The 72089-nt window shown below is 43.4% G+C and overlaps 1 protein-coding gene across 1 annotated transcript; it reads left to right on the forward strand.

Annotated features, from left to right (window-relative positions):
- The first annotated feature begins 6084 nt into the window (after window positions 1-6084).
- LOC124000541 (fibroblast growth factor 10-like) lies at window positions 6085-29923 on the forward strand. Its single transcript, XM_046306992.1, has 3 exons — window positions 6085-7065; window positions 27767-27870; window positions 29033-29923. The coding sequence occupies exons 1-3, from the start codon at window positions 6741-6743 to the stop codon at window positions 29222-29224; spliced, it is 621 nt and encodes a 206-aa protein (XP_046162948.1). The 5' UTR covers window positions 6085-6740; the 3' UTR covers window positions 29225-29923.
- The last annotated feature ends 42166 nt before the right edge of the window (window positions 29924-72089 follow it).

A 72089-nucleotide genomic window follows, 5' to 3' on the forward strand; every position in this document is an offset into this window, starting at 1 on the left:
ACCATGGTGCTACCTATAGAGTGCTGTTGAGGCTAAGACCAAGTCCATATTATGGCAAGAACAGCTCAAATAAGCAAAGAGAAATGAAAGTCCATCTTTACTTTATTAAGAACTTTGAAAGTTTCTTCAAGTGCAGTCACAAAAACCACCATATGATGAAATTGGCTATCATGAGGACCGCCACAGGAAAGGAAGACCCAGAGTTACCTCTGCTGCAGAGGACAAGTTCATTAGAGTTACCAGCCTCAGAAATTGTAGCCCAAATAAATGTTTCACGGAGTTAAAGTAACAGACACATCTCAACATCAACTGTTTTAAAGGCTCCTAACCAACTGTGCTATTTTGTTGTTTTTTCTCGCATTGTTTGTAACTCATTTTGTACATAATGTTGCGACTACCATCTCTTATGACCGAAAAGAGCTTCTGGCCATTAGAACAGAGATTACTCACCTCAAACTGGACAAAAAAAATGTATTTAAAGAGTTTGACATGAAGGATATACCGCTTTGTCAAGACAAGGCCAAAATCCCTGTCATCGGCGTGAAGAAAAGATGGAGGAAAACGGGGAGGAGGGCGGGGTGCCTTGTAAGAATTCACTGACGAGTAAGTAAACCACCATTTCCCTCCGTACTATTGGCCAACATGCAAATATTGGAAATCAAACTGGACGATCTACGATTAAGATTATACTACCAACGGGACATTAAAACTGAGAGTTGTCTGGCTTCTCCGTGCATCAACAGGACAAAGCAGCTATGTCTGGTAAGATGAGGGGCGGGGGTGTGTGTCTATTTGTCAATAACTGCTGGTGCGCATTGTCTAATATGAATAAGTCTCGAGGTATTGCTCCCCTGAGGATGAATAACTCATGATAAGCTGTAGACAACACTATCTACCAAGAGTTCTCATCTATATTACTCATAGCCATCTATTTACCATCACAAACCAATGCTGGCACTAAGACCGCAATCAACGAGCTGTATAAGGCCATAAGTAAACAAGAAAATGCTCATCCAGAAGATGCTCATCCCAAATTTCCACCATCATGTCACATGTGCAACCAGATGGAAAAAAATCTGGACCACCTTTACTCCACACACAGAGATGCATACAAAGCTCCCCCTCGCCCTCCATTTGGTAAATCTGACCATAATTATATCCTCCTGATTCTTGCTTACAAGCAAAAACCAAAGCAGGAAGTATCTGTGTCTCGCTCAATATGGAAGTGGTCAGATGATGCCTCTCCCTGACTGGGTCTGTAATACCTACATGTTTCAAATAGACCACCATAGTCCCTGTGCCCAAGAAAGCGAAGGTAACCTGCCTAAATGACTAGCGCACCGTAGCACTCACATCGGTAGCCCTGAAGTGCTTTGAAAGGCTGGTCATGGCTCACAGCAACTCCATCAATGCCCGGAAACCTTAGATCCACTTCAATTCGCATACCGCACAACAGATCTCCAGATGATGCAATCTCAATCTCACTCCACACTGCCTTTTCACACCGGGACAAAAGGAACACATATGTGAGAATGCTGTTCATTGGCTACAGTGCAGCATTCAACACCATATTGCCCACAAAGCTCATCACTAAAGCTAAGGACCCTGGGACTAAACACCTCTTTCTGCAACTGGATCCTGAACTTCCTGACGAGCAGGCAACAAAACATCTGCCATGCTGATCCTTAACACGGGGGCCCCTCAGGGATGCGTGCTTAGTCCTGTACCCCCTGTTCTTCCATGACTGCGTGGCCAAGCACGACTCCAACACCATCATTAAGTTTGCTGACGACACAACAGTGGTAGGCCTGATCACCAACATTGATGAGACGGCCTATAGGGAGGAGGTCCGAGACCTGGCAGTGGGGTGCCAGGACAGCAACCTCTCCTCAATGTGAGCAAGACAAAGGAGCTGATCGTGGAAAAGAAGGGCCGAACACCCCCCCCATTAACATCAACAATACAGTGCCACTGACACGGCCTGCAACGAAAACATGCGGTCTCTCCTTCACTGCAGCCGAGGTGAGTAAGACATTTAAACGTGTTAACCCTCGCAAGGCTGCAGGCCCAGACGGCACCCCAGCCGCGCCCTCAGAGCATGCGCAGACCAGCTGGCCGGTGTGTTTACGGACATATTCAATCAATCCCTATACCAGTCTGCTGTTCCCACATGCTTCAAGAGGGCCACCATTGTTCCTGTTCCCAAGAAAGCTAAGGTAACTGAGCTAAACGACTACCGCCCCGTAGCACTCACTTCCGTCATCATGAAGTGCTTTGAGAGACTAGTCAAGGACCATATCACCTCCACCCTACCTGACACCCTAGACCCACTCCAATTTGCTTACCGCCCAAATAGGTCCACAGACGATGCAATCTCAACCAAACTGCACACTGCCCTAACCCATCTGGACAAGAGGACTACCTATGTGAGAATACTGTTCATTGACTACAGCTCAGCATTTAACACCATAGTACCCTCCAAGCTCGTCATCAAGCTCGAGACCCTGGGTCTCGACCCCGCCCTGTGCAACTGGGTACTGGACTTCCTGACGGGCCGCCCCCAGGTGGTGAGGGTAGGCAACAACATCTCCTCCCCGCTGATCCTCAACACGGGGGCCCCACAAGGGTGCGTTCTGAGCCCTCTCCTGTACTCCCTGTTCACCCACGACTGCGTGGCCACGCACGCCTCCAACTCAATCATCAAGTTTGCGGACGACACAACAGTGGTAGGCTTGATTACCAACAACGACGAGACGGCCTACAGGGAGGAGGTGAGGGCCCTCGGAGTGTGGTGTCAGAAAAATAACCTCACACTCAACGTCAACAAAACTAAGGAGATGATTGTGGACTTCAGGAAACAGCAGAGGGAACACCCCCCTATCCACATCGATGGAACAGTAGTGGAGAGGGTAGTAAGTTTTAAGTTCCTCGGCATACACATCACAGACAAACTGAATTGGTCCACTCACACAGACAGCATCGTGAAGAAGGCACAGCAGCACCTCTTCAACCTCAGGAGGCTGAAGAAATTCAGCTTGTCACCAAAAGCACTCACAAACTTCTACAGATGCACAATCGAGAGCATCCTGGCGGGCTGTATCACCGCCTGGTACGGCAACTGCTCCGCCCTCAACCGTAAGGCTCTCCAGAGGGTAGTGAGGACTGCACAACGCATCACCGGGGGCAAACTACCTGCCCTCCAGGACACCTACACCACCCGATGTTACAGGAAGGCCATAAAGTTCATCAAGGACATCAACCACCCGAACCATTGCCTGTTCACTCTGCTATCATCCAGAAGGCGAGGTCAGTACAGGTGCATCAAAGCTGGGACCGAGAGACTGAAAAACAGCTTCTATCTCAAGGCCATCAGACTGTTAAACAGCCACCACTAACATTGAGTGGCTGCTGCCAACACACTGTCATTGACACTGACCCAACTCCAGCCACTTTAATAATGGGAATTGATGGGAAATGATGTAAATATATCACTAGCCACTTTAAACAATGCTACCTTATATAATGTTACTTACCCTACATTATTCATCTCATATGCATATGTATATACTGTACTCTACATCATCGACTGCATCCTTATGTAATACATGTATCACTAGCCACTTTAACTATGCCACTTTGTTTACTTTGTCTACACACTCATCTCATATGTATATACTGTACTCGATACCATCTACTGTATGCTGCTCTGTACCTTCACTCATTCATATATCCTTATGTACATATTCCTTATCCCCTTACACTGTGTATAAGACAGTAGTTTTGGAATTGTTAGTTAGATTACTTGTTGGTTATCACTGCATTGTCGGAACTAGAAGCACAAGCATTTCGCTACACTCGCATTAACATCTGCTAACCATGTGTATGTGACAAATACATTTGATTTGATTGATGGGGCTGAAGTGGAGCGGGTCGAGAGTTTCAAGTTCCTTGGTGTCCACATCACCAGTGAACTATCATGGTCCAAACACACCAAGACAGTTGTGAAGAGGGCACAACAACACCTTTTCCCCTCAGGAGACTGAAAGGATTTGACATGGGTCCCCAGATCCTCAAGAAGTTATATAGCTGCACCATCGAGAGCATCCTGACCGGTTGCATCACCGCCTGGTATGGCAACTGCTCGGCATCTGACTGTAAGGCGCTACAGAGGGTAGTGCGTATGGCCCAGTACATCACTGGGGCCAAGCTTCCTGACATCCATGACCTGCATACTAGGTGGTGTCAGAGGAAGGCCCAAAAAATGACCAAAGTCTCCAGTCACCCAAGTCATAGAGTGTTCTTTCTGCTAAGCACGGCAACCGGTACCGGATCGTCAGGTCTAGGACCAAAAGGCTCCTTAACAGCTTCTACACCAAAGCCATAAAACTGTTGAACAATTAATCAAATGGCCACCCGGACTATATACATTGTTATTTTCTTGTGTTACCTTTTTAAAACCTTAGTTTATTTAGTAAATATTTTCTTAACTCTATTTCTTGAACTGCATTGTTCTTTAAGGGCTTGTAAGAAAGCATTTCACGGTAAGGTCTACACTTGTTGTATTCGGAGCATCTGACAAAAACATTATTTAAAAAAAAATATATAAATTCAGAGGAGACTGCGTGAATCAGGCCTTCATGGTCAAATTGCTGCAAAGAAACAACTACTGAAGGACACCAATAATAATAAGAGACTTGCTTGAGCCAAGAAACACGAGCAAGGAACATTTGACCAATTGAAATCTGTCCATTAGTTTGATGAATCCAAATTTTGGATTTTTGGTTCAAACCGATGTCTCTTTGCGAGACGCAGAGAGGTGAACAGATTGTTGGAAAAGGATTCCTCATGAAGCTGGTTGAGAGAATGCCAATGGTGTGCAACGCCATCATCCAGGCAAAGGGTGGAAATTTTTGATTCTTTGAAGTATCTAAAATCTAAAATCTATTTTGATTTGTTAAACACTTTTTTGGTTACTACTACATGATTCCAAATGTGTTATTTCATATTATTCTACAATGTAGAAAATAGTAAAATAAAGAAAAACCCTTGAATGAGTAGGTGAGTCCAATCTTTTGACTGGTACTGTTCAGTGGTACACTCCACCGACACTCACAGCAACTCAACAACTCAGTAGAGATGTAGACATGGATGGAGTTAAGATACTCAGCAACATCTTTTCCTTACTTGGTTAGACTGTTTTGTTGTAATTTATGAGGAGGTTCCATTCAGTCATGGTCATGGTCAAGTATTAGATACTATTAGATACTACAGCATTAATAATGGATATTTTTGACAGTGTTTGTTCTTTGATCTGTATTAATATATGTATTTATTTTATAGGTCTTTCTCTTTCCTGTTGTTCATCACTCATGATGAAAGGATAAAGTGCAAACTGCTCAACAAATATCTATTTCTTAAAAGACATGAAGACAACACTCCTAGCTTCACCCTTTATGGAAAATACCAGAAACGGCCAGATAAGACTGATGTTGAGAGAGACCTGACCTGTCTGGCAACACTTCCACCACTGAAAAAGGAAGACAGCGAAAGACAGGAAAATAGAGAAATGTAAAAGAGGAAAGACGTCATGTACATAAGATAGAGCGGTAGAGATGGTGTTAAGGCATAGGGAGAGAGAGGAGAGAAGTTGAGGAGAGAGAGTTTCCACAATTCACTCCTAACCTGTTCTGAGGAACTGGTAGGGCTTGGAAGGGGAGGGAACAGGGTGAGAGGGAGGGGTAGAGGAGAGAGAAAGAGAGTGAGAGAGAGAGAGAGAGAGAGAGCGAGAGAGGGGGGTGATAGGAGGGTAGAAAAAATGGCCTCATACACACACACACACACACACACAGATACAGACACACACAGGCAACTAAGCAACAGAGGAAGAAAAACTCACACACATAGATCTTCAAAGCCACAAGTTTCATAGACTGACAATTATCCTAAGAGATTACATCTGGGGGATTGCGTCAGATAAATAAGGTGAGAAGAGGGGCAAGACTCAGTCACCTCAGCAAGACAGACAGACAGACAGACAGACAGACAGACAGACAGGGATAGCAGCTCAGAGAAGAGAAAAGAAGCAGCACTCCACCACTCCACTCAAAGGGACTCAGCTCAGAGAAACGGAGAGAAGAGAAGGAGAGCTCCAGCTCACACTCTACTCTAACTCTCTGAGAGGGACCAAGGACACAGAAAGCCAACGCTACCGCTCTCACTCTCTCACATAGAGGAGCACAGCACAGCAGAGAGCGAGAGAGATACACTCCAGCGAAGTGACTTTTTGAGAAACAGCCAAAGAGAACAGAAGAAAACCAAGGATTACCCTAACCCTTTTTCTCCCCTCCTTTGATTCTTCATTTTGATGAGAAAAAGCTTTAGTTTTTCTGTTTAGAAATTGTTTATTTTATTCATTTTTTGAACATTTTTGCTGTCTCCCCGTCCCCTCTTCTAACCCTCCCCTTATCTCATCCTCTCCAGAGGTGGTAGAGGTAGTTTCTCATTTGTATTTAATGAGGAGAGTGAGCGGTGGAGGGCGAGAGGTGCTTGTTCCCCAGCAGAGGTGTTTTGAGTTATGGACGTTGACACATTCCTTTGGAACACGAGAGGAATAAGCAGCAGCAGTGTTGTCGTCGTCAGCCGCCGGGGGTTTCATCTCCCGCTCTCAGCCCTTCTCCCTCTCCCCTCTCCAGCATGGTCCTTTCTGTGAGCCTCTCTCCAGTCCTCCCAGCTCCAGTACAATGTCCAGATGGACAGTGACTAAGGGTGCCGCCGCCTGGTCCTGCATTCGTCTGTCCCTCATCTCCACAATGCTCGTCCTCCTGCTATACCCGTTGCCCTCCACATGTCATCACAATGCACCTGGGGTCGCCACTCACTCCATGCTGCGCTTGCCCAGGGTGGCCAACACCTCTTCAGCTACTGTTGTGGGGAGGCATGTGCGCAGCTATAATCATCTCCAAGGAGACGTGCGCAAGAGGAAACTCTACTCCTATCAGAAGTTCTTTCTCAGGGTTGATAAAAATGGCAAAGTCAATGGCACCAAAAACAAAGATGATCTCTACAGTAAGTAACCCCATAAAATATGCACTCCCTCAGCTTATGTTCTATGAGTTTGGCTTCTTTTCTCTCCCCTCTCACATGTGGGTCTCATAGAGTTTGTGGGGTGGTGGTTTTCCCCCATTGTTATGGCATTGCTCTCAGATTTGTCTCCACTGCACATTTACACATAATAGGAACCTTACCTGGTATTCTGGTGGGCAGCAGTGGTGGGCAGCAGTGGTGGGCAGCATAGATCATGTGTAGCCTGTGTTTCGTGTCTCTCTCTCTGCCTGGGCAGCATAAGGTTCTGGAAGCAGCATGTTTGTTGCCTCAGTTACTCAGTGTACTTTCCTTTAGAGCACGTCTACTGGAACCAATTAGAAATAGCCTGAAGAACCCTTTTGTCTCTGAGCAAATATAAAAAAAAATCAACATCATCCCTGGGGCTCAGGGATCACATCCCTGTATGTTTTATTTTGTGACATATTATATCACTTTATTATAGGTCATAATACTAGTGATACTAGTGGCATATATGTTATCATTGTTTGAGGTTTTCATCAACCTCATCCCTTCCCAGTTGCCGTAGCCGTATCCTTTACCCTTTATGGGCACGGCTGACATGAATCTCTCTAAGTGCTTGTATCCATTCACACGCCCCTGCTGAGAATGACACCTCAGCTCCTTGTCATGCTGCTTAAAACGCTACAATTGCCTGCCTGGGTGCCGTAAAGTTTACTATGCAGTGAGCAATACACCAGACACCCAGGACAACACTCGCAGCACCTGACCGCCACAGTCTCTCTGTCCAAACTGGCCGTGCACTTTCTGTCAGCCAACTCTGAACACACTGTGGCCCTAATAAAAGAAGGCTTTGCCATATGGAGCCCATGTGGTGTGAGGCTTCTCCTCACTGACAGGTCCACTCAAACGCTGAGGCTGTGCAAGACATGGCTGAAGGAATGTCAATTAGCAGAGCTTCCTCTCGCCTTTAGCGCTCACAGTGCTGACAGTTCAACCATTAGAATCAGACGTGTCAAAAAACACCAAAAGTTCAAGCTTTGATATCAGGTCACGACATTAACACCCAGGCGTTGAATACTTAGATAGTATGAAAGCCACTTTACAATATTCTATAGGGGCGTCTTTCTTGTTTATTGAAAGATAGCGGTAAAAAAACTAAAGAGAATATTGAGTGTCCAATGCATGCTGCATGTGAGTTGTTCCCGCCAATAGCTAACCACATGTGAATATAATGCGGTTGTCATTAGCTCCCAGAATGACCTTAGGCACAAGTCTGGCTGGTAATAATGCTGAAACCAGATGCACAGAGCACTTCTTGGGGAATTCACATCCCATGCAGACCTAATACTGTCCCATCTGAAGTGTAGCTAGACTGGGCCAGGAATGTCTGGGGGGGGGGGGGGGGCGGGGTTACTCGCAACTTTTTTAGCCTCTAAGGAGTTTTATATACACAAGCATCTTATATGAATCTAAAAGTAAAATGCCCACCAGGTTGCAGCAATGTCCTGTGTCCCGCTGACTGGAAACCCATCAGTTTGTGGTGAAAAGTCAAAGATGTGGCACAAGACGTGGTGATAAGCACGTTTTGGTTTATTTATTCAGAAACTGTAGAAACTACAGTTTAAAAACCAGGTCTCCTGGTTTGGTCCTAGAAAGGGGGTCTTGTTGACTAGTTGAAATGTCTCAAGGTAGCAGGAAGATAGAGAGCTGCAGGGTAATATTGCTATATGTTGGTGGTGATGATAAAGATGCTGGGGGAGCGATTGTTTTCTACTTGCTCTGCAGTTTGTCCAGTCATAAACCCTGACAGTGGGACAGCTGAAAAAGGATCCTAAGTCTTTATTGAGCAGTGGAAGGGAGATTGTTCTGAGTACATGTTCATCTAGCCTGTCACCTTTTCTTAGTCTATTTGTAGCTTGCAGCATCATGGAATTCGTTTTCTTGTTCAAATTAACCAAATATCAGAAGACTTTCCTCATCAGGACTGAGATGTGATGTTCTGTGCTGAAATAGGTTCACTTGGAGTGTCTCCAGAAAAATGTGTGAAAATGTGTCATACTTTGTGAGGAAAAGCAGATATTGAGTAGGTGTGTCTGTCTGTAAACTTAGATGTCATGGTAGGCTGATGCGTGGCAGAATATGGTGAAATTGGTTCTAATTACACAGTGTGGGACCAGTAGACATTGCCTGGCCAGGCCTCCACTGCCCACAGAATTGTAGCCTGTTAGGGTCTTTAGCCTCTGCAGCTTTGATGTGCCCATGTACGGAGGCTAAATGTTTACGTACGGTAGAATCAAAAGCCAAATGAATGAAAGATCTTCTAATTAAATGAAATTAAAAGTCTGATAACATATCTTTCTGGAGAATGATATGATAATTAGTGCTTTTGTTTATTTGTATAACCGTAGGTCAGTTTAAGCCAGACCTTTCAAGAACCATGGCACATTTCTTTAGGTGCAGGGTGAGAGTTGGTCCTTAGTTAAATATTCTTGGTACAAATACCTAGGTAGGACACACTACTTGGGCACAAACCTGGTTTCTTAGAGCCTCTTTGTGTGCTGTGTTGGTCAGGTCTGTGCTGCAGCCTGGCCAGTCTGTTACCCAGCCCCTTTCTCTCCCTCTCAGCCGGGCCCTCCACAAAAGACCCATCTATGCACTGTTTGAAACCCAATCCAGCCCATATTGTGTGATTCCCTTTCAGAATCCATCTGCTCAGTATCACTTTGTCACACTGTGTTAGCAGATATTACTCTCCAGTATTAGAATAACACTGCATGTGTGAACCAAACAAACAAGCTTATTTTCATACGGAATCCTCCAATATGTCCATTATTTTATGTGTTTTTCAAATGTCACCAAGCAATAAGAAACTGTTTATAACAGATGGGCGTCTTTTACCTTAGTCATTCTCTTGGATTTGACACCTGGACCCCTTTCCTCTCCTCTCCGTTGCTTATCAATGAAACAAACTGGAATTGAATAAACACCCTCTAATACACTTAACTCACCCACAGTGGACTATGGTCTGAAGTTATATACTGGGGGATGCTGGGGAGGAAGGGGGCCTGCTAATGAGCATCATTAGACCTTGACAGTTTTGATTGAGGGGACTTAGCAGTTTAGGGTTCAACTGCAGGTTGGATTGTGAGCTCCCCAGTCAGTCTCTTTCCAATCATGTTGTCAACTTTGTGGGGTGTACTTCACGGAGGGGACAGGCAAGTAGCCATCCATCCCCCTCTCACCCCATTCAGCCCTTGCTCAAATCTGATGCTGCTTAATTAGTATTACTGAGGATCCCTGCCAAAACGGGCTGTTCCGAAGCCAAACTCATTTGTTCGTGTCAAGTTCTAGGGCATTAAGAGAACATTGATGTGTTGTGCTCCCGGATGAGATGCTGGTGCATAGCAAACACAGTTTATTTGTAGTAGCAGCACTTCATCTGTCATGTCATGGTTCACTCCTTTCCTTATATAAGGACCCTGGACATTGTGTTTTTTTTATTTTATATTGCATCATTTGTTACAGCTACTGTACCTCTAGATCTGATATTCAACTTGCACCATGCCCTTTTAATTGATGCCTTAATATTACTGGTCAAAAGTTTAAGAACACCTACCCATTCAAGGGTTTTTCTTTATTTGTTACTATTTTCTACATTGTAGAATACTAGTGAAGCCATCAAAACTATTATAAAAATATGAATAATACAGAAAATATTATAAAATTCAAGGGCTTGTTTCGATTCAACCAATTTCAAAGATTGTTTATATAACTTTACCTCCTTTAAGAAACCGTAAACAGGGGGGTAGATAAAAAAAGACATGTTCTGCCATGATGATGAAGTTATTATATGTACATTCAGCTTCCTGTCCTCCATTAGAAAACCAAACATGATGTTATTAAATGTTAAATGGGTATGAATAGAACATTATAGGTACACTACCGGTCCAATGTTTTAGAACAACAGTTCATTCAAGGGTTTTTCTTTCTTTCTTTTTTTTTACTATTTTCTACATTGTAGGATAATAGTGAAGACATCAAAACTATGAAATAACACATATGGAGACATGTAGTAACCAAAAAAGTGTTAAACAAATCAAAAAATATTTTATCATCAAGGCAATGGGCAGCTATTTGAAGAATCTCAAATATAAAATGTATTTTGATTTTTATGAACACTTTTTTGGTTACTACATGATTTGATATGTGTTATTTCATAGTTTTGATGTCTTCACTATTATCCTACAATGTAGAAAATAGTAAAAAAAAGAAAGAAAGAAAAACCCTTGAATGAACTGTTGTTCTAAAACTTTGGACCGGTAGTGTATATATATTTTATTTTATTTTCATTATTGCTATTTTTATACTGTCTGTGTGTGTTTGTCCTGTCTGATGCACCCTGTCATCCCTGAAAGAATTGCCCTTCGGGGAATAATAAAGTTGTATTATATTGTACTGTATAGCCAAGGAAGTGAGACTTGACCGAATCTAAAGCTCCTCTGACTGACCCAAAGTGACCCTATAACTATCCAACCTTTAATAGTGGGTGTTATCCTCTGCTGGCCTGGCTGGTTGGATCTATTGCAGGATGCATCTCTTTCTGAGAAGATTTGTGAAAGGAAATGGTTCTGACAAGAGGTGTCATCTTAAGTGTTGCAAAGTGTACAGAGTCTCAGTGTACAGCCCTCAAATGAAACTCTGGACCACGAAGCCAGTTCCACTGCATTTTTTCATGGTTCCCCTCTTATCAGATTCAGATGGTTTAATAATCACATGTACAGGGTTGCAGATGTGATTGCAGGGTGCAGTGAAAATCTTAGGCTTTGAGATCCAACAACAACGACTGATTGAGACCTGGGACACCAGGTGGGTGCAATTAATTACCAGGTAGAACAACAGGCTCCGGACCTCGTAGGGTCAGAGTTGAATACCTCTGGCACAGAGGATGGGGGGACTAGGTAAATCTATAACTTTTATGGTTCCACCAGATACTGGATGATGGAGGACGCGGGCTCTGATGTTCCATAGCTCAGCATTAAAACCATGTCTTAGGAAAAGGGCAATGGAATAGGCTTTAGACTAGTGGTACCTTTGAAAATGGACTAATATGATTGGTTGGTGATGATCAATCAAAAGGGGTGAGTGGAAGTTGTAGAAATATTAGTTTTCCTAATAGTTATGTGTTTATGTTCTCTTTTTCTCAGCCGATAATTACAGTTATTGGCTCCTACGTGCTTCTTCATGAGCTTTGTGGTGGTGTTGAAACACAAAGCTGTGTGTTCCCTCACTGGTTTGCACTCTCTTAGCAAGTGGAAGTGTGGTTGTGTGTATCTTGATATTGTGTTTATGCGAGGATAGAAAGACACCATGATGTGAAATGTGTAAGTAAATGTATGTTGTAACAGCACCCGTCTGCACCACACGGATGGCACTTTCTCTTGAGTGTTCTCCTTCTGTCTGTGGTTATAGTGCACATTTATGGTTCTCCTGGGAAATCTTAACCACACAGGCAATAAAAGTGAGTTATGAGGAGTGTGTGGATGTACAAAAGGTTAGTGCCAGCGTTTATTTTTATTATATTTGACCTTCGTAGACTTTCTCTTTTCTGATTCATAAATAATGACCGACTGTTTGACCAGGGGTTTGGAGAATGTGCATTCCAGCAGTTCTGAATGATGTCTAATTTACTGTTATGTCCTGTCCTTTTATATGTAGTATTAGAAGCAACATGTTTAGGGATTATTTTATTCTAGACCAGGGGTGTCAAACATATGGCCCGTGGGAAACAAACTCAATCTACTTTCAAATGACTAAAACAGGGAGCATCAAACATTCCAAAAACAAAAGATAGAGGACAATTTTTGTTTCCTTTTGAGGATGAGGAAATATTACCAATTTTCAGTTGATGCCCTATGGACCTCGTTGAAGACCAAATGCCGCCCCCAGGGAAAAATGAGTTTGACCCTCCTGTTCAGGATTTAGGATAAATTATTACACAGGAGTATTTTTTTTGCGTTGCTTATGAAAACTGTTGTACAAACATTCTGAGTGTTTCCATATGTGTTATTTCATAGTTTTGATGTCTTCACTTTTATTCTACAATGTTGAAAATATTTTTTTTTAAATAAAGGAAACCCTTAAATTACATTTGACTGGTACTGTAGGTTCTGGATGGCAGGAAGCTTGACCCCAGTCATGTACTGGGCTGTATGCATTACCCTCTGTAGCACCTTGCAGTCGGATGCCGAGCAGTTGACATAGCAGGCAGTGTTTGCAACCGGTCAGGATGCTCTCGATGGTGTAGCTGTTGAACTTTTTGAGGATCTGGGGACCCATGCCATGTCTCCCGAGGGGGAAATGTTGTTGTCATGCCCTCTTCAAGACTTTCTTGGTGTGTTTGGACCATGATAGTTTATTGGTGATGTGGACACCAAGGAACTTAAAACTTTCAACCTGCTCCTCTACAGCCCCGTCGATTTGAATGGGGACTTGTTCGGCCCTCCTTTCCCTGTAGTCCACAATCATCTCCTTTGTCTTGCTCACATTGAGGGAGAGGTTGTTGTCCTGGAACCACACTGCCAGGTCTCTGACCTTCTCCCTATAGGCTGTCTCATCGTGTCGGTTATCAGTCCTACCACCGTTGTGTCATCAGCAAACAACTATTTGTTGTGATATTTGTGTTGTTTGTTCTATAACCTATTAGTTCATATGCCTTGCCGCCATGATATATAGGCCTAAAGCCAAGACAATAAGAAGGCAGAATAAATTCAACCACTCCTTTGTTTCATCACAAAACCAGAGAGCAACATCTGTCAGGTCCACAAAGCATATTGCATGTAACAAACATTTGTACTCCCAAGTAGCGCAGCGGTCTAAGGCACTGCATTTCAGTGCAAGAGGAGTCACTACAGTCCCTGGTTTGAATCCAGGCTGTATCCCATCCGGCCTTTATTAGGAGTCTCATTGGGCACAGTTGCCCAGCGTTGTCCAGGTTTGGCTGGACTAGGCCATCATTGTAAATAAGAATTTGTTCTTAACTGACTTTCCTACTTAAATAAAGATTAGATTAAAAAAGAAAGAAACCTACAGCATGGTCAATCAAGTTAATGTTTCCCACATTTTCGGACTACTAAACAACTATTGACATAGAATACCGGAGAGTTACCTTAAGTCGCAAAGAAAACCAGAGGTGCTTCCACTATTCTAGCACCATTTCAACTTCAACATTTCAAAATCACGTATGATTAGTCTACAGTGACAAAATAATAATAATAATAATTTTTGTCCAATCAACGTAAGCTAAATATCAGGTGGCTGTCCATGGTACTGATTACTGTGTGTGTGTGTGTGCGTGTGTGTGTGTGTGTGTGTGTGTGTGTGTGTGTGTGTGTGTGTGTGTGTGTGTGTGTGTGTGTGTGTGTGTGTGTGTGTGTGTGTGTGTGTGTGTGTGTGTGTGTGTGTGTGTGTGTGTGTGTGTGTGTGTGTGTGTGTGTGTGTGTGTGTGTTAGTGGTGAAAAAGTACCCATTTGTCATACTTGAGTAAAAATACAGATACAGCACAGATACCCAGTAAAATACTACTTGGGTAAGTCTAAAAGTATTTATTTTTAAATATACTTAAGTATCAAAAAGAATTGGAATTGCTCAAATTTACTTAAATATCAAAAGTAAAAGTATAAATAATTTTAAGTTCCTTATATTAAGCAAACCAGACGGAACAATCTTCTCGTTTTTTTATTGACGGATAGCAGGGGCACACTCCAACACTCAGACATCATTTACAGATAGCAGGGGCACACTCCAACACTCAGACATCATTTACAGATAGTAGGGGCACACTCCAACACTCAGACATCATTTACAGATATCAGGGGCACACTCCAACACTCAGACATCATTTACAGATATCAGGGGCACACTCCAACACTCAGACATCATTTACAGATAGCAGGGGCACACTCCAACACTCAGACATCATTTACAGATATCAGGGGCACACTCCAACACTCAGACATCATTTACAGATAGCAGGGGCACACTCCAACACTCAGACATCATTTACAGATAGCAGGGGCACACTCCAACACTCAGACATCATTTACAGATAGCAGGGGTACACTCCAACACTCAGACATCATTTACAAACTAAGCATTAAAATGTTGTGTTTAGTGAGTCCGCCAGATCAGAGGCAGCAAGGATGACCAGGAATGTTCTTTTGATAAGTACTTTTGATAAGTACTTTTGATAAGTATGAGTACTTTGGGGTGTCAGTGAAAATGTACAGATTAAAAAGTACACTATTTTCTTTAGGAATGTAGTGAAGTAAATGTAAAAGTTGTGAAAAATATAAATAGTTAAGTATAGATACCAACAAAAAAACTACTGAAGTAGTACTTTAAAGTATGTTTACTTAAGTACTTTACACCACTGCCTCCTACACCGCTTCATCCCCTACACCTCCTCCACACCCTTACACCCAGGTCAACAGACTTGTGTTGACAATTTCTGATTTTAAACCTTTCAGCCAGTATCTCCCTTATCACAGAGGAAGTTGGAACTGTTTAAAGAGGTTGTGCATTCACTTAGATTTGTGAAGGCCTATTACAGAAATCTGATTTGTTTATAGTGTAAGAGTTATGATTCATAGCGACATTGAAACTCAATGATTGAAAGCAAGCCAGTACTTTACAAAGTTCAAACTTCATAATTTTGCTCATCTTCAACTAACCCCTCTTGAACCCTTCTCAGGAAAAAAAAGGTTGATCAGGGTAGCTTAGCTTTGTCTTCAAAACATCTTCTTCTAGTTTCTGCCCCCTCATTTGCCCTATTTAGAGTTCAACATAGAGGTATGGCGGTCCAGATGTATGCCTAACCTTTAACCCCATTACTTAAAGAGAGGGTCATCTGTGCCAGGGTTAGTCTAAGGGGGAACACAACTGTCTCCTCACTATCATTGTGTCCTGTCTGTCTCTAACAAGCTGCAGTCAAGGAGAGAGAGAGAGAGAGAGAGAGAGAGAGAGAGAGAGAGAGAGAGAGAGAGAGAGAGAGAGAGAGAGAGAGAGAGAGAGAGAGAGAGATAGATAGATAGATAGATAGATAGATAGATAGATAGATAGATAGATAGATAGATAGATAGATAGATAGATAGATAGATAGATAGATAGATAGATAGATAGATAGATAGATAGATAGATAGAGATAGAGATAGAGATAGAGATAGAGATGCGGTGCAGTGGTAGAAAATTATGAAAATTATGATACCAAATTGTCATACTTGAGTAAAGTAAAAGATACCTTTATAGAAAGTTACTCAAGTAAAAGTAAATGTAAAAATAATTGCTAAAATATAGTTAAGTATCAAAAGTAAAAGTGTAAATCATTAAAAATTCCTTATTTTAAGCAAAGCAGACGGCAAAGTTTTCTTGTTTTAAAAATGTACGGATAGCCAGGGGCACACTGCAACTCTCAGACAATATTTACAAAAGATGAATTTATGTTTAGTGAGTCCACCAGACCAGAGGAAGTAGGGATGACCACGTGTTATGAATTGACCAAGTGCGTGAATTTGACAATATTCCTGTCCTGCTAAGCATTCAAAATGTAATGAATACTTTTACAATATTTGATTTATGAATGTAGTGAAGTAAAAGTAAAAGTTGTCAAAAATATAAAAAGTAAAGTACAGATACCCCAAAGTGTATGAGTTCATACTTGTGTTCACGTTGTTTTGCAGTGGATAAATGTTAGTTCACACAGGGGCCTTGACAACTTGTGACAGCTAAACTCAGCTGAACCTCTTATTGATATCGCCACACATGAACCCCAATACATGGTTTGACTTCATGCAAGGCTGTTTAAAGGCCCAGTGCAGTCAAATCTCTGTTTTTCCTGTGTGTTATATTATATAGTCCAACAGCTGATAAAACTAACTGTAAAAGTGTGGGGATAAAATGGATATGTGTTATTTCCTGATAGTTGCTGGTTGAAAATACAATCTACACAGGACCTTCCATGCAGTACATTTATTAATGCACCAACAATAAATAGAGTTTAAAACCTCTCTGCCATTAACAGCTCGTTTTCTGTTTTCCCCTCCACACTCTGACCACTCCCAGACAGTCCTAGCAAAATATTTGCTTGAGAAATAGTTTTTTGCTAAAATGCCATTTTTGCCCATTTGAATGGAAATCTATTACAGTAAGGTACTTAATTGTTACCCAGAAATGATTTCATATTGATATAAAATCGGCTGCATTGGGCCTTTAAGTACTGTTTCTACTCAAAATTCAAATAAGGAAAGCTAGCAGTCTATGTGGTCACTCTGACCAAATTCGCTGGGGATAAGGGGAAACTGAGGCATGGCTCTAGGGGTCACAGTTTTCCCCTATTCTTTAAAAATCATTATTTAAGTATATTGTTTCAGCACTTTCCTGATATTCACCCATCAATTTACTCTTGTGTCAATCATTGACTCATCTGAACATGTTTGAAATAAGACACAGATTACGTGAATCGCATAGTCCTGCCACTAAACCACCCAGCCACCTCTTTATTCTGTGTCTTCCAGCAACCTCTCAGCCCTTTGTAAATTATGAATTATTTACCATGGAATTTGAAGTCGGCAATCTTTATTTTGATGAATTTTCAATGTCTACCTTATTTGCTGAAATAGTGCAGATTCAAAACACATACAGACGTGCAGGAATGTACTTGTTCCTTAAACCAAACCAGAATCTCACAATTCATCAGAATGCTTCAACAGAAGAGCAACCTTTGAACATACTGTCAGCTCTGCAACAGTATGTTGTTGCCCAGAGCCCAGGATTGGTAAAGCTACATGGCAATTTCTCTTTTTTGGAAGATGCACTGCTAAGTCTAACTTGGATAGGCCAATGTAGTTGAATAGTAAGCTGTCCAGGGAGGGAAAAGTGAGCATGTTTCATGTGTCTGGGTGCTGCAATGTTGCAAACATTCACTAGGTCAGGTCAAAGTTGCAAATCATCGAGAACCACAGACATCACAACACATTCAGAGATGTCTACACACGCACACACACACAGAGTGTGGTGGGACAGATGGAAGTTGGTGAGCGAGAGAGGAGAGAGAGTCTTAATGGAATCATCAAAGGTAGCGCAAGGAGACCAGTGCTCCGACCAGAGACGCATCTGGACGGTCGTCCCATTTTAAAGGAACAGGCAGGAATGCCAGCTAATTACCCATTGCATGCGTGAGAGGGGGTGCTGTCCCTGGGCAACTCGTGGCTGGAGCAGGAGCCCTGGATCTTATCCGTCACAGATCCTATATCCCGATACCCACTGCTTTACTAGCTACTAATGCAACACGTTCCCACACTGGCCAACACTGGTCCAACACTATCCCCATCCACATGGATGACTGCTCTCACATTTATAAGGGGGAACAGAGTGTGTGTGTGTGTGTGTGTGTGTGTGTGTGTGTGTGTGTGTGTGTGTGTGTGTGTGTGTGTGTGTGTGTGTGTGTGTGTGTGTGTGTGTGTGTGTGTGTGTGTGTGTGTGTGTGTGTGTGTGTGTGTGTGTGTGTGTGTGTGTGTGTGTGTGTGTGTGTGTGTGTCACATACTCAATACCTGCCCTCAATCTGGAGGGATCTAAAACAACAAACAGAAAACTGTAACACAACAGACATAGGAAAAGCTGTTGATGCACTTTCAGGAGGAAATTTTGAATGCTGTGGTGATAGGTCTGGAGCGGATTAGTTTGTTAGGCCTACTGCTTGAGTGCTGCAGTGTATGGGACTTTTCCCAGCAGTAAAAAGGCATCTGGACTTCAAAAACATGGCACCTTAAATCCCAATGACCCCAGGTTCACTACATAGCATAAATAGTCTATAAAATGTCCAGAACAATTGGAATCACAACATTATGTTTACGCATGCATACCATTTAGAAAATTAAAGAAAGGTTCTTAATTACCTTGCCAGATCAAACCCATAAACACACATGTGCCCAATGACATGTTTTGACATTTACCAGCAAAGATTTGGTGCTATAGCATGCTGCAGAACCAATAGCATTGGGTGAATCACATTATCTGAGAAGACTGCATTTTTTTCTAAAACCAGCGTGAATATCAACATGCATTTAATTTGGTCTTCAATGTGCTTAAAACCACCATGACATAATACACAAGTACTATTACCCGGCATGGTAAACTGATCTCAAAACATGCTAATGTGAATGTTCTGTCTCAGAGAAATCTAATGCTATCTGTTGGCTGGAAAACAGAGCTCTGGTATTTGAAACATCACATTTATACTCAGTACAGGTTAATATTTTCTTCCAAATATCTGGATTGTCTTTTAATCATGCTTTGGTGCCAGGTTTAAAATCACACACAGCTTGACAGTGTGGTGTCAATATTAGTCCCCCGTGTAAGACTGCAGTGAATGCACGTTTCAGGCAAAGAAAACAACATTGACAGCAGGACGGATTGTATTAGAGAAGTATTCATTTCTGTGTGGAGATGGATCTATAACACAAGTTGACTTGATTTGAAAGGCATCTCTAATGTTACTAAGCTAACTTAACTGTCGCTAGGTGAAGAAGCAGACAGTGAACGGGTGAAGTTTTCCTTCTATTTAGCACCAATACATTCACACCAGATCCATAACACACTGTCGTGCTACCGCCAATCTACCGCCCTGGATCCGTTACTGTCATACAGATTTAGCCAGTCACCAATCAGTTACTACAAATGTATAATCCCCATCGATGTGTAAAATATCTGTCACAAGTCACTAATGAATAAACATTTATTGAGTAGTCAATAGTCATAAATTACAATGACAGTGAATGGTGAAAACATCAGACATTTTTCTTTGACACAAGCCTTTGAACACCTTGTGCTTGTCTGGTTAGAGTGTGATATTTTCCGGATTTATCAACCCCAATACTTCATTACTTATCAAGTATAAAATTCCCTCAACGCCACAATAGCGTTTTTGTTTCCCAATGGATCTAGTGCTCCCTCTGCCCCGAATGGTGAAGCTGTTCCATGGACATGAACCCTTGTGCCATGGTGAATTTGACAGAGCATCAATCAGGCTGACACCAGTTGTCAGAGGGAAGATCTCTCAGATGTTAGTCACTTTAACCTCAAGGAATGCATATCAAACTTGGGATTGTTGAAAAGTGAAAACAAAACCTGGAGTGTTTTTATACTGAAATCTAACGGTTTTACAATTAAAACGCAGACAAGTACCTTACCTTCTCACACCCAGTTGTAGGCCATCCAATGGGAGCAGAGCAGCAATATAATCTTAGGAAGGGCCTAGAAGATAAACTGCAGAAACACTTTCACAGCCCTCCTTAACCTTAAAGTCCTGTTCCAGTCTCCTTTTCAGTTAATTTATCACCTGAGTTAGTTAACAACAGGCACATCTCAATAGGTGGTCAAGGTAAGCCATTACATGGCACAAATGGGGAGGGGTCTTTCCTCTATTGTTCCTCAAATACCAGAGGATGCCAGTGACATCAGAGGGCACCATCAGGCCAACTCCTTGAAGTCTGCACAAAAACACACTATTTTGTTCTAAACAAAAAAAAATACCATGAAGTGTGTGTACATAACTGTTTCTATACATGTTTTACCATGAAGTGTGTGTACATAACTGTTTTTATACATGTTTTACCATGAAGTGTGTGTACATAACTGTTTTTATACATGTTTTACCATGAAGGGTGTGTACATAACTGTTTTTATACATGGGATCTTGTTTTTCAAAAGGAAAAGAAAAAACTGTCACCACTAACCATGTTTAGGAGGCAGGGGGGAGTGTGTAGGGGGGGGTGAAGGGTGTAGAGGTGGTGAGGGGTGTAAAGGTGGTGAGGGGTGTAGAGGTGGTCAGCGGAGGAGAGATGTGCTGCTCTGCAGTGTAATGAAGCCGGTCCTAAAGAGGGCCCAGACACCTCTTCACTGATCTCTCAGAAGCCTGGGAGCCAGAGTCCTGTGGAGGCCAGATCAAAAGTGTGAAGCACTGCTGTCAGGAGCCAGCTCAGGGTCAACACCTGACCCCCAGCCCCACTCCCTCCCCTGACACTACCCCAGTCCCCCTGCCCAGCCTCCCCCCTGCCTCCCCATCCCTGGCCTGCCACTACCCCAGTACCCTTCACTGCCACTACACCAGCCTCAGCCTCCCTGCCCTGCCACTACCCCAGTCCCCCAACCTCGCTGCCCTGCCACAACCCCAGTCCCCTAGCCTCCCATCCCTCCCACTACACCAGCTCCAGCTCCATCCATGCCACTACACCAGCCCCAGCTCCATCCATGCCACTACACCAGCCCCAGTCACCTCCCTTGCCACTACACCAGACATAGCCCCTACCCCTGCCCTTGTCACTATACCTCCTACCACTGGCCCAGCCCAGCCCTAGCCCCGCCTACCTACTCCTGTAGAGTTGTGAACCAGCCCACTGATAATATGCTTCGCCAACAAGTTTCAGAACCAACCCCAAACCCCAACCCCCAATCCCAAACCCCAACCCCAAACGGTGCCTCTTTAATAGGGCCTGAGCTGTCTCTACACCCCAGGATCTGGAAGGTTAATTGGAAAGACATGCCTGTCATGGGGGCAACAAGTTGGAGTTCCCAGGACAACTATGCACACAGTCTGGGGTGACAACATTGGTGGTCTTGTGGCATCTAAGCTGCTTGAACTTTAGTATAGAATTGGTGTCTGGTGTTGATGATAAAATGTAAGGTTTCTCTCAGAATAGGGCATGCATTGTATGTGCTGTAGTAGAGTCTAGGGGTAGAAATGGGGAGGCTTAGCAGTAAAGTCATCTGGATGAAGCTACAAATGTTGAGGTAATTATGACAAGATGTGATAATGTGAGTTATGTCACCCTGCCAAGAAACCTCGTCCTTCTGTGGAGATAGAGGGTCCGTGGGTAGGGACGGGAGGAGAGAGGCCACCTACAGAGCCCAGGGTACAAGGCAAGGCTGCTGCCAATGAGAGTCACACCAGGCAGATGACTCGACCACCCAATGGACAGTCAGTGAACAGAACTGAACTGAGCCACCAGCTGTCTGCTCTTCAGTAACCCTGTAATTAGCAGACCTGGCCTCTGCTAATGGTACTGTAGGAGAAACCCCAGACACACACATTACTCAAATACTGTGAACACATCAATCAATTGAGGTTGAAAGAGATAGAAGTCACAACTTACCTTACCAGAAATGTTTTACCTGAGCTCATACAATGTCCTGATACACCATACACACACTCCCCCTTCTTGTGTGCAGTGGTAAATTCATTTAGTGAGGCAAGCAAACATTGGACCACAAATCTAGGTAGCATAAATACAGTTTCATACAGTGAAATGAGGCGGAAAACTGATTTTGGACTCTGTTAAAGTCTTGTCCATCTCTGGAACTAACCCTTCATTAGCAATGAAGAACGCAGTCGACTGTTACAGGACCTTGGAGCCTGGTTTCACTGAATCTGCAATATAAAACTAACACAGTCCTGCTATATACACAGGTGTTTTTCTTAGTAGTTTCAGAAAAATGTTAATTGCAGAATGTCAGCACCTTATTTTCTTGTTCAATAAGAAAACTCTGGTTATTACACTTTCAATATTGGTCATAAAACTTAAAAGTCCACCCTCACAAAACAAAAATGTCAGTTTTGGTCAACGTGCCAACAACAGGGAGAAAAAAAACAACCCCCCAAACATAAAAAGATAACAGATTGAGGAGGCAGGAACAGAGGGCATAAGGAAGAGGAACAGACGTAGACTGTCATCCAATCATCCCTCCTTCCCATCCCCTGTTCATGAAGCTGAGGAAGGCAGAGGAGCAGATAGCAGGCCGATAGCCTTAACACCACTCACTAGGTGTGTGCAACCAGAGCCCATACGGAAGGGGCTCTCTCACGCCCGCCATGTATAGAGAAGCCTGTCTAATCTGTCTGTTGAATGGTGGCCACACTGCTTGTTTTGCCGCTTCACAGGTGCAGATGAAACCTCTCCGCCTTTTGAAATATGTCTATACATATGCAGGATCTTAATTTGAGCCAGTTCCCTACAGCAGGAAAATAATCCTGCAGCAACATAAGGGAAAATCAAGTCTGAAATTTCAACGTGGAAATCACAAACATCAGGAGACTTTTAAAACCTCAAATACACCACAAGTTTAAGTTCTCCTGCAACAGTGTGACCAAATTAAGATCCTACATCTGTATGTTTTCACACTCCTCCTTTGGAAGTTTTTGTCTTTGACTGTAGAAGGAAAACTAGGGGATGGGAGTCTGACTAGAAGTCATGACCTTTGAGTAGAATCAACAGCTGGAGACTGTATTGGTTCAAAGGTGAAGTTAGTTTACACGGAAGTCCCTGGCAGGGGTAGACTAGAGTCCCCAAGTGAGATACTCTTCCTATAAATTGTTAACCATAACATATAACCCAGTACAGTACAGGGACAGAACACATAGTCCAAAGAGGAAGATACCACTGATCAAAGAACCCTGCAACAGCCCTCCTCAAAGCAAATCAAATTGTACTGGTCACATACACGTGATTAGCAGATGTTATTATGGGTGTAGCAAAATGCTTGTGTTGCTAGCTCCGACAGTGCAGTAATATCTAACAAGTAATATCTAACAAATTACACAACAAATACCCAATACACACAAATCTAAGTAGGAATGAATTAAGACTATATACAGTTGTGGCCAAAAGTTTTGAGAATGACGCAAATATACATTTTCACAAAGTCTGCTGCCTCAGTTTGTATGATGACAATTTGCATATACTCCAGAATGTTATGAAGAGTGATCAGATGAATTGCAATTAATTGAAAAGTCCTCCTTTGCCATGCAAATGAACTGAATCCCCCAAAAAACATGTCCACTGCATTTCAGCTCTGCCACAAAAGGACCAGCTGACATCATGTCAGTGATTCTCTCGTTAACACAGGTGTGAGTGTTGACGAGGACAAGGCTGGAGATTACTCTGTCATGCTGATTGAGTTCAAATAGCAGACTGGAAGCTTCAAAAGGAGAGTGGTGCTTGGAATCATTGTTCTTCCTCTGTCAACAATGTTTACCTGCACGGAAACACGTGCCGTCATCATTAATTTACACAAAAAGGGCATCACAGGCAAGGATATTGCTGCCCATAAGATTGCACCTAAATCAACCATTTATTGGATCATCAAGAACTTCAAGGAGAGGGGTTCAATTGTTATGAAGAAGGCTTCAGGTCGCCCAAGAAAGTCCAGCAAGTGCCAGGATCTTCCCCTAAAGTTGATTCAGCTGCGGGATCGGGGCACCACAAATACAGAGCTTGCTCAGGAATGGCAGCAGGCAGGTGTGAGTGCATCTGCATGCACAGTGAGGCGAAGACTTTTGGAGGATGGTCTGGTGTCAAGAAGGGACAGACTGATATTCTGCAAAAGGTACAGGGATTGGACTGCTGAGGACTGGGGTAAAGTCATTTTCTCTGATGAATCCCCTTTCTGATTGTTTGGGGCATCCGGAAAAAAGCTTGTCCAGATAAGACAAGGTGAGCGCTACCATCAGCCCTGTGTCATGCCAACAGTAAAGCATCCTGAGACCATTCATGTGTGGAGTTGCTTCTCAGCCAAGGGAGTGGACTCACTCACAATCTTTCCTAAGAACACAGCCATGAATAAAGAATCAGGAACAGTTTGGTGATGAACAATGCCTTTTCCAGCATGATGGAGCACCTTGCCATAAGGCAAAAGTGATAACTAAGTGGCTCAGGGAACAAAACATCTATATATTGGGTCCATGGCCAGGAAACTCCCCAGACCTTAACCCCATTGAGAACTTGTGGTCAATCCTCAAGAGGCGGGTGGACAAACAAAAACCCACAAATTCTGACAAACTCCAAGCATTGATTATGCAAGAATGGGCTGCCATCAGCCAGGATGTGGCCCAGAAGTTAATTGACAGCATGCCAGGGTAGGATTGCAGAGGTCTTGAAAAAGAAGGGTCAACACTGCAAATATTGATTCTTTGGATCAACTTCATGTATTTGTCAATAAAAGCCTTTGACACTTGTGAAATGCTTGTAATTATACTTCAGTATTCCATAGTAACAAAAATATCGAAAGTCACTGAAGCAGAAAACCTTGTGAAAATTAACATTTGTCTCACTCTCAAAACCTTTGGCCACTACTGTACTTTTGGCCACTTTTGGCCACGACTGGACGAGCGATGTCACAGCAGAATGGACTGAGATACTGTAGAATACCATAGAATACAGTATATACATATGAGATGAGTAATGGAACATATGTAAACATTATTAAGTCAATGAGATACAGTAGGATATTATACAAAACAGTATATACATATGAGATGAGAAATGCCAGATATGTAAACATTAAGTGACTAAGATACCGTAGAATAATATAGAATACAGTATATACATATGAGATGAGTAATGGGCTGCCATCAGCATATATAAAAACATCATAAAGTGACAAAGATACCGTAAAATAGTATAGAATGTAGTATATACATATGAGATGCCTACAGGCAGCAGCCTCTAATGTGTTCGTGATGGCTGTTTAACAGTCTGATGGCCTTGAGATAGAAGCTGTTTTCAGTCTCTCGGTACCAGCATTGATACACCTGTACTGACCTCACCTTCTGGATGATAGAGGGGTGAACAGGCAGTGGCTCAGGTGGTTGATTTCCTTCCTGTGCTGTAAAGTAGGTGTCCTGGAGGTCGGGTAGTTTGCCCCCGTTAATGTGTTGGGCAGACCGCACCACCTTCTGGAGAGCCTTGTGGTTACGGGTGGTGCAGTTGCCGTACCAGACGGTGATACAGGCCGACAGGATGCTTTCAATTGTGCATCTGTAAAAGTTTGTGAGGTTTTTATGTGACAAGCCAAATTTCTTTAGCCTCCTGAGGTTGAAGAGGCTCTGTTTTGCACCTTCTTCATCACACTGTCAGTGTGGGTGGTCCATTTTAGTTTATCAGTGATGTGTACGCCAAGAAACTTGAAGCTTTCCACCTTCTTCACTACGGTCCCATCAATGTAGATAGGGAGGTGCACTCTGCTGTTTCATGAAGTCCATGATCATCTCCTTTGTTTTCTTGACATTGAGTGAGAGGTTGTTTTCCAGGCACCACACTCCCAGAGCCCTCACCCCCTAAAAGTGGGTCCCACCATGCCTCAGGCCGCCCATTAAATCACCCCAGAACGGCAGGATGTTAGAAATGTGTGTCCAATGAGTGAGAAGAGGGATGGCTCAAATGAAAGATGTCACAGGGGAGGAAGAATGAAGGTGAATCAGTACCAACTGGTCCCATTAACTACCCTGACGAGCCCGTCAAAGGCCACCTTATGAGATAATATCTCGTCTCACCTGACCCAGGCTAGGAGGCTCCACACTGGGCCAGACCAGCCACCAAGGCCCTGCCTCCTTGCTTGATACCCACTTCCACCAAAATTGGTTCTGAGCTAATCCCCTCTAACCCATGATAGCTTTATGGGTTTATGCAACTGACTTCAGGATGAAGGCGTGGGGAAAAGGAGACTGGTTACCACAGCTTTAATCAGTAATTGGTTCAAGAAACATTTAGACTGCAAACTGATACTTACATTTCAGCTTTCCCCAACGTGCCGCTCCGCTCCGAAAATAAACAAAAGTGGATCTTTTTTTTTCAAGGCTTAGCCCTGGCCAACACCTTCCACTCAGGATTTATGGCCCGTTAGCATAGGTATGAAATGTCGGCTCAGGCTCAGCCTGTCTGTTTTCCATGACTGGCACAGAGACACACAGCCAGGCAGCCAATTAGGAGTCTGTGGTTTTCTGAGGGATCAAGCAAAGATGACAGTGATTATTTAAAACATGGGTAGGGATAACAGGCAGCGATAACAGTGTTAGTCGACCCCCGGTGTGGCTTAGATGGGATTCTGTAGTGTAGATGACTCAATAGGTTCAGTAAACATACTAGAAAGAACTACCTTCAGTAACTTACAACATCATGGACAACAACGTACTGTATCCGATTACAGATGTAGGATCTGTATTTAACCTTTATTTAACTAGGCAAGTCAGTTAAGAACAAATTCTTATTTACAATAACGGCCTACCCCGGACAACGCTGGGCCATTGTTTCACTACCCTATGGGACTCCCAATCAAGGCCAGGTGTGATACAGCTAGATTCAAACCAGGGACTGTAGTGACGCCTCTTGCACTGAGATGCAGTGCCTTAGACCGCTGTGCCACTCGGGAGCCCAATCTTAATTCGAGCCAGTTTGCTACAGGAGGAAAATAATCCTGCAGCAACAGAAAATGTGAATTATTATGTTAATTATAATTCATGGATATTTTTGTTGGGGTTGAGGTTGGGCAAATCAAGTCTGAAACTTCTAAGTGGAAATCACAAACTTTAGAAGCCTTTTAAAAACGTAAATACACTACAAGTTTGCATTTCATGCTTTGCAGGAACATTTTCTGCAACAAAATAGTGATCAAATAAAGATCCTACATCTACAGTATACATTAACTGGCCTGCCTGCATGCTACAACAGAATAAAAACATGGGAGCCTAACAACTCTATGCAGTCAAAACAGAGACACTGCTGGCTTTTTCAAGCATTTCAATAACTCAATGACTTCTATCACGTCAGTTTATTGGCCTGGTATAACTAACTTAGAATGTCTCTGTGTGTCTGTCAGGTGTGCTGGAGATCAAGTCAGTGGATGTTGGGATCGTTGCCATCAAGGGGCTCAGCAGTAACTTTTACCTGGCAATCAGCAAGAAAGGAGAGCTGTACGGCGCGGTAAGTTGAGCATGTCATGAAATTCACACACAAAATAACAATATCCCAAACAAAAACTGGAGCTAATTATTTGGTTGACTATACAAACTTCCCATTAGACTGATTCAGTGTTCAGAACACTCACTAGTTAGATTCCAGCTAGTGTTTTCACACTGCCACTACTGCTGAAATCAAGTCTCCTTTGATGTTGTGTGAGAGCTCTTCTCTGGCCTGTCTTCAGGCCCTTAGAAAAGCCTAGGTTTGTTTTAAAGGACAGTTCCCCTCCACCGCCCATAAATAATCCCCAAGCACAAGTCGGCCGGGCCAAAAGAGATGTCGTCTAGAAGAACGTAAGGCGAGGCGCCCCTATCACCCCTCTCTCCCAAACACACAGATACACCATGCTTGTGCTCCGCTTTATTCAGACCAGAGAAACACAATGCAACAGCCTCTCCATTCTAAAAGCCCTCAAGGCCTACCGGCACTGTTTCATGTGCTCTCATACAACATTATCTGAAACATAACAGTGAAAGGCTGTTACTACGGCTCTCTCAATAGTGAAATCAGATTAAATGAGACACAAAAATAATTCTAGCTAGGAAAATAATTCCAATATACTCTACTATGTCACACTAAAGTAATGTCATTCATTCAGTAAAGCTTTGGTGGCTTGTCTGTCCCTCATTAAACAAGCATTACATTCTGATAAGCTTGTTCTAACTTCATATATGCCATTTGGTGGGAGATCATTTTCACACACGTTTCCATGAGAAAGAGGTAGCCGACGTGAGTTAAACACTAGGCAAAAAAAGTATTCTTATATGCTTTGGGAACATTCACTTTACTTCTGGAGCTAATTAGCTGTGGCCAAAGAGCATTTTGGGAAAGGAACATTCTTTACCGGATCACAACTGTATTCATTTTCGTGTCTAGTTAGTCAGAACACTGAATGACAAGAGCAGTCTGTTAGAAGCCTGGTGGAACCCACTGTTGTCATGACTCTGCAAGTCTGCATTTACACTGTTGTTTAGCTTGCCTTATTGGAGCCAAGCAACGTGGATATCTGGATGGGAACTTCTGCTTCATTAATAAATTGTGCAAATGTGACCTCAGTTCCATTGCCTGTGCTGCCAAAGTTGTTGAATCACTCACTTACAATTTGTTTTTATTGTTTGTTCTCCAGAGGGACTTTGGTGTTGACTGTCGGTTGACTGAGCGGATTGAGGAGAACAGGTACAACACCTATGCCTCAGCAGAGTGGCGGAACAAGAAGAAGGCCATGTTCGTGGGGCTGAGCGCCAACGGCAAGCCAATGAGGGGCAAGAAAACACGAAGGAAAAACACTGCCACCCACTTCCTGCCCATAGTGGTGTAGACACCTCATTGGACAGTTCCTTCCCCTGTGAATGTTTCACTGCACTGAGGAGAAAGACCGGAAACCTTCAAAGACATATAATGGAGTCATATGGAGTCAACGTTTGAACTCATTATCATGAAGTCTGACTGATGATGCCACATATTTTTTTTTAAGTTATGAGTCGGCACAAGAGAAAATATTAAATGTTTTCTGTGCCAAATCATTTTCAATTAATGAAACTGTTGGAGACAAATCTCAATACTGAATAAGAGGACAAAAAAGGGACACTGATTCCAACAGCGTCACTGAAGACAGGGTCAAAGGGCAGAGTGTATCGTGTGTATTTGTCGTTGTGATGATCTATCGATGCAGTTATTTATTCTGTAGTAACTGATACGAGAAACTGAAATTGACACTCAAGCTTTGTGACCCAGTGAAGGGCTAGATGTACAAACAGACACATTACTGGAAGCACTTGGGTGACTAAGATGTGATGAAAGAGAAGCTGGGCCATGGAGTGAGTCAAATGCAGAGAATTTAGTCATGCAAGCACCATAGCATAAACAACCCTTACAAACATTATTAACATGCAAGTTCACTGTATTGGATATCTCTATTCCTTTACCTGACTGCTTTAAAATAAATTATTTATTTTATGTAATATTTAAAGAAACCAAAAAGACAAAAAAAATGGATGAACAAATTCTTTTTTAATCATATATGCTATTCTTTTTAAATACTAATCTATTGTTTAAACATGAATCAAATAAATATATTTCTCTTTACCATGTTGAATTGTCTCTTTCTATGTTTGCACCTATTTATATCACAATATCACAGCTTTACACAGCACATGTTATGCACTGTAGGTCTATACTTAAGCAATAAGGCCCGAGGGAGTGTGGTATATGACCAATATACCACAGCTGATGGCTGTTCTTATCCACTATGCAACGCGGAGTGCCTGGATACAGCCCTTAGCCGTGGTATATTGAAATATATCACAAACATCCGAGGTGCCTGATTGCTACTATAAACTGGTTATCAACATAATTAGATTAGTAAAAAATAAATGTTTTGTCATACCCATGGTATACCACGGCTTTCAGCCAATCAGCATTTAGGGCTCGAAACACCCAGTTTGTAATCAAAACTAACATGCCTGTATCAACAGCAGCTGTAAATGGTCAGATTAACAAATTAATGGAAATAGTGGTATGCTTTTTGTATCAATTTACAACAACCAACCCCTTAATGAATTAGTTGGGTACTGTAAGTACAACAGGTCAGATTTTCTAGCAGCTTGACCAGAAGGAATGAGTTGTTTAGAAGCTGGTCACGATTCATTTTTTATTTTACCTTTATTTAACTTGGCAAGTCAGTTAAGAACAAATTCTTATTTTCAATGACGGCCTAGGAACAATGGGTTAACTGCCTGTTCAGGGGCAGAACGGCAGATTTGTACCTTGTCAGCTCGGGGGAGTGAACTTGCAACTTTCCAGTTGCTAGTCCAACGCTCTAACCACTAGGCTACCCTGCCGCCCCAGGGTAGCCTAGAACATCAAATAAGTATTTAACAGCTTGTTCCTAAATTCTTTCATAACTCAGGGATTGACTTTGAGGTTCCACGGTGGAAACTGTTGACAATCAAACCTCAAACTGGGGTATATTCTGTCCAAGATGCATGTGTCAGCCAGTGTTCTAAAGAAAACATGGAGCGGACTTTGATGAGCATGAGCATAGTATAAGCACTTTAGATTTGCATACAAAGGATCTGATATACTGACGTCATAAAAAGAGAGATTGCTAATTTGTAAGTATGTCAGTTGTTTTGAAATTTCAGCACTGTTAAGCAGATGGCATAAAGTGGTGCTATGGAATTCTTCATTGTTTCAAATCAAATCAAATGTTATTGGTCACATACACATGGTTAGCAGGTGTTATTGCGAGTGTAGCAAAATTCTTATGCTTCTAAACTCAGCAAAAAAAGAAAGGTCCTCTCACTGTCAACTGTGTTTATTTTCAGCAAACATTAACATGTGTAAATATTTGTATGAACATAAGATTCAACAAGTTCCACAGACATGTGACTAACAGAAATGGAATAATGTGTCCCTGAACAAAGAGGGGGTCAAAATCAAAGGTAACAATCAGTATCTGGTGTGGCCACCAGCTGCATTAAGTTCTGCAGTGCATTTCCTCCTCATGGACTGCACCAGACTTGCCAGTTCCTGCTGTGAGATGTTACCCCCCTCTTCCACCAAGGAACCTGCAAGTTTCCGGACATTTCTGGGGGGGAATGGCCCTAGCCCTCACCCACCGATCCAAAAGGTCCCAGACGTGCTCAATGGGATTGAGATACGGCTCTTCGATGGGCATGGCAGAACACGGACATTCCTGTCTTGCAGGAAATCATGCACAGAACGAGCAGTATGGCTGGTGGCATTGTCAATGTGAAGGGTCATGTCAGGATGAGCATGCAGGAAGGGTACTACATGAGGGAGGAGGATGTCTTCCCTGTAACGCACAGCGATGAGATTGCCTGCAATGACAACAAGCTCAGTACAATGATGCTGTGACACACCGCCACAGACCATTACGGACCCTCCACCTCCAAATCGATCCCGCTCCATAGTACAGGCCTCAGTGTAATGCTCATTCCTCCGACGATAAACGCAAATCCAACCATCACCCCTAGTGAGACAAAACCGCCACTCGTCAGTGAAGAGCACTTCCTGTCTGGTCCAGCAACGGTGGATTTGTGCCCATAGGCGACTTTGTTCCCGGAGAAGTCTGGTGAGGACCTGCCTTACAACAGGCCTACAAACCCTCAGTCCAGCCTCTCTCAGCCTATTGTGGACAGTCTCAGCACTGATGGAGGGATTGTGCGTTCCTAGTGTAACTCGGGCTGTTGTTGTTGCCATCCTGTACCTATCCAGCAGGTATGATGTTCGGATGTACCGATCCTGTGTAGGTGTTATTACACTTGGTCTGCCACTGCGAGGATGATCAGCTGTCCGTCCTGTCTCCGTGTAGCGCTGTCTTAGGTGTCTCACAGTCCAGACATTGACTGCCCTGGCCACATCTGCAGTCCTCATGCCTCCTTGCAGCATGTCTAAGGCACGTTCACGCAGATGAGCAGGGACCCTGGACATCTTTCTTTTGGTGTTTAGTCAGTAGAAAGGCCTCTTTAGTGTCCTAAGTTTTTATAACTGTGACATTAATTGCATACCATCTGTAAGCTGTTAGTGTCTTAACGACCGTTTCATAGGTGCATGTTCATTAATTGCTTATGTTTCATTGAACAAGCATGGGAAACAGTATTTAAACCCTTTACAATCAAGATCTGTGCAGTTATTTGGATTTTTACAAATTATCTTTGAAAGACAAGGTCCTGAAAAAGGGACATTTCTTTTTGTGCAGAGTTTGGATCCGACAGTGCAGCAGTATCTAACAGGTAATATCTAACAACTCCACAACAAAACCTAATATCTAACAAATTCTACAACAAAACCGAATACACACAATCTAGTAAAGGAATGGGATGAGAATATATAAGTAGAAAATAAATTGATGAGCAGTGACAGAGTGGCTAAGATGCAATAGATGAGTAATGCGAGATATAGTTGAAGTCGGAAGTTTACAGACACCTTAGCCAAATAGTTTTTCACAATTACTGACATTTAACCCTAGTATAAATTCTCTGTCTTTGGTCAGTTAGGATCACCACTTTATTTTTTAGAATGCAAAATGTCAGAATAATAGTAGAAGGAATGATTTATTTTAGCTTTTATTTCTTTCATCACATTCCCAGTGGGTCAGAAGTTTACGTACACTCAATTATTATTTGGTAGCATTGCCTTTAAATTGCTTAACTTGAGTCAAACGTTTCAGGTAGCCTTCCACAAGCTTCCCACAATAAGTTTATTGAATTTTTGTCGTTTCCTCCTGACTGAGCTGGTGTAACTGAATCAGGTTTGTAGGCCTCCTTGCCCGCACACGCTTTTTCAGTTACATTTACATTTAAGTCATTTAGCAGACGCTCTTATCCAGAGCGACTTACAAATTGGTGCATTCACCTTATGACATCCAGTGGAACAGTCACTTTACAATAGTGCATCTAAATCTTAAAGGGGGGGGGGGTGAGAGGGATTACTTATCCTGTCCTAGGTATTCCTTAAAGAGGTGGGGTTTCAGGTGTCTCCGGAAGGTGGTGATTGACTCCGCTGTCCTGGCGTCGTGAGGGAGTTTGTTCCACCATTGGGGGGCCAGGGCAGCGAACAGTTTTGACTGGGCTGAGCGGGAGCTGTACTTCCTCAGTGGTAGGGAGGCGAGCAGGCCAGAGGTGGATGAACGCAGTGTCCTTGTTTGGGTGTAGGGCCTGATCAGAGCCTGGAGGTACTGTGGTGGCGTTCTCCTCACAGCTCCGTAGGCAAGCACCATGGTCTTGTAGCGGATGCAAGCTTCAACTGGAAGCCAGTGGAGAGAACGGAGGAGCGGGGTGACGTGAGAGAACTTGGGAAGGTTGAACACCAGACGGGCTGCGGCGTTCTGGATGAGTTGAAGGGGTTTAATGGCACAGGCAGGGAGCCCAGCCAACAGCGAGTTGCAGTAATCCAGACGGGAGATGACAAGTGCCTGGATTAGGACCTGCGCCGCTTCCTGTGTGAGGCAGGGTCGTACTCTGCGGATGTTGTAGAGCATGAACCTACAGGAACGGGCCACCGCCTTGATGTTGGTTGAGAACGACAGGGTGTTGTCCAGGATCACGCCAAGGTTCTTAGCGCTTTGGGAGGAGGACACAATGGAGTTGTCAACCGTGATGGCGAGATCATGGAACGGGCAGTCCTTCCCCGGGAGGAAGAGCAGCTCCGTCTTGCCGAGGTTCAGCTTGAGGTGGTGATCCGTCATCCACACTGATATGTCTGCCAGACATGCAGAGATGCGATTCGCCACCTGGTCATCAGAAGGGGGAAAGGAGAAGATTAATTGTGTGTCGTCTGCATAGCAATGATAGGAGAGACCATGTGAGGTTATGACAGAGCCAAGTGACTTGGTGTATAGCGAGAATAGGAGAGGGCCTAGAACAGAGCCCTGGGGGACACCAGTGGTGAGAGCGCGTGGTGAGGAGACAGATTCTCACCACGCCACCTGGTAGGAGCGACCTGTCAGGTAGGACGCAATCCAAGCGTGGGCCGCGCCAGAGATGCCCAACTCGGAGAGGGTGGAGAGGAGGATCTGATGGTTCACAGTATCAAAGGCAGCCGATAGATCTAGAAGGATGAGAGCAGAGGAGAGAGAGTTAGCTTTAGCAGTGCGGAGCGCCTCCGTGATACAGAGGAGAGCAGTCTCAGTTGAATGACTAGTCTTGAAACCTGACTGATTTGGATCAAGAAGGTCATTCAGAGAGAGATAGCGGGAGAGCTGGCCAAGGACGGCACGTTCAAGAGTTTTGGAGAGAAAAGAAAGAAGGGATACTGGTCTGTAATTGTTGACATCGGAGGGATCGAGTGTAGGTTTTTTCAGAAGGGTTGCAACTCTCGCTCTCTTGAAGACGGAAGAGAGCGAGAGTTCTGCCCACACATTTTCTATAGGATTGAAGTCAGGGCTTTGTGATGGCCACTCCAATACCTTGACTTTGTTGTCCTTAAGCCATTTTGCCACAACTTTGGAAGTAAGCTTGGGGTCATTGTCCATTTGGAAGACCCATTTGCGACCAAGCTTAAACTCCCGAACTGATGTCTTGAGATGTTGCTTCAATATATCCACGTAATTTCCCTGCCTCATGATGCCATCTATTTTGTGAAGTGCACCAGTCCCTCCTGCAGCAAAGCACCCCCACAACATGATGCTGCCACCCTTGTGATTCACAGTTGGGATGGTGTTCTTCAACTTGCAAGACCTTTTTTCTCCAAACATAACGATCGTTATATGGCCAAACAGTTCTATTTTTGTTTCATCAGACCAGAAGACATTTCTCCAAAAAGGTATGATCTTTGTCCCCATGTGCAGATGCAAACCGACCTCTGGATTTTTTATGGCGGTTTTGGAGCAGTGGCTTCTTCCTTGCTGAGCGGCCTTTCAGGTTATGTCGATTTAGGCCTCGTTTTACTGTGAATATAGATACTTTTGTACCTGTTTCCTCTAGCATCTTTACAAGGTCATTTGGTGTTGTTCTGGGATTGATTTGCACTTTTCGCACCGACGTACGTTCATCTTTTGAAGACAGAACACGTCTCATTCCTGATTCCATGATGTTTATACTTGCGTACTATTGTTTGTACAGATGAACGTGGCACCTTCAGGCGTTTAGAAATTGCTCCCAAGGATGAACCAGACTTGTGGAGGTCTACAAAATAAATTCAGAGGTCTTGGCTGATTTCTTTTGATTTTCCCATGATGTCAAGCTAAGAGGCACTGAGTTTGGCACTGAGTTTCAAGGTAGGCCTTGAAATACATCCACAGATACACATCCAATTGACTCAAATGAGGTCAATTAGCCTATCAGTAGCTTCTAAAGCCATGCCATTTTCTGGAATTTTCCAAGCTGTTTAAAGGCACAGTCAACTTAGTGTATGTAAACTTCTGACCCACAGGAATTATGATACAGTGAATTATCAGTGAAATAATCTGCCTGTAAACAATTGTTGGAAATATTTCTTAGTAGATGTCCTAACCGACTTGCCAAAAGTTTGCTGACAAAAAATTTGTGGAGTGGTTGAAAAACAAGTTTTAATGACTCCAGCCTGTGTGTATGTAAACTTCCGACTTCAACTGTATGTAAACATTCTTAAAGTGGCATTATTAAAGTGACTTTTGTTCAATTGATTAAAGTCTGTAGGTAGGCAGCCCCCTCTCTGTGCTAGTGGTGCCTGTTTAACAATCTGATGGCTTTGAAATAGAAGCTGTTTTTCAATCTCTCTCTCCCAGCTCTGACACACCTGTACTGACCTTGCCTTCTGGATGGATTCGAGGTGAACAGGTAGTGGCTCTCTATCCTTGATGATCTTTTGTTCCTTCCTGTGACATCGGGTGTTGTAGGTGTCCTGGAGGGCAGGTAGTTTCAAATCAAATCAAATTATATTAGTCACATGCGCCAAATACAAGACCTTACAACATACCTTACAGTGAAATGCTTACTTACGAGCCCCCAACCAACACTGCAGTTTTTAAAAAACTATTATGCATGGAATTATAGATACACTTCTCCTTAATGCAACCGCTGTGTCAGATTTCAAAAAAGCTTTACCGAAAAAGCACACCATGCAGTAATCTGAGTACAGCGCTCAGACAACAAATCAAGCCATATAGATATCCGCCATGTTGTGGAGTCAACAGAAGTCAGAAATAACATTATAAATATTCACTTACATTTGATGATCTTCATCAGAATGCACTCCCAGGAATCCCAGTTCCACAATAAATGTTTGATTTGTACGATAAAATCCATAATTTATGTCCAAATACCTCATTTTTGTTTGCGTTTTTAGCACAGTAATCCAAATGCTCAATGCGCGAGCGCATAGTTCAGACGAAAAGTCAAAAAAGTTATATTACAGTTCGTAGAAACATGTCAAACGATGTATCAAATCAATCTTTAGGGTGTTTTTATCATAAATCTTCAATAATGTTCCAACCAGAGAATTCCTTTGTCTTCAGAAATACAATGGAACTCAAGCTAACTCTCACGTGAACGCGCGTGACCAGCTCATGCCTCTATGGCAGACCTCTTACTCAATCCCCTCTCATTCTCCCCCACTTCACAATAGTAGCATGAAACAAGCTACTCATCCAAGCTACTCAATACTGCCCCCAGCCATAACAAGTTAAAGGTCTTACTCACATCGGCTACGGCGTGATCACACAGTCATCCGGAGCAGCTGGCGCTCTCATGCATGTTTCAGTGTTATTTGCCTCGATGCAAGCATATAAGTAGTTTATCTCATCTGGTAGGCTCGTATCACTGGGCAGCTCTCGGCTGTGCTGCTCTATGTAGTCTGTAATGGTTTGCAAGCCCTGCTACATCTGATAAGCGTCAGAGCCGGTGTAGTATGATTCGATCATACTGCCTTTAGCTCAGTGTGGATGCTGCCTGTAATCCATGGCTTCTGGTTGTGGTATGTACATACGGTCACTGTGGGGCGACGTCACCAATGCATTTTTTAATGAAGCCAATGATTGATATTGTGTACTCCTCAATACCATCAGAGGAATACTGGAACATATTCCAGTCTGTGCTAGCAAAACAGTCCTGTGCTTAGCATCTGCTTCATCTGAGCACTTTTGTATTAATCTAGTCACTGTTGCTTCCTGCTTTAAATTTAGCTTGTAAGCAGGAATCAGGAGGATAGAATTATGGTCAGATTTGCCAAATAGAGGGTGGGGAGGAGCTGTGTATGCGTCTCTGTGTGTGGAATATATGTGGTCCAGAGGTTTTTTCCTCAGGTTGCACATTTAACATGCTGATAGAAATGTGGTCAAACAGATTTAAATGTCCCTGCATTAAAGTCCCCTGGGTGAGCATTTTCTTGTTTGCTTACGGCAGAATACAGCTCATTCAATGCTATCTTAGTGCCAGCCTTTGACTGTGGTGGTATGTAAATAGCTCAGAAAAATACAGATGAAAACTCTCTAGGTAGATCATGTGGTCTACAGCTTATCATGAGACACTCTACCTTAGGCAAGCAATAGCTCGAGACTTCCTTCGATATAGTGCACCAGCTGTTATTTACAAATAACCTCCCCTTGTCTTGCCAGAAGCCGCTGTTCTATCCACCCGGTATAGCATGTAACCAGCCAGCTGTATGTTGATTGTGTCATCGTTCAGCCACGACTCCGTGAAGCATAAGATGTTACAGTTATTAATGTCCTGTTGGTAGTTTAATCTTCCGCGTAACTCGTCAATTTTATTCTCCAAAGATTGCACGTTTGCTAGCAGAATGGAGGGAAGTCTGGTTTAGTTTATTAGACCGCCCTTTTGCCCCTTTTTCTCTGCCTCTTCTTCACGCAAATCGCGTGATGCGTTGTGCAGACCGTACCAACCTCGGTAGAGCCCTGCGGTTCTGGGTGGTGCAGTTGCTGTACCAGGGGGTGATACAGCCTGACAGGATGCTCTCATTTGTGCACCTGTAAAAGTTAGTGAATGTTTTCGGTGACAAGCCAAATTCATTCAACCTCCTGAGGGTGAAGATGCGCTGTTGTGCCTTCTTCACCACACTGTCTGTGTGCATGGACCATTTCAGTTTGTCGATGATATGTACACCGAGCAACTTAAAACCTTCCACCATCTCCACTGCTGTCTCGTCGATGTGGATAGGGGGGTGCTCTCTTTGCTGTTTACTGAAGTCCACGATCATCGCTTTTGTTTTGCTGACATTGAGTGAGAGGTTATGTTCCTGACACCACACTCTGAGAGCCCTCACCTCCTCCCTGTAGGCTGTCTTGTCGTTGTTGGTAATCAAGCCTACCACTGTAGTGTCGTCTGCAAACTTGATGATTGAGTTGGAGGCGTGCATGGCCACGCAGTTGTGGGTTAACAGGGAGTACAGGAGAGGGCTGAGAATGCACCCTTGTGGGGTCCCAGTGTTGAGGATCAGCGGAGTGGAGATGTTGTTTCCTGCCTTCACCACCTATGGGCGGCCCGTCAGTAAGCCCAGGACCCAGTTGCATAGGGCAGGGTCGAGACCCAGGGTCCCAAGCTTAATGATAAGTTTGGTGGGTACTATGGTGTTGAATGCTGAGCTGTAGTCAATGAACAGCATTCTTACATAGGTATTCCTCTTGTCCAGACGGGATAGGGCAGTGTGCAGTGTGATGATGATTGCATAGTCTGTGGACCTATTGGGGCGGGAAGCAAATTGGAGTGGGTTTAGGATACCAGGTAGGGTGGAGGTTTTGTTTAACCAGCTAGGCTAGTTGAGAACAAGTTCTCATTTACAACTGCAACCTGGCCAAGATAAAGCATAGCAGTGTGAACAGACAACAGAGTTACACATGGAGTAAACAATAAACAAGTCAATAACACAGTAGAAAGAAAAAAAGAGTCTATATACATTGTGTGCAAAAGGCATGAGGAGGTAGGCGGATAATTACAATTTTGCAGATTAACACTGGAGTGATGAATGATCAGATGTGCAGGTAGAGATACTGGTGTGCAAAAGAGCAAAAAAGTAAATACATATAAACAGTATGGGGATGAGGTAGGTAAATTGGTTGGGCTATTTACCGATGGACTATGTACAGCTGCAGCGATCGGTTAGCTGCTCAGATAGCAGATGTTTGAAGTTGGTGAGGGAGATAAAAGTCTCCAACTTCAGCGATTTTTGCAATTCGTTCCAGCAGAGAACTGGAAGGGGAAGGAAAGGCGGCCAAATGGGGAGTTGGCTTTAGGGATGATCGGTGAGATACACCAGCTGGACCGTGTGCTACGGGTGGGTGTTGCCATAGTGACCATTGAACTGAGATAAGGCTGACCTGAGATAGGGCAGAGCTTTACCTAGCATGGACTAGTAGATGACCTGGAGCCAGTGGGTCTGGCAACGAATATGTAGCGAGGGCCAGAGGGGCAGCTCGGGACAGAGGGACAGGGGCTCTGGCGCCTCTGGGCTCAGGGGCTCTGGCGCCTCTGGGCTCAGGGACTCTGGCGCCTCTGGGCTCAGGGACTCTGGCGCCTCTGGGCTCAGGGGCTCTGGCGCCTCTGGGCTCAGGGGCTCTGGCGCCTCTGGGCTCAGGGGCTCTGGCGTTTCTGGGCTCAGGGGCTCTGGCACCTCTGGGCTGAGGGGCGGAAGTTCTGGCAGCGCCGGACAGGCGGGAGACTCTGGCAGTGCCAGACTGAGGGGCTCTGACGCCTCTGGACTGAGGGGCTCTGGCGCTTCTGGAGCGGGAGACTCCGGCAGCGCCGGACAGGCGGGATACTCCGGCACCGCCGGACTTGCCGGGGGGGTCCGGCAGCACTGGAGAGGAGGGAGGCTCCGGCAGCACTGGAGAGGAGGAAGGCTCCGGCAGTACTGGAGAGGAGGAAGGCTCTGGCAGCACTGGACAGGCGGGAACACCTGTAGGGATGAGACGGAGAGACAGCCTGGTGCGGGGGGCTGCCACCGGAGGTACCGGATAGACCGGACCGTGCAGGCTCACTGGAGCTCTTGAGCACCGAGCCTGCCCAACCTTACCTGGTTGAATGCTCCTGGTCGCCCTGCCAGTGCGGCGAGGTGGAATAGCCCGCACTGGGCTATGCAGGCGAACCGGGGACAACATGCGCAAGGCTGGTACCATGTAAGCCGGCCCAAGGAGACAAACTGGAGACCAGATGTGTAGAGCCGGCTTCATGGCAGTTGGCTCGATGCTCACTCTAGCCCGGCCGATACGCGGAGCTGGTATGTACCGCACCGGGCTATGCACCCACACTGGGGACACCGTGCGCCTCACAGCATAACACGGTGCCTGCCCGGTCTCTCTAGCCCCCCGGTAACGACAGGAAGTTGGCGTAGGTCTCCTACCTGGCTTCGCCACACTTCCTGTATCCCCCCCAATACATTTTTGGGGCTGACTCTCGGGCTTCCATCCACGCCGCCGTGCTGCCTCCTCATACCAGTGCCTCTCCGCCTTCCCCGCCTCAAGCTCTTCTTTGGGGCGGCGATATTCTCCTGGCTGTGCCCAGGGTCCTTTACCATCCAACTCATCCTCCCATGTCCAGTCCTCCTTGCGCTGCTCCTGCTGCCGCTGCCTGTCACCACGCCGCTTGGTCCTGTTGTGGTGGGTATCCCCGTCAGTCACGGGATTCTTCCTGGGAAGGAGAGGCGAACCAAAATGCAGCTTGGTTATTTTTGTACATCTTTAATAAAGATGAAAATAGAACAATCTACAAAACAAGAACCGTGGAAAACCAAAAACAGCCCTATCTGGTGCAACAAACACAAAGACAGGAACAATCACCCACAAAACCCCAAACCAAACAGGCTACCTAAATATGGTTCCCAATCAGAGACAATGACTAACACCTGCCTCTGATTGAGAACCATATCAGGCCAAACACAGAAACAGACAAACTAGACACACAACATAGAATGCCCACTCAGATCACACCCTGACCAACCAAAACATAGAAACATACAAAGCAAACTATGGTCAGGGTGTGACAATACAGGTCGCAGTGGTGTGTGGGTGGCTTTAGTAACAAAATGGATGGCACTGTGATAAACTGCATCCAGTTTGCTGAGTAGAGTATTAGAAGCTATTTTGTAGATGACATCGCCGAAGTCGAGGATCGGTAGGATAGTCAGTTTTACTAGGTTAATTTGGCGCCGTGAGTGAAGGAGGCTTTGTTGCGGAATAGAAAGCCGACTCTAGATTTGGTTTTAGATTGGAGATGTTTGATATGAGTCTGGAAGGACAGTTTACAGTCTAGCCAGACACCTAGGTACTTATAGATGTCCACATATTCTAGGTCGGAACCATCCAGGGTGGTGATGCTAGTCGGGCGTGCGGGTGCAGGCAGCGAACGGTTGAAAAGCATGCATTTGGTTTTACTAGCGTTTAAGAGCAGTTGGAGGCCACGGGAGGAGTGTTGTATGGCATTGAAGCTCGTTTGGAGGTTAGATAGCACAGTGTCCAAGGAAGGGCCAGAACTATATAGAATGGTGTCGTCTGCGTAGAGGTGGATCAGGGAATCGCCCGCAGCAAGAGCAACATCATTGATATATACAGAGAAAAGAGTCGGCCTGAGAATTGAACCCTGTGGCACCCCCTTAGAGACTGCCAGGAGGACCAGACAACATGCCCTCCGATTTGATACACTGAACTCTGTCTGCAAAGTAGTTGGTGAACCAGGCAAGGCAGTCATTAGAAAAACCGAGGCTACTGAGTTGCCGATAAGAATAGGGTGATTGACTGAGTCGGAAGCCTTGTCCAGGTCGATGAAGATGGCTGCACAGTACTGTCTTTTATTGATCCCGGTTATGATAACTTAGGTTTCTTAGGAACATGAACAATGGTGGCCATCTTGAAGCATGTGGGGACAGCAGACTGGGATAGGGATTGATTGAATATGTCCGTAAACACACCAGACAGCTGGTCTGCACATGTTCTGAGGACGCGGCTAGGATGCCGTCTGGGCCGGCAGCCATGCGACGGTTAACGCGTTTAAATGTTTTACTCACGTCGGCCACGGAGAAGGAAAGCCCACAGTCCCATGTTGGTAGCGCTGTCATCTGGGAGTAAGACGTCAATGTCCACGACAGGGCTGGTTTTCTTTTTGTAATCTGTGATTGTCTGTAGACCCTGCCACATATGTCTCGTGTTTGAGCTATTCAATTGCGACTCCACTTTGTCTCTGCACTGATGCTTTGCTTGTTTGATTGCCTTACGGAGGGAATAACTACACTGTTTGTATTCGGTCATGTTTCCAGTCGCCTTGCCATGATTAAATGCGCTTGTACATGCTTTCAGATTTTCGCGAATGCTGCCATCAATCCATGGTTTCTGGACAGGGAAGGTTTTAATAGTCATAGTGGGTACAACATCTCATATACACTTCCTTATAAACTCGCTCACTTAGTATACATATACGTCAATGCTATTGTCTGAGGCTACCTGGAACATATCCCAGTCCACGTGATCGAAGCAATCTTGAAGTGTGGAATCCATTTGGTCAGACCAGCGTTGGATATACCTAAGCACGGGCGTTTCCTGATTTAAATCAAATCAAATCCAATTTTATTTGTCACATACACATGGTTAGCAGATGTTAATGCGAGTGTAGCGAAATGCTTGTGCTTCTAGTTCCGACAATGCAGTGATAACCAACAAGTAATCTAACTAACAATTCCAAAACTACTGTCTTATACACAGTGTAAGGGGATAAGGAACATGTACATAAGGATATATGAATGAGTGATGGTACAGAGCAGCATACAGTAGATGGTATCGAGTACAGTATATACATATGAGATGAGTGTGTAGACAAAGTAAACAAAGTGGCATAGTTAAAGTGGCTAGTGATATATTTACATCATTTCCCATCAATTCCCATTATTAAAATGGCTGGAGTTGGGTCAGTGTCAATGACAGTGTGTTGGCAGCAGCCACTCAATGTTAGTGGTGGCTGTTTAACAGTCTGATGGCCTTGAGATAGAAGCTGTTTTTCAGTCTCTCGGTCCCAGCTTTGATGCACCTGTACTGACCTCGCCTTCTGGATGATAGCGGGGTGAACAGGCAGTGGTTCGGGTGGTTGATGTCCTTGATGATCTTTATGGCCTTCCTGTAACAACGGGTGGTGTAGGTGTCCTAGTTTCTTCATATAGGAGGGGAGCAACAAGATGGAGTAATGGTCAGATTTGCCAAAAGGAGGGCGGGGAAGGGCCTTATATGCATCGCTGAGGGCGGGGGGTGGCCTTATAATAATAATAATAATAATATAATATATGCCATTTAGCAGACGCTTTTATCCAAAGCGACTTACAGTCATGTGTGCATACATTCTACGTATGGGTGGTCCCGGGGATCGAACCCACTACCCTGGCGTTACAAGCGCCATGCTCTACCAACTGAGCTCTACTTTAACTTTCACGATGCCTTGTATGCATCGTGAAAGTTAAAGTAGCAGTGTTGGCACTAACCTCCTGTAGAGTAGCAGTGGTGCAGGAGGGATTTCAGGAGGGACTGGTGCACTTCACAAAATAGATGGCATCATGAGGTAGGAAAATTATGTGGATATATTGAAGCAACATTTCAAGACATCAGTCAGGAAGTTAAAGCATGGTTGCAAATGTGTCTTCCAAATGGACAATGACCCCAAGCATACTTCCAAAGTTGTGGCTTCACAAAGCCCTTACCTCAATCTTATAGAAAATTTGTGGGCAGAACTGAAAAAGTGTGTGCAAGCAAGGAGACCTACAAACCTGACTCAGTTGCACCAGCTCTGTCAGGAGGAATGGGCCGAAATTCACCCAACTTATTGTGGTAAGCTTGTGGAAGGCTACCCAAAGCGTTTGACTCAAGTTAAATAATGTAAAGGAAATGCTACCAACTATGAATTGAGTGTATGTAAACTTCTGACCCACTGGGAATGTGATGAAAGAAACAAAAGCTGAAATAAATCATTCTCTCTACTATTATTCTGACATTTCACTTAAAATAAAGTGGTGATCCTAATTTACCTAACACAGGGAATTTTTACTATGATTAAATGTCAGTAATTGTGAAAAACTGAGTATAAATGTATTTGGCTAAGGTGTATGTAACCTTCCGGCTTCAACTGTATGGTTTCTAGTTACATATAGACCTGTGAAGTTCTTTGATGGCCGTCTTGGTATCCCCTTGAGTATATACACGGCCGTGACTATAACTGGGGAGAGTTCTCTTGGGTGATAATAGGATAAGCATTTGATTGTGAGGAATTCTTGGTCAGGTGAACAAAAGGACTTGACTTGAGTTCTTGTATAGTTAATCATGAAACATACACCCCGCCGTTCTTCTTACCAGAGACATGTTTGTTCCTGTCAGTGCGATGCACTGAAAGTCCCGTTGGCTGTACAGACTCCGTATGTATGTCCCCAGCTAGCCATGTCTCCGTGAAACAGAGTATGTTACAATCCCGGATATCTCTTTGGAAAGCAACTCTTGCCCTAATTTCGTCAACAATGTTAACTAGGGACTGGCGAGTAATATACTCTGAAGTGGTGGGTGGTGTCCGCGCATCCAAAGCTTCACTAGGAGACCACTCCGGCACCCTCTCCTCCTCCGACAGCGTTGTTTTCGGTCTACCTCTAGAATCAGTTCAAATGCCCTGGGAGGTGCAGACAAAAGATATGCTTTGGGAAAGTCGTATTACTGGTCATAGTGCTGGTTGTGCTGGTAAATTGACATCTCTCTGATATCCAATAGTTCTTCCCGGCTGTGTGTAATAACGCTTAAGGTTTTCTGGGCTAACAATGTAAGAAATAATACATAAAAATCTAAATGCTGCAGTTTTCTAAGGACTTGAAGCAAAGCTGCCATCTCTATCAGTGCCATCTTGCCATAAAGGATACATGTGTTCTTTAATCTCTTACCAACAAAAGGAAACCTGTTTTTGGAAGTATGACTATGAATGTGGCCTCTCTCAGAAAATAAGCTTTCTGGAGGTGGCATAGCAGCTGAGCACGTTCCACCTTGACCTGTGATATCTAAATCAGGATGTTTCCCTCTGCCTGTCCAGTGAGTGTCAGATACAAGGCGATGGCATATGGTGTAACATAAATATTAGAAAGTTGTTCATGAGCTGACTCTAATTAAGCATGATGTAATGGTTTCTTTTTCTCCTCGTAACCTCCAGATCAGTTCCAGCAATTAGCAGATTCAGACAGAGAGCTAGGGCAGGCATCAGGACACACACACAGACACACATGCGGGCACGCAAGCACGCACACACGCGCACACACGCACGCACGCACACACACACACACACACACACACACACACACACACACACACACACACACACACACACACACACACACACACACACACACACACACACACACACACACACACACACACACACACATACACACACCATCCCCACCCGAGGGTGTGTTCAATCACTGTCAATACTCCAACATCTGTTACTCTCTGAGGATATTTCTGAGTGGAATCACAATCTCTCTGTTGATCCTGTTGTTTTGATATAAACAGACTTCTTTTGTTAGCCTCAATAATCCAAAATGTGTAATAGTCATGTCAAAATGTGAGTAAGTATGATGCATTTGAACAAGCTTCAAATTTGCTTTAATCTTAACAGAACACTCAAGCTTTGTTTATATGATTACTTGGGTGTTCTGTAAATATATAATGTACAGTTAGACTGAAATGTATTCAAGGCACCAGTAGAATTGTTTTTCCATTACAAAAATAAAATGATTCTGACAAAGTGTTTGTTTGTTGAACTTATAGTGTAGGACTATATGTCTGAATACTAGGTTCAAACTATACTTTACATAGTTCATCTTTCACATAACTTGAACTTCTATATACTTCCAGAAATGTGTTTTCTGATGTCTTCAGGAAAAGGTACAGATCAGTGTTTTGTTGATTTAAGGACATGCGGTATAATGTTGCTGTTTTGACTACATAATTTCTAACAAACCTGTGTGGACCTCAAATGAAATCCACACCGATGGCTTCACACATTCACAGCTTCTCTGTTTGCTCAGAGGAATTTGCGGCTTCAGGACCAAACCACAGTACCAGCTGTGAATATTTTATCCTGGAGAACTCACTTTCTGATGCTCTGGTGGACAAGGCAGTAGATGTTAATAATAACTCAGAGAGCCACAGTTCTGGTGTATTTTCAGAGGTCGGACACAGTGACGTTGGTCCGAACCCAGGGAGTTCTAAGAACAGAGGTGAGTCTGGAACATCCGTGAGGAGCATTGGGTCTCTGGTTCTCCGAAGAGCCTCCTGCCTTGCTTGATGTCAGCAGAATCCAACGGCTAGATGGCTATGTATAGAGAATGTTTTACTGCATTTAACGGCATATATTAAAGCTTGGGCCAGTTCAGGCTGAGGCTTGGACCCCTTCGGGATCTCCGGAGGGCTCCAATTTCGGTTCAGCAGGTGTGTCAAACATTTGCCTTGGCCTTGACTAAGATGAAGCATGTGTTTATCAATTTAGAGAGAGGAGGAGAGGAAAGAGGGGATGGAGAGAGAGAGAGAGAGAGAGAGAGAGAGAGAGAGAGAGAGAGAGAGAGAGAGAGAGAGAGAGAGAGAGAGAGAGAGAGAGAGAGAGAGAGAGAGAGAGAGAGAGAGAGAGAGAGAGAGAGAGAGAGAGAGAGAGAGAGAGAGAGAGAGTTTTTCAGGTTCAGATAATATACAGTACGATCTGTGTCAAGCCTTTCTGAAAACATGTCACATTTGGCCCATCCAACCAATAGGTTTTTCTAATAAGTAACAATGACTGTTGTGACCAGCGGAGCAGAGGCCCTAGCGAGCTCCGGCTCCCACTGACCTTCCTGGTCCACTATCCTACAGGGAGGAGAAATGTGCTTGAAGTCTAAATGAAAATATATTTGTTATTCTTGGACCCCTGACACTGGCGTGATTCTTAGAGAAACCCTGCGCCCCCTGGAAGCACAAGCACAAACGCCGACTATTATCCTTGATCACAGGCAATTACAGTAGAGTGACCATGGCAAACATTAGCATTGACATTGTATCAAATGTACTTGTGTCAGTAAACCACATAATAGCTTTTCTTTACTAACAACCTTTTTGAAAAAGAGTGCATTAGCCTGATTAAAGTGCCAAAGACTAACTGTAATTGCTTTAGGAAAGGCTGCTTTGGCTTGGGCCATAATAATGTGTTAATTACTCTGTGTGTGCAGTGTTCATTAGAAGTCAGTATTGGTCTGCCTCGAGGTCATTTGACTGACTCTCAGTAGTGCCTCATGGTGTGACGTTGTACATGGCTGGTGACATGGCAGAATAACTTGGCTGTTGGAATGACCAGACTCTTTCTCCCAGTTTAGTCCTGCAGCTCTAGGTAAATAGAGACCATGGAGAGAAACACATGGACCTGCCTTGATGCTTAATTTCTGGAGCCGTGATATAACTACTGATCGCAAGATACTGAAGTTATGCAAAAGGTTCAACATAATTTTCCCAGAAGGAGTATTTGCAAAGAGAATTGGCCCCTAGGACCCTAACAAAACCACGACCATAACAAACCTCTACAGATGCACCATTGAGAGCATCCTGTCCTATCATTGCCTGATACGACAAATGCACCGTCTGCAACGGCAGGTCTCTCCAGAGGGTGCTGATGTCAGCCTACAGCACCCGGTGTCACAGGAAGGCCAAGAAGATCGTCATGGACCTCCGCCACCTATGCCATGTCCTATTCACCCCACTACCATCTAGAAAGCGGAGACAGTACAGGTGCGTCAAAGTTGGGACCGAGAGCCTGAAAAACAGCTTCTATCTCCAGGCCATCAGACTGTTAAAAAGTCAGCACTAGCCAGCCTGCCTAGTCACTGTGACTAGCCAGCTACCACCTGGTAGTCTACCCTGCATCTTAGAGGCTACTGCCCTATGTACAGTGCGATCGGAAAGTATTCAGACCCCCCCATGACTTTTTCCACATTTTGTTAGGTTACAGCCTTATTCTAAAATTGATTTGAAAAATTATTCCCCTCATCAATCTACACACAGTACGCCATAATGACAAAGCAAAAACAGTTTTTTTTAACCACAGAAATTGAAATAAAACATTTACATAAGTATTCAGACCCTTTCTAATTACTTTGTTGAAGCACCTTTGGCAACGATTACAGCCTCAAGTCTTCTTAGGTATGACGCTACAAGCTCGGCACACCTGTATTTGGGGACTTTGTCCCATTCTTATCTGCAGATCCTCTAACGTTCTGTCAGATTAGACGGGGAGCATTGCTGCACAGCTATTTTCAGGTCTCTCCAGAGATGATTGATTGGCTTCAAGTCCGGGCTCTGGCTGGGCCACTCAAGGGCATTCAGAGACTCCTGCATTGTCTTGGCTGTGCGCTTAGGGTTGTTGTCCTGTTGGATGGTGAACCTTCACCCTTCACGAGGTCCTGAGTACTCTGGAGCAGGTTTTCATTAAGGATCTCTCTGTACTTTGCTCCATTCATCTTTCCCTCAATCCTGACTAGTCTTCCAGTTCCTTCTGCTGAAAAACATCCCCACGGCATGATGCTGCCACAACCATGCTTCACTGTAGGGATGGTGCCAGGTTTCCTCCAGACGTGACTCTTGGCATTCAGGCTAAAGATTTCAATCTTGGTTTCATTATACCACAGAATCTTGTTTTTCACTGTCTGAGAGTCATTTAGGTGCCTTTTGGCAAACTGCAAGCTGGCTGTTATGTGCCTTTTACTGAGGAATGAGTTTTGTCTGGCCACTCTACCATAAAGGCCTGATTGGTGGAGTGCTGCAGAGAAGGTTGTCCTTCTGGAAGGTTCTCCCATCTCCACTGAGGAACTCTGGAGCTCTGTCATAGTGACCACCGGACTATTGGTCACCTCCCTGACTAAGGCCCTTCCCCTCTGATTGGTCAGTTTGGCCGGGCGGCCAGCTCTAGGAAGAATCTTAGTGGTTCCAAATATATTCCATATAAGAATGATAGAGGCCACTGTGTTCTTGGGGGATCTTCAACGCTGCAGAAATGTTTGGGTATCCTTCCCCAGATCTGTGTCTTAACACAATCCTGTCTCGGTGCTCTACAGACAATTCCTTCAACCTCATGGCTTGGTTTTTGCCCTGACATGCACTGTCAACTGTGGGACCTTGTATAGACAGGTGTGTGCCTTTCCAAATTTGTGTTTGCCAGGTGTGTGCCTTTCTGAATTTACCAAAGGTGGACTCCAATCAAGTTGTAGAAACATCTCAAGGATGATCAATGGAAACAGGATACACCTGAGCTCACTTTCGAGTTATTGTGTTTAGATTGCAGTGCATGTTAGAGCAAAAACCAAGCCATGAGGTCAAAGGAATTATCGTTATTGCTCCAAGACCGGATAGTGTCGAGGCACAGATCTGGGGAAGGGTACCGAAACATTTCTGCAGCATTGAAGGTCTCCAAGAACACAGTGGGCTCCATCATTCTTAAATGGAAGAAGTTTGGAACTCTGTGGAGATGGGTGAACCTTCCAGAAGGCCAACCATCTCTTTATGGTATAGTGCGTAGACAGAAACCACTCCTCAGTCAAAGGCACATGACAGCCCGCTTGGAGATTGCCAAACGGCACCTAAAGGACTGGTCTAATGAACCAAGATTGAACTCTTTGCCCTGAATGACAAGCGTCACGTCTGGAGGAAACCTTACACCATCCCTACAGTGAAGCACTGTGGTGGCAGCATTGTGGAGGTCGTGGAGGTTGTAGAGAAACCACCTTCGTGTTCGTGAGAGTCTCATCATCATAGTTTGTTGACCAAATCGTTCGAACACTACAGACAATTTTGTGAGAAGACCGATTTTTGGGATGTCTCAAGGTCTTCCAAACACCATTCCAGCTCTGTTACCTTTCACCACAGATGCGGAAATGCGACATAGGCGGATATGGTGGATTGAGACACATGCAAAAATGTGTTTTTTCTGCTTGACAACTTGTCCGTTCTGGGGTTTTTACAAAGTGAATCATTCTGTTAGAAAGGGAATACTCCAATATGTCATTTAAGTTATAGCGTATTCATATATCTAACTTAAATTATTTTTATGGAGATTTTTTTATTATGCTAATTTGTTTTCCTCGGGGGCGCAGACATCAAACATAGGGGTTACATTGTTGCCTTGGAGAATATGTAGTCCCCATGAAATGTCCTGCTTAGTTTGACATAGAGCTGCAATGTTTCTGTACAATGTTTTGGGTGTTTCATTTGACAACTGTTTTATCTCAGTGATGATGATGAACATAGTCGCTTCAGAACCATGGACAGCACACGATATAGCTTTGTCTCTAATGTAAGTATAACATTATGAGACTTTTGCAATGCCACTCTTCTGTGAAATAGTTCTAATACTGTAATGTGACTTACACTAGTTCGGTAGTTCTCCACTAAACTTATATGGTTTAAAGAAATTAAGCCTTGTTGAAGGCACAACCCCATAATATCTAAACCTAACTAGACCTTTTTGTTTCACAAGTTATTAGTTATTTATCCTGGAAAGCAACAGGTGCAAACTTTGTGCTAGGGCAAACACTACATTTGGTAAACCTGGCAAAACAACTTTCTGCTTGCCCCTCTGTGTCTGAATCAGTGTTTTTCACTGTTTTCTCCCTGGAATTTGTCCACCAGAACAGTTCTGCATCCCCTCACTAGAAAAAAAAGAATGTGGATCATATTTAGAGAGCTCACCAGTTCAACAAAAAAAATACCGGACTTTGTATTATACGTAGTACTTCAATATTATTATTGCTACTTATGTGATAGAGTAATAGCTAGGCACGTAGCACAAACAAACTGTCATTAAAATCATTTTGGCACCTGAAAGCTTTTCCAGTCCAGTCCTGTGCTGTTACTTTGTTCAAAATTAATATGTTGCTACACTCTTCTAAGCTTGAATAAAGATCACATTGACTTGATTTTAATACAGATGGTCGCTGGCCAGTTTTTATTTTGCTTTTATTTTGTCTGATGAAAACAACTGAATAAAATACACAGCATTGCACAAAATGTAGGATTTTGGTAAAATGCCATGTTTATGGTTTACATTCTGATATTCTGAAACTGTATGCTTGAGATCATAATCCATCTGTCAGTGGTTAAGACTTATCTGCAACTTCAAATATGGGCACTGTGACACTGACGACCCATAAAATGGGTCAGAAGGTTCCTAATGATATGCATGCATAGGATCACTCTGCAGCAGTGTGGGGTTCTGGGAGCTCTCGTCTTCAGGGCCGCATTGCATCATAGCCAAACACCAGCGAGGACACATCTGGCCTTGACATGATAGTTCCCTTTTATCACCTGCTCACGGCACAGAAAAACAAGTCTGGTTCCTCTCACACAGACGTAGGCTGTTCAGCCCTCTTTGGCTAATCACTGACTGACTATGAGGAGGACGATGAGCTCTCTAATGGGAGAGAGGGAGAGAGGGAGAGAGAGGGAGGGAGAGGGAGAGAGAGAGAGAGAGAGAGAGAGAGAGAGAGAGAGAGAGAGAGAGAGAGAGAGAGAGAGAGAGAGAGAGAGAGAGAGAGAGAGAGAGAGAGAGAGAGAGAGAGAGGGAGAGAGAGAGATCCCTGTCTGGAGCAGTTGAGCTGGAGCCCTCCCTCCATCCCTCCCTCAGCAACACTGATGACTGTTTCAACACTCGCCACTTTTCCTTTCATCAAAATCGATGAAACAAAAGCAATGATTGTAGCCATTATGGATGGGTGTACACTTATTACCTCATGTGAATAGGCTTGATTCACATAATAACATAATAATATAGGTCAAAATGCTAAGAGCAAGAATAATGTTATTTGGATTGGAAGGAATGTTTTGGCTCTTGATGTCCATCATGAGATTTGTTTGTGTTTAAATAAATACCAAAATGTCAAATTATGCATGATCGATCATTTGTGATTACAATTACAATTAGATCATTTAAAATTATAGTTATAGCATATAGTAAGTAAGTCCAGAGAGAATGGAAAAATGGAATATGGATAATCTTATCGACCAATTTCTCATCTGAATAACGATATTAAACTAATCCAATACATAACTGTCAAACCTCTCACACGTGCCATACTACATTGCAGTGATATAGAACAAACTGTATCATTGTTATGAAGTGTTTTGTACCCATCCCCAGATTAGTTTTCTTCGCTTTAGTTCCATTTGCTTTAGTTCCTATCACCCTACTATCATCCAGAAGGTGACGTCAGTACAGGTGCATCAAAGTTAGGACCGAGAGGCTGAAAAACAGCTTTTATCTCAAGGCCATCAGAGTAACCGGGCTACCACCCAGTCACTCGACCCTGCACCTTAGAGGCTGCTGCCCTATATACATAGACATGGAGTCACTGGTCACTTTATTAATAATGGAACACTAGTCACTTTAATAATGTTTACATACTGCTTTACTCATTTCATATGTACATACCGTATTCTATTCTACTGTATTTCAGTCAATGCCACTCCAACATTGCTTGTCCTAATATTTATATATTTCTTAATTCCATTTTTTAAATTTTAGATGTGTGTATTGTTGTGAATTGTTAGATATTACTGCACTGTTGGAGCTAGGAACACAAGCATTTCAGCTACACCGCAATAACATCTGCTAAATATGTGTATGTGACCAATAATATTCGATTTGATTTGATCAGTTAATCTGGTCGTAGTGAGATGCCTCAATGGTAAATATACCCAAAGTGTACATACTGGAAAATGTAAACCACATGCTTGCCACATATGTAAGTAATAAACATATTCTGGCCCTCTGTCCCCAATTACAGCCGTCACACAACACAAGCGTAGATAATAGCAATGATGACTGCCCAAAACACATTTATTGCATGTAATTATTCAGCAGGGCTTTGTAGCCCAAGGTTATAAGAGTGAGAAGAGTCAGGTGGGTTCAAACGCATTGAAGTCTTCGTTCAAATCATATGCAAACCTTCAATGTAATACTAGTAATATTTAATAATAGATTTTTATATGACCCAAATGTCAAAAGTTGCAATGAGATTGTTACATTGCCATATAATAACAATAAAGTAGAATTAGATATGCCCTAGCAAGTCTGATATCCCAGAAGTAGCCTATCACATCAGGGAAACACCAGCATTGACATTGACACTACTGGTCTCCTTATTCAATGTAGTCAACTGCATGATCCCTATTAGAAGTTGGGTTGCTCTTCAAACGGGTTGGTTGTCACTCCTCTCTGAAAATGTGGACTGTACTATGACTTCATTTGGACACTAAAATGTGTGAGAGTGAATTAGATTAGATCAGATTAGAAAATACAATAACTGACAACAGTTCAGTCTGTCATCAGCATCTCATTCCCACTGGGCACAGACATCAATTCAACGTCTAGTTAGATTTACATTTGGTTGAGTTGTCAACTAATGTGAATTCAAGGTGAAATCAACAAAGAAATGTCACCCTATCATTGGATTTAGGTTCAAAGTTGGGTGAAAAAAATATGAAATTCCTTTACGTTGATGACTTTTTTCAAATCCAATCATTTTCCCACGTTGATTCAACGTCATCACATTGAATTGATTCAACCAGTTTTTGTCCAGGGACTTCACATGTTAATCCACAGGCCATGGATCTTCAGCTAAATAAAAAGGTTAATGATAAATGTTGATAGAGATGAAGAACAACCGTCAACATAAACGCTAACGCTAACAATGCTGATTTAGCACAATAGGTTTGTGAAAGGCACGCTATATAAACGGGTGTGTTAAACAACATTTACATGTGTTTGCGCTCCACTACATCGCAAGCTAAATCCATGTGAACAACAGCTATCCATGCTTCAGACAGTGTCCTTAGGCCTTAGACAGGCTCCTTAGATGGTGGTTTTCACAGTCTGCTGTATTATTGCACAGTACTTCAACAATTAAAGTGTTAGAACAAAAACAAAGATGGAAATGTTTCAGTAGACTTTGAGTTGGACTTGATTGCCATTGTGATGTTCTTCTAATGGAAACCAAAGATTGCTGGAAAATTCATTGGCAGTGCCTGATCCTGGCAACTCTCAACTTCCCAACTAGACAAAAGCACTGGTTCAGAGAGATGGAAACGAGGTTAGCTGACCACAGTGTCAGTCATGTCTTTCCCTAGACTGGACTGGGACCGAAAACCGCTCAAAGTCTGTATTATACAAAGGCAAGGATGACAATAGCGGTTAAAGCAGATATTTTTGGTTCTTCGCAACACACATTCCAAGCCGAATCTGACACCACTTGTTGTCACCCACAACATCTCCAGTGTAGAGTACTTTGATCTACACAAGACCTACCAGTATCATTTGGAGTTTTCAACAGCAATTAACCTCCACTGAAGTAGAAACAAAATCATAATTGAATCGTTTGAATCGCTGTCATCAGCAGAGGTCAACAGACAGTCCCTCCACTCTATCAAACATTATTTATAAAAACGAATCAGTTCCAAATTTGTGTGCTATAGAGCTCCCCTAATCGACAGTACATTTATTTCTAATATTTTTATTCACTTTTATTTATTCAGGGGAGCAGGGTTTCATTTTCAATGGTGCCATAAGACCACAAAGCAAAAGATAAAAAATATAACAAGATACAATAACATGTACATTCCACCAGAACAACACCAACATCATAGCCATCATAAGCAAGTTATTAAACCAATTAATCCAAACAATTGCACGCCTCAGTGAACTCATTTATCATCAGCATTTTAAAATACCCTAGTGGCACCATGGGGATGACCTTAGCAGTCCAACCACAACCTTCGAGCCATTTGTCAGGTTACTCTAAATTCTTTTTCATGTGCTCTTTCATACAAGGGAGTTTTCCCTTGCCATATGCAGCAATGGTGTGTATGTCAATGTCTGGTGATTTAAAAAGCATCCCGTGACAATTGTTTTTATGTGAAGCATACAGGTAGGGTTTAGAATCGCCTGTTGTTGGCACAGATCATAATCCAACATGTTTTATGCAGACCACCATAGTTCCTGTGCCCAAGAGCACTAAGGTAACTTGCCTAAATGACTACCGACCCATAGCACTCGTGTCTGTAGCCATGAAGTGCTTTGTAAAGCTGGTCAAGGCTCACATCAACACCATCATTGTAAGGGACCGAGAAGGATCGGAGGACCAAAACGCAGCGTGGTAAGTGTCCATAATGTTTATTTTAAAACATAAACTGAACACTACGAAATACAAAACAATAAACGTGAAATGAACGAAACAGTGCCGTGTGGCGACAAACACTGACACGGAAAAAAACACCCACAAGCCAAAAGTGAAACCCAGGCTACCTAAGTATGATTCTCAATCAGGGACAACAATTGACAGCTGCCTCTGATTGAGAACCATACTAGGCCAAACTCAAAAACCAACATAGAAAAACAAACATAGACTGCCGACCCCAACTCATGCCCTGACCATACAAAAACAAAGACAAAAACAAAGGAACTAAGGTCAGAACGTGACAATCATCCCAGAAACCCTAGATTCACTCCAATTTGCATACCGCCCCAACAGATCCACAGATGATGCAATCTCTATTGCACTTCACATTGCCCTGTCCAACCTGGACAAAAGGAACGCCTATGTGAGAATGCCATTCATTGACTACAGCTCAGCGGTCAACACCATAGTGCCCTCAAAGCTCATCAATAAGCTAAGGACCCTGGGATTAAACAGCTCTCTCTGCAACTGGATCCTGTTCTGTGCACGTTGGTCTGTCCTCCTCTCTAACAGTTGATGTTTTTGTGGATCTGCAGGTTGGTCTGTCCTCCTCTCTAATAGTTGATGTTTATGTGGATGTGCACGTTGGTCTGTCCTCCTCTCTAACAGTAGATGTTTCTGTGGATCTGCACGTTGGTCTGTCCTCCTCTCTAACAGTTGATGTTTTTGTGGATCTGCAGTTTGGTCTGTCCTCCCCTCTAACAGTTGATGTTTTTGTGGATCTGCACGTTGGTCTGTCCTCCTCTCTAATAGTTGATGTTTTTGTGGATCTGCAGGTTGGTCTGTCCTCCTCTCTAACAGTTGATGTTTTTGTGGATCTGCAGGTTGGTCTGTCCTCCTCTCTAATAGTTGATGTTTATGTGGATGTGGACGTTGGTCTGTCCTCCTCTCTAACAGTTGATGTTTTTGTGGATCTGCAGGTTGGTCTGTCCTCCTCTCTAACAGTTGATGTTTTTGTGGATCTGCAGATTGGTCTGTCCTCCTCTCTAATAGTTGATGTTTATGTGGATGTGCACGTTGGTCTGTCCTCCTCTCTAACAGTTGATGTTTCTGTGGATCTGCACGTTGGTCTGTCCTCCTCTCTAACAGTTGATGTTTTTGTGGATCTGCAGGTTGGTCTGTCCTCCTCTCTAACAGTTGATGTTTATGTCTATGTGCACGTTGGTCTGTCCTCCTCTCTAACAGTTGATGTTTTTGTGGATCTGCAGGTTGGTCTGTCCTCCTCTCTAACAGTTGATGTTTCTGTGGATCTGCACGTTGGTCTGTCCTCCTCTCTAACAGTTGATGTTTTTGTGGATCTGCAGGTTGGTCTGTCCTCCTCTCTAACAGTTGATGTTTTTGTGGATCTGCAGGTTGGTCTGTCCTCCTCTGTAATAGTTTATGTTTATGTGGATGTGCACGTTGGTCTGTCCTCCTCTCTAAAAGTTGATGTTTTTGTGGATCTGCAGGTTGGTCTGTCCTCCTCTCTAACAGTTGATGTTTCTGTGGATCTGCACGTTGGTCTGTCCTCCTCTCTAACAGTTGATGTTTTTGTGGATCTGCAGTTTGGTCTGTCCTCCCCTCTAACAGTTGATGTTTTTGTGGATCTGCAGGTTGGTCTGTCCTCCTCTCTAACAGTTGATGTTTTTGTGGATCTGCAGGTTGGTCTGTCCTCCTCTCTAATAGTTGATGTTTATGTGGATGTGCACGTTGGTCTGTCCTCCTCTCTAACAGTTGATGTTTATGTGGATCTGCACGTTGGTCTGTCCTCCTCTCTAACAGTTGATGTTTTTGTGGATCTGCAGGTTGGTCTGTCCTCCTCTCTAACAGTTGATGTTTCTGTGGATCTGCACGTTGGTCTGTCCTCCTCTCTAACAGTTGATGTTTTTGTGGATCTGCAGGTTGGTCTGTCCTCCTCTCTAACAGTTGATGTTTATGTGGATGTGCACGTTGGTCTGTCCTCCTCTCTAATAGTTGATGTTTTTGTGGATCTGCAGGTTGGTCTGTCCTCCTCTCTAACAGTTGATGTTTTTGTGGATCTGCAGGTTGGTCTGTCCTCCTCTCTAACAGTTGATATTTTGTGGATCTGCAGGTTGGTCTGTCCTCCTCTCTAACAGTTGATGTTTTTGTGGATCTGCAGGTTGGTCTGTCCTCCTCTCTAACAATTGATGTTTTTGTGGATCTGCAGGTTGGTCTGTCCTCCTCTCTAACAGTTGATGTTTTTGTGGATCTGCAGGTTGGTCTGTCCTCCTCTCTAACAGTTGATGTTTTTGTGGATCTGCAGGTTGGTCTGTCCTCCTCTCTAACAGTTGATGTATTTGTGGATCTGCAGGTTGGTCTGTCCTCCTCTCTAATAGTTGATGTTTATGTGGATGTGCACGTTGGTCTGTCCTCCTCTCTAACAGTTGATGTTTATGTGGATGTGCACGTTGGTCTGTCCTCCTCTCTAACAGTTGATGTTTTTGTGGATCTGCAGGTTGGTCTGTCCTCCTCTCTAACAGTTGATGTTTCTGTGGATCTGCAGGTTGGTCTGTCCTCCTCTCTAACAGTTGATGTTTTTGTGGATCTGCAGGTTGGTCTGTCCTCCTCTCTAACAGTTGATGTTTTTGTGGATCTGCAGGTTGGTCTGTCCTCCTCTCTAACAGTTGATGTTTTTGTGGATCTGCAGGTTGGTCTGTCCTCCTCTCTAATAGTTGATGTTTATGTCTATGTGCACGTTGGTCTGTCCTCCTCTCTAACAGTTGATGTTTTTGTGGATCTGCAGGTTGGTCTGTCCTCCTCTCTAACAGTTGATGTTTCTGTGGATCTGCACATTGGTCTTTCCTCCTCTCTAACAGTTGATGTTTTTGTGGATCTGCAGGTTGGTCTGTCCTCCTCTCTAACAGTTGATGTTTTTGTGGATCTGCAGGTTGGTCTGTCCTCCTCTGTAATAGTTTATGTTTATGTGGATGTGCACGTTGGTGGTCTGTCCTCCTCTCTAATAGTTGATGTCTATGTGCACGTTGTCCTCCTCTCTAACAGTTGATGTTTTTGTGGATCTGCAGGTTGGTCTGTCCTCCTCTCTAACAGTTGATGTTTTTGTGGATCTGCAGGTTGGTCTGTCCTCCTCTCTAATAGTTGATGTTTATGTGGATGTGCACGTTGGTCTGTCCTCCTCTCTAACAGTTGATGTTTTTGTGGATCTGCAGGTTGGTCTGTCCTCCTCTCTAACAGTTGATGTTTCTGTGGATCTGCACGTTGGTCTGTCCTCCTCTCTAACAGTTGATGTTTTTGTGGATCTGCAGGTTTGTCCATCCTCCTCTCTAATAGTTTATGTTTTTATGGATCTGCAGGTTGGTCTGTCCTCCTCTCTAACAGTTGATGTTATTGTGGATCTGCAGGTTGGTCTGTCCTCCTCTCTAACAGTTGATGTTTTTGTGGATCTGCAGGTTGGTCTGTCCTCCTCTCTAACAGTTGATGATTTTGTGGTTTGATAAGATCTCTCAAGCTGGGACGACAATGCTTCATCATCCTGTCTCAACGCTCCAGGTCCATCTCCTGTACCAAAAGCACTCTCAGCCAGATGTAAACAACACAAATGAAGTTTATCTTACTTTCGCCAGTCTGGCTTTAAAGGACTTATCCTCGACCAAGATTTAAAAAAAGAGTAAATGACTCATGGTGGAGTGTCTAACATCAAAAGCAAAAGACGTCTGAATAGAGTCAAAACGGAGAGAGACAGGTTGAGGCCAAGGCCTTTGACATACACAATAATTTGCTTTTGAAATCACAGGTAAAGGTTTTCATTCAAGGGTAGAATGTTTGTAATTCTACCCAGAGCAAATCCTATCAAAATGTATATTATGTATCCTGGCACAGACATTCTAGATGTATGAAGCTTGGCATATGCTTAATCGAGTTTGTTTATCTGTGGTCCCCTGTGCCCTGGCAGTAACCTGGTGTGAGTATGCACAAGTTTGTCATATGGGTTTGCATAGGCAGGGGATTGCTGATTGGGCGAGCACATGAGTAGACCTAAGCCTCATTCATTACTGTCTAAACACTCTGATTCCAGGAGTTGATTGAATTACCCCATAGTTGTCAAATACATTTAACAAGACGGTACAGCAGTAACCAGCGCTAAAGGTTTTTATAAATACACATTGATAGGCCTAGACCATTATCAGTTCATTTAACAGGAAATTAACTGCTGCTTTCTCAATAGGCCAATATGAGCCTCAACGAGGTTTCACATTTACTGTATTAAGTAATTGTGGTTTTACACCAAAGCACTAAAGAGGGCCAAAAGACTCATTTGAGATCCAGCAGTCAAGATCAACGTCTCCCCTAATACTTTATGGCAGCATATGGCAAAACATTGAATCATAAGTAGAACAGAAAGATATTGCCTGACAGCATATCAGAATGTAATTTAGATATATAGATGCATAAGAGGGCTTGGCTAACGTCATGGTTAATGATAAATTGTATGTATCAGTGAGCCAAACATGATTTAAGCCCAAAGTTTTCTTCAGTAATATCAAGTAATACAGTACAGAGAAAATATCTAAGAAAAATCATTTTTAATAAAAGGTTTGGAAAATGTTGTCCCAATATGTAATGTACGGTACATTCAAGTAATATTCCCAGCGAGATACCATGGGGCAAGCATGGTCCTTGGTATTCAGTCTATTTCACATACACTCAGTCTATTTCACACACACGATATTCAGCAATTGCTATCTCTGCAGCATAATTCAACCTTTTTCATTTCAAATTGTCCACTGCATCCCATGAGCATTCTTTCACTCAAGGCCATATTCTAATGGCATTTTTATAACTAGAATGAGTGGTTTATTGTTACCCTTTTAAGTGATGGACATGCAAAATGTACAAAATGAGTTTATGTTAGTTCATTTCATTGCACATTTCCAGGTTGGTGGTGAATGCCAGTAGGTATTCAACACATATACTGTACCACACTAGTCTAGCTCAGGGTAGACTGTGCTGCTGAGGAATTCATGCAAGCATTCGGCACATTCCTCTGTTTCAAAAACACATAAAATTGTGTGGTTTAGTAAAGTTCTCAATTATTTCCAACCATTATCTGGGTCCAAGCCAAGATGAAATTCCTATTGTGCTCATGAAAAGAGAGAGAGAAACCTCTGTCAGTGGATGATGCTAAATCCATTGTCCCTTAAAAAAGGTTCTGGCTACGCTTTCCACATTTGCAGTCTTACATGTCTGCATGCAAATATTGCTCGATGACTGCCAATTTCTGCATACCGTCGATGTCATTTTGTGCTGTTGAAATGTGATCTTATAAACATGTTTCGTGGTAAAGATGTGTGTTAAAATACCTTTTTAAACTGAAGGAATCAGGAATCTTACAGGTAGGCAGCAATTACAGATGCTGACAGAGTAGCTTTGTGCTGACAGACTAGTGGAAAACAACAAGACCTATAAAACACCTACTCTTAATGACTCACATGTGGAAATCACTTGCTTAGTGACCAAGTCAGTACATGAGAGGGAAGAAGAGGGGACACATGCCTTTTCTGTCTGGGCAGACAGGACATGGCATAGTACAATGTAAACTGGGGAGAACCTGTTAGCAGTTACATGACTTTGTTGTGCTTTGTGTTTTGTAGGTCATCATGTCCTCCTCCTCCCAATTATTTGGTGTCTTGGTCTGTCACGCAAGGAGAGGACGAGGAGCAGCCCAGCACAGCTGGTTCTGATTAGAGCTGGGCCAGGGGGACTCAGACAAAGAGGAGAGGGAGTGGGTAAGGGCAAGGGTATTTCCTGTTGGAACAGGTTATTTGGGCCAGGGTACAGTTGACCAGGGGCACCGTTCTGTTATCTTACTACAAATCATATTAGGATGGTAGTCTACTGTACATGTTTTTATTTATATTTCACAATCAACCATCAAACAGCTCAAAAGGCTTTGGTTGTCCAACCTGGGAGGTAACGTCTCATTGGATAAAGTCAATTGTACCACGGTGTTATTGAATACTTGTTTCTGATTGGCTAGAAGGGCATTCTAGAATGGACATTAAACCACTAAGGTTGATGTCTGTGCCCCCACGGAAATCGAATTAGTCTAGTAACCAAATACCCATAAAAATCCATCAGTTTAACCTAGAGATACAATATCTCTCAGATATAGTACAGACACTTTAGAACAAACTTCCTTTCTGTTCTTCCATGTAGTGAATCTGTTATTCAATTAGTTTGCATGGGCTAACAGCAGTATGGCCAAAAATACTTTTCATCAAATACTTTTTAAAATAGATTTTCTTTTTACTTCAACAGGTCTTAAAATTCTAAATCAAATAGCGAAATGATCCTTGGAATGACCCCCTTTTTCTCCACAATCTCGTGATATCCAATTGCGATCTTCGTTGCAACTCCCCAACGGGCTCGGGAGAGGTGAAGCTAAAATCAGGTAAAGGCATGCATCCTCTGAAACATGCGCCAAACAGCACTAACCTGGAAGCTAGCCGCACCAATGTGTCGGGAGGAAACACTGTTTAACTGATGACTGAATTCAGCCTGCAGGCGCCCAGCCCGCCACAAGGAGTCACTAGAGCACGATGAGCCAAGTTTTTAAAAACGGTCAAACCCTCCCCTAACCGGACAATGCTGGGCCTATTGTGCACCGTCCCTATGGAACTTCCGGTCACGGCTGGTTGTGACATAGCCTGGGATTGAACCCGGGTCCATAGTGATGCCTCAAGCACTGTGATGCAGTGCCTTAGACCGCTGCCCGACTCGGGAGGCCCGGTATGACCATCTTAAAACAATTCCACAGTGCCTTCGGAAAGTATTCAGACCCCTTGACATTTTCCACATTTTGTTAGGTTACAGTCTTATTATAAAATTAATTAAATTGTTATTTTTCCTTCATCAATCTACACACAATACCCCATAATGACACAGCAAAAACGTTTTTTTACATTTTTTATTTGTGCTAAGTTATGTAGAGTAAAAAACCTGAAATATCACATTTACATTACTCTCCAGAAACAAGTCTCTCACTGCTGCCGCCTGCTACCGACCCCCCTCAGCTCCCAGCTGTGCCCTGGACACCATTTGTGAATTGATCGCCCCCCATCTAGCTTCAGAGTTCGTTCTGTTAGGTGACCTAAACTGGGATATGCTTAACACCCCGGCAGTCCTACAATCTAAGATAGATGCCCTCAATCTCACTCAAATCATCAAGGAACCCACCAGGTACAACCCTAACTCTGTAAACAAGCGCACCCTCATAGACGTCATCCTGACCAACTGGCCCTCCAAATATACCTCTGCTGTCTTCAACCAGGATCTCAGCGATCACTGCCTCATCGCCTGTATCCGCCACGGAGCCGCAGTCAAACGACCACCCCTCATCACTGTCAAACGCTCCCTAAAACACTTCTGTGAGCAGGCCTTTCTAATCGACCTGGCCCGGGTATCCTGGAAGGACATTGACCTCATCCCGTCAGTTGAGGATGCATGGTCATTCTTTAAAAGTAACTTCCTCACCATTTTAGATAAGCATGCTCCGTTCAAAAAATGCAGAACCAAGAACAGATACAGCCCTTGGTTCACTCCAGACCTGACTGCCCTCGACCAGCACAAAAACATCCTGTGGTGGACTGCAATAGCATCGAATAGCCCCCGTGATATGCAACTGTTCAGGGAAGTCAGGAACCAATACACGCAGTCAGTCAGGAAAGCTAAGGCCAGCTTCTTCAGGCAGAAGTTTGCATCCTGTAGCTCCAACTCCAAAAAGTTCTGGGACACTGTGAAGTCCATGGAGAACAAGAGCACCTCCTCCCAGCTGCCCACTGCACTGAGGCTAGGAAACACGGTCTCCACCGATAAATCCATGATTATCGAAAACTTCAATAAGCACTTCTCAACAGCTGGCCATGCCTTCCGCCTGGCTACTCCAACCTCGGCCAACAGCTCCGCCCCCCCCGTAGCTCCTCACCCAAGCCTCTCCAGGTTCTCCTTTACCCAAATCCAGATAGCAGATGTTCTGAAAGAGCTGCAAAACCTGGACCCGTACAAATCAGCTGGGCTTGACAATCTGGACCCGCTATTTCTGAAACTATCTGCTGCCATTGTCGCAACCCCTATTACCAGCCTGTTCAACCTCTCTTTCATATCGAGATCCCCAAGGATTGGAAAGCTGCCGGAGTCATCCCCCTCTTCAAAGGGGGAGACACCCTGGACCCAAACTGTTACAGACCTATATCCATCCTGCCCTGCCTATCTAAGGTCTTCGAAAGCCAAGTCAACAAACAGGTCACTGACCATCTCGAATCCCACCGTACCTTCTCCGCTGTGCAATCTGGTTTCCGAGCTGGTCACGGGTGCACCTCAGCCACACTCAAGGTACTAAACGATATCATAACCGCCATCGATAAAAGACAGTACTGTGCAACCGTCTTCATCGACCTCGCCAAGGCTTTCGACTCTGTCAATCACCATATTCTTATCGGCAGACTCAACAGCCTCGGTTTTTCGGATGACTGCCTTGCCTGGTTCACCAATTACTTTGCAGACAGAGTTCAGTGTGTCAAATCGGAGGGCATGCTGTCCGGTCCTCTGGCAGTCTCTATGGGGGTGCCACAGGGTTCAATTCTCGGGCCGACTCTTTTCTCTGTGTATATCAATGATGTTGCTCTTGCTGCGGGCGATTCCCTGATCCACCTCTACGCAGACGACACCATTCTATATACTTTCGGCCCGTCATTGGACACTGTGCTATCTAACCTCCAAACGAGCTTCAATGCCATACAGCACTCCTTCCGTGGCCTCCAACTGCTCTTAAACGCGAGTAAAACCAAATGCATGCTTTTCAACCGATCGCTGCCTGCACCCGCATGCCCAACTAGCATCACCACCCTGGATGGTTCCGACCTTGAATATGTGGACATCTATAAGTACCTAGGTGTCTGGCTAGACTGCAAACTCTCCTTCCAGACCCACATCAAACATCTCCAATCGAAAATCAAATCAAGAGTCGGCTTTCTATTCCGCAACAAAGCCTCCTTCACTCACGCTGCCAAGCTTACCCTAGTAAAACTGACTATCCTAACGATCCTCGACTTCGGCGATGTCATCTACAAAATGGCTTCCAACACTCTACTCAGCAAACTGGATGCAGTCTATCACAGTGCCATCCGTTTTGTCACTAAAGCACCTTATACCACCCACCACTGCGACTTGTATGCTCTAGTCGGCTGGCCCTCACTACATATTCGTCGCCAGACCCACTGGCTCCAGGTCATCTACAAGTCCATGCTAGGTAAAGCTCCGCCTTATCTCAGTTCACTGGTCACGATGGCAACACCCATCCGTAGCACGCGCTCCAGCAGGTGTATCTCACTGATCATCCCTAAAGCCAACGCATCATTTGGCCGCCTTTCGTTCCAGTACTCTGCTGCCTGTGACTGGAACGAATTGCAAAAATCGCTGAAGTTGGAGACTTTTATCTCCCTCACCAACTTCAAACATCAGCTATCCGAGCAGCTAACCGATCGCTGCAGCTGTACATAGTCTATAGGAAAATAGCCCACCCATTTTCACCTACCTCATTCCCATACTGTTTTTATTTATTTATTTTTCTGCTCTTTTGCACACCAATATCTCTACCTGTACATGACCATCTGATCATTTATCACTCCAGTGTTAATCTGCAAAATTGTATTATTCGCCTACCTCCTCATGCCTTTTGCACACATTGTATATAGACTGCCCATTTTTTCTACTGTGTTATTGACTTGTTAATTGTTTATTCCATGTGTAACTCTGTGTTGTCTGTTCACACTGCTATGCTTTATCTTGGCCAGGTCGCAGTTGCAAATGAGAACTTGTTCTCAACTAGCCTACCTGGTTAAATAAAGGTGAAATAAATAAAAATAAATAAAAAATACATAAGTATTCAGACCTTTTACTCAGTACTTTGTTGAAGCACCTTTGGCAGTGATTACAGCATCACATATTCTTGGGTATGATGCTACAAGCTTGGCACATTTGTATTTGGGGAGTTTCTCCCATTCTTCTCTGCAGATCCTCTCAAGCTTTGTCAGGTTGGATGGGGGGGTGTTGCTGCACAGCTATTTTCAGGTCTCTCCAGAGATGTTTGATCGGGTTCAAGTCCGGGCTCTGGCTGGGCAACTCAAGGACATTCAGAGACCTGCTCCGAAGCCACTCCTGCGTTGTCTTGGCTGTGTGCTTAGGGTTGTTGTCCTGTTGGAAGGTGAACCTTCACCCCAATGTGAGCTCAAGACCTCAGATTGGGGCGAAGGTTCACCTTCCAACAGGACAACGACCCTGCAGGTTTTCATTAAAGATCTATCTGTACTTTGCTCTGTTCATCTTTCCCTCGATTCTGACTAGTCTCCAAGTCCCTGCCACTGAAAAACATCCCCACAGCATGATGCTGCCACCACCATGCTTCACCGTAGGGATGGTGCCAGGTTTCCTCCAGACGTGATGCTTGGCATTCATGCCAAAGAGTTCAATCTTGGTTTCCTTAGACCAGAGAATCTTGTTTCTCATGGTCTGGGAGTCTTTAGGTGCCTTTTGGAAAACTCCAAGCGGGCTGTCATATGCCTTTTACTGAAGAGTGGCTTCCGTCTGGTCACTCTAAGATAAAGGCCTGATTGGTGGAGTGCTATAGAGATGGTTGTCCTTCTGGAAGTTCTCCCATCCCCATAGAGGAACTCTAGAGCTCTGTCAGAGTGACCATCAGGTTCATGGTCACGTCTCTAACCAAGGCCCATATACGTTGATTGCTCAGGTTGGCCGAGCGACCAACTCTAGGAAGCGTCTTGGTGGTTCCAAACTTCTTCCATTTAAGAATGATGGAGGCAACTGTATTCTTGGAGACCTTCAATGCTGCAGACATTTTCTTTCACATTTATCACAGGTGGACTTGTAGAAGTTGTAGAAACAGCTGAAGGATCAATGGAAACAGGATGCACCTGAGCTCAATTTCGAGTCTCATAACAAAGTCTGAATACTTATGTAAATAAGGTATTTCTGGTTTGAATTTTTAATAAATGTTTAAAAATGTCTTAAGACCTGATTTTGTTCTTAAAAATGATTTAATCCATTTTAGAATAAGGCTTTAACGTAACAAAACGTGTAACAATTCAAGGGGTCTGAATACTTTCCGAAGGCACTGTAGCTTAGTAGTATGATGACATTACTAAAGTAGACAAATAATTCATTGGAAACAATGTTGGCATTATTATGAATGTCGTCAAATTGTCTTTAGAGTGATGCCATTACCTAGAAAAGTTTATTTAAAAAATGCTTGCTAGCTAAAGTTAAACTGCATCTAAAGTCAATCTGGCAACATCACAACGATGACAAAAGATTTTCCTACTAATTATTTGCCTCCTTTTGAAAATGTCTCTGTGTTTCACGGCCACTGTAGTGTACTTTAGACAACATATTCATCAGTGCCAATTGAGAATGCATTAAGCAGAACATTCATTCGGGTGCATTGCCTAAAGAGAATCTTCATTACAACGTGCAATCTAGGAATACAGATAAATCATTAAAATGTTTAATGTGTAAGTGCTCAAATGCAAGTGTATCACATTTGTACTGTACAATGTTATGACACCAACCCTATATGTAACTACTTAAAGTACACGGTTTTGGTACCACCTGATATAAAGGGGCATACAGCAGGGTAAACAGATTGCTGTTGATGTTGAAATAATTTCTTATTTGTTTTAGCATCATTTTATTGAATTGTGTTGTAACAGATAGCAGATTAGTGTATATAGGCCTATATGTAACTCAACAGTACACATTGTCTTCATGTGTTGTGGTCTTGCGTCTTCTCTATGTTGTTATTATCTGGTTGCTGCAGTAAAGAGGTGAAAACATGTGTGATTAACGTTTTGGCAGTGCAGACCTGGACCCGCGGGTTATGGAAATCCTGGGATAGCTGGCACCAACACCCAAGCGTGTAAAGCACCTGCTAGTTTATGTTTCACAAAACCCAGACTGTGTAAAACAGGGGGAGGGGAGGCTGCAGTGGAGCAGGTCAAGAGCTTCAAGTTCCTCTGTGTCCAAATCACTAGACTTAAAATGGTCCAAACACAGTCGTGAAAAATCGCGACAGCACCTCTTCCCGGTTGGCTGCACCAGTGCCTGGTATGGCAATAGCACTGCCCTCGACTGCATGGCGCTACAGAGGGTGGAGCGGACAGACCAGTACATCACTAGAGCTGAGCTGCCAACCATCCACGACATCTATATCAGGGGGTGTGGTAGAAAGGCCCGGAAAATCGTCAAAGACTACAACCACCCAAGCCATAGACTATTCTCTGTTCAAGAGCCTGTTGGTGCCACACCTGATGTACCGGTACTGCTTGCCTTACGGAAGCAGTTCTAACCCCAAACAATAAGAGTGATAAATATTTTATTGACCTACCTTTTATTTGTACTTTTATTTGTACTTTTGCACTGTCTCTATGCACACTCAAAGCCCCCCCCCAACACACACACACACACACAAACACACAAACACACACTCCATCATCTGCTCACGAACACATAGTATGCACTTACTGACTCAATCACACAATCACCGACTCACATACAGGCTGCTGCTACTCTGTTTATCTTATATCCTTATGCCTAGTCACCTTACCCCTATACATATCTACCTCCATCACCCCAGTATCCCTGCACATTGTAAATATGGTATTGGAACTCACCCTGTGTATAGTATGCTTACTAACTTACTTTCTTGTGTTTTTTATATTTCTTTCTCTTATTTCTTGTGTGTTTTTTCTAGTAAATCATTGTTATTGATTATTGCATTGTTGGGTTTTAAGTTTGCAAGAAAGGCATTTCACTGTCATTGTGCATTTGACATTAAAACTTGAAACTTGAAACTTGGCTAAAGAGTAAAAACAAACAAAAAAACAAGACAGGGTTGGGCTGTATGTAACACAGAACTCATGTTCTGTCAAGCTGTAAACAGATTGTGAAAATAGTTATAGAAATGTATCAATAATTAACAATAATAATAATCATTGTCATGATCATTACTATAATAATCATCATCATAATCATAATAATAATAATTGATGGCTCATCTCTGGAATAAATGAAGTTGACCTTTATTTCTGTAAAACTACCTTTTAGAAGAGTAATTGTGACCTGAGTAGAGAATAGGTTTATGCAGAGAGAGCACCCCAACCTCAAAGCTCCACCCATGGGTAGACCGGCCAGCTGGCATTTCGGGCAAATGCCAGATGGGCTGATCCATTTTTAGCTTAGTGGGCCTCTCCAAATTTGTTGTTTTTGGCTAACATTTTTGTTTTAAAAGGGGCCTGAGTGGGGGCTGTTAGGGAAAAAAATGCATGTTTTGGAGGCCTCAAGAAAATAAATTGCCCGGTGTGTTAGAAATGCCAGAACCGATTTCTGGTCCCAGTCCGTCCCTGGCTTCACCCACCCGTCTCTTCATTTAGCCAGCCTACAAAAGAAAGTAGGACCGAATATCTCAACAGAAGACTTCTGGTTAAGTAGATTCCATCTGTTTCTTGGGGAGCTAATCATTTTATGTTACTAGATTAAAGACAACATTGACTGCCATTAAGAGCATTAATCATTTTATGTTACTAGATTAAAGACAACATTGACTGCCATTAAGAGCATTAATCATGTCAGATTAATACTTTTGTAGGAAATATTCCAAAATAAAAAATAACATAAAAAATAAAAAAATCTCATAAAAGCTGACTTAAACTGATACATTATTTTGTGTACAATTTTAAATGATTGGCTGTCTAGTAGGCTTTCCATTCAATTGTAAACAGATTGTCATGCAAATATTCTAAAATTTGCATCAACAAAAATATGCACATTTTCCCACCAGTGGTGTTTCCACCAAATGGACTTGTTGCAGATGACGTAGTGTGATGACGTAGTGTGATGACGTAGTGTGATGACGTAGTGCACACAAAATTTACTTTTCCGCTTAAGTTCCATGTACCGAATAAAAATTGAAAGTTCCATGCATCTTCAACTCTACTGACTCTGCTGCATTCAACTCTACTGACTCTGTTGCATTAAATACTCTGGTCTTGGCACGTGTGCTCTAGCCAACGGCTTGGGGGTAGGCTGTGCGGCTAGGATGGTCTACATTATGAGATTATTGTGGATAAGAGCGAGAATATTTATATTTGTCAAACAGCAGTCAGGCATCGACCATCATGTGACCAGAATAGGACCCTCTGTATGTATTGGAAAGGAGCATCATGTTCACCATGCACTTTCACCACCCTAAGAAGTTCGTCATGAGTTATTTCATCTGAGGCCTCATAAACTGCATGGTTTCCTGAGTTGTAGTGGGAGGACCACACACCATATCATCGCTTGGCTCCAGGTTTACTTCGATATGATGATTAATATATCAATATTTGCGCATAAAGGTGTTTCCACCCGCTATTTCTCGCATAATTAATTATACACACACAAAAAGATCCCACCATGTCAAACAAACAAATGATCTGTCGGCATTTATAAAATTGTACTGAAACTTCCTGTTGGCACCACAGCTGTCGGGATTTTTTTTATATACGGTATGACTTTACTCGCATAAAAGCTGTGGATGGAAACATGGTTAGTGACAACAACCTGCATCACAAGCATCTACTCTGTTTGGTAAAGTGTGAGGCATCAACGTGTCATACTTCATAACAAGTTTATGCAAGAAGTCACACCAGTGATGAACCATGAGTGGCCAAAAACTGCTATTACATTTTATGTCAAGCTCTAAGTCATCTTTATGATAACTGTGTTGACTCAGTACAAAACATTGATATCAAATGTTACAGATATGGTCTTGGTGGTAAGAAATTACCAAAAGATAACAGTCAGACATGCAATCATCGTGTTGAAGTGTTCAGCTTAAAATTTGATAAACTCACATCTCCTGTTTGAGTTGGATTGGATTTTTTTGTAGAAATTTAAAAAATTCCCTCCCACATGGCTGGATCACTTTTCACCACAAATTGGTGGCATGCCTACGAAGAGGAAAATCACAAAGGTGTTCAACATCTCCTCAGAGAGAAAGCTGAAATAATGTTCACACAGAGAGAAAAAAACACAATCGACTTCCAAAGAATGAGCAGCAAAAACATGCTAGCTTTATAATAAGTGAACTGGAAAGTATTATTCACACAAAGGGCTTTTACAAAAGGCCAGGCAAGGAAAGGCAATGGCAATGGAAGATGTTTTAAACAGCTACGTTTCCATCTCAACAACCACACGATAATACCAATTGTAGATTTTTTGAGGCAAGAAAAAACATAATGCATTTAATACTGAGTAGTAAAATTTGAATGTGTCTAGAAATACCCTTGGCCCTTTCCTAATCCCAGAAAATAGCCAACGGTAATACCTCTTACACCTCAAGCCACCGTAAACCATGTTATTTCATATGGGTATTTATTGAGGGGAAGGAAAGGGTATTACATCAAGTTCGAGTCACAACAGAAACAAAGCAAGCCAAGAAAAACCACACACAATGGAATCTCGAGTATGTTTGTTTTGTTTCATTCCAGGCCCTCAGGAACAGAACTGATGGAACATTGTGGAACAGGAGCTGAGCGCTGCCCAGCAAAAAGACATGACTGCCTGCGGTCTCTGGAGGTAAGATGTGGCTCCCCGCATCAAAATAGACAGTGTGGTCATTTTAGACTTTGGGCAAAAAATGGGCTCTTTATCCCACTCTTCTCTATTCAGCAGAAAGAGGGAGGTACTGGTGGGCCCTGGTATCTATCGTTAGGATGTTTAATTATCGTGACTTGAGCTGTAGGAGTAAGAGCAAACTCCCAAATAGCAATTAACTAGTTATTAGAATATTATTACCAACCTCAGGAGCAGGCGAAGGAGCTGATTATTGGCTCATGTGGGAGATACAATTTATCAGGAATGTAGAGAGCCGGAATTGGAATTAACTTCTTGGTAATGGAAGTAGCGTGGCACGTTGGGTAATTACCTGGTCCAAAAGGACCAGTTCTCAGAACATATCCACATTTTCTTGTTTAGATTTCTGTCCCCATTAAGGTCGGGAGAAATTAGCCAAATCTTTGCCATTATTTATTCCAAGATTTGCTTTGGTCTTTTGAAATTATCACTGGCTTCCACCTGGTGTGGTCCTGCACCCCCCACAGTGACAGGAGAGGGAGGACATTGAGACCAAGCAGACCACAAGGATTGTCTAATATGGAGTCATTTAAAGAGCAAAGTAAACATTTACAAATAAAATATTGCTTCTTTCCTTTATGCTGTATAATTCTACTGGGAAATGGATTCAACTTGAGTCAGTATGTCTCGCTCTCTTTCAAACGCCCCCCACCCGACACACACACACACACACACACACACACACACACACACACACACACACACACACACACACACACACACACACACACACACACACACACACACACACACACCAAGCCTTGAGTCAAGGCTGCTGG

This window comes from Oncorhynchus gorbuscha, linkage group LG16, assembly GCF_021184085.1.
Source record: "Oncorhynchus gorbuscha isolate QuinsamMale2020 ecotype Even-year linkage group LG16, OgorEven_v1.0, whole genome shotgun sequence".
In the NCBI taxonomy this organism is placed as follows: Eukaryota; Metazoa; Chordata; class Actinopteri; order Salmoniformes; family Salmonidae; genus Oncorhynchus; species Oncorhynchus gorbuscha.

Bases quoted from the DNA above. Each gene is read 5' to 3' on its own strand.
- LOC124000541 (XM_046306992.1), top strand. From the start codon at position 6,741: ATGTCCAGATGGACAGTGACTAAGGGTGCCGCCGCCTGGTCCTGCATT. The intron at 7,066-27,766 runs GTAAGTAACCCC...TGTGTCTGTCAG, and splicing joins AAACAAAGATGATCTCTACA to GTGTGCTGGAGATCAAGTCA. The intron at 27,871-29,032 runs GTAAGTTGAGCA...TTTGTTCTCCAG, and splicing joins AAGGAGAGCTGTACGGCGCG to AGGGACTTTGGTGTTGACTG.